The sequence below is a fragment of the Leiobunum rupestre genome, chromosome 9 (genome assembly GCF_980474605.1).
Source record: "Leiobunum rupestre chromosome 9, qqLeiRupe1.1.hap1, whole genome shotgun sequence".
Taxonomy (NCBI): domain Eukaryota; kingdom Metazoa; phylum Arthropoda; class Arachnida; order Opiliones; family Sclerosomatidae; genus Leiobunum; species Leiobunum rupestre.
In genome coordinates, this window is record NC_143392.1 from 23,276,893 (window position 1) to 23,348,981 (window position 72,089).

The 72,089-nt window shown below is 36.2% G+C and overlaps 3 protein-coding genes and 1 long non-coding RNA gene across 7 annotated transcripts; 2 read left to right on the forward strand and 2 right to left on the reverse strand.

The window, feature by feature from the left end:
* The first annotated feature begins 4,495 nt into the window (after positions 1-4,495).
* On the forward strand, positions 4,496-5,699 carry LOC149926904 (uncharacterized). Its single transcript, XR_016473990.1, has 4 exons — positions 4,496-4,564; positions 4,624-4,740; positions 4,801-4,887; positions 4,974-5,699. It is a non-coding gene; the product is annotated as an uncharacterized LOC149926904 (long non-coding RNA).
* Positions 5,700-7,499: 1,800 nt separating this feature from the next.
* Positions 7,500-9,845, reverse strand: LOC149926905 (kelch-like protein 32). The gene is made up of 2 exons (XM_090158826.1): positions 9,691-9,845; positions 7,500-9,547 (listed from the first exon to the last, which is right to left on the reverse strand). Exons 1-2 carry the CDS (start codon positions 9,699-9,701, stop codon positions 7,708-7,710), a joined length of 1,851 nt encoding a protein of 616 aa, XP_090014952.1. The 5' UTR covers positions 9,702-9,845; the 3' UTR covers positions 7,500-7,707.
* A 9,350-nt stretch (positions 9,846-19,195) lies between these two features.
* LOC149926906 (proton-coupled zinc antiporter SLC30A2-like) lies at positions 19,196-21,993 on the forward strand. The gene is made up of 7 exons (XM_090158027.1): positions 19,196-19,784; positions 19,850-19,985; positions 20,051-20,197; positions 20,258-20,610; positions 20,684-20,789; positions 21,105-21,239; positions 21,309-21,993. The coding sequence occupies exons 1-7, from the start codon at positions 19,383-19,385 to the stop codon at positions 21,455-21,457; spliced, it is 1,428 nt and encodes a 475-aa protein (XP_090014153.1). The 5' UTR covers positions 19,196-19,382; the 3' UTR covers positions 21,458-21,993.
* Positions 21,972-25,574, reverse strand: Stlk (Ste20-like kinase). Of its 4 annotated transcripts, none has more exons than XM_090158029.1 (12): positions 25,473-25,574; positions 24,792-24,995; positions 24,618-24,707; positions 24,437-24,542; positions 24,255-24,373; positions 23,825-23,933; positions 23,636-23,759; positions 23,397-23,568; positions 23,148-23,334; positions 22,946-23,075; positions 22,748-22,875; positions 21,972-22,639 (listed from the first exon to the last, which is right to left on the reverse strand). In XM_090158029.1, exons 2-12 carry the CDS (start codon positions 24,801-24,803, stop codon positions 22,569-22,571), a joined length of 1,248 nt encoding a protein of 415 aa, XP_090014155.1. In that variant the 5' UTR covers positions 24,804-24,995; positions 25,473-25,574; the 3' UTR covers positions 21,972-22,568. The 4 variants fall into 4 exon arrangements, with proteins under 4 accessions (XP_090014155.1, XP_090014154.1, XP_090014156.1 ...); XM_090158028.1 differs by having other exon boundaries at positions 24,792-25,412; positions 25,473-25,488; XM_090158030.1 differs by lacking the exon at positions 24,792-24,995 and having other exon boundaries at positions 25,473-25,551.
* Between the last annotated feature and the right edge of the window lie 46,515 nt (positions 25,575-72,089).

Here is a 72,089-nt window from a genome sequence, read left to right on the forward strand (position 1 = left end):
CTACGCTGTCCTTAGTTACACCTTTAGTTTCGAGGCTCTTCCATAGTCGATTTCTATCTACACTATCATAGGCCTCGGTGATATCCAGAAATGCCAAGTAAAGATTTAGTTTCCTGTGTCAGCTAATTTCTATTAGTTGAGTCAGAACGAATAAGTTGTCGGCTATCCGACGATCTTTTCGAAAACCGCCCTGCGCTTCGTGCAAAGAAATACTATTTTCAAGTTCCGCATTCAGCCGCTCTCGTACCAACATTGCGTAAATCTTGTACAGCACGGATGTGACTGCTATCGGTCTGTACGAGTTCAGTTCATCTTCTGGCTTATCTTTACCTTTATAGATCAACGTCACGCGCGCTACGGTCCAAACTTCTGGAATAACCCGATCTCTACGGAAGGCATTAAGGATTCGCAACAAGCAGTGTCTAGCATTAGGACCCAGTGTTTTCAGGCATTCCGCGTAAATTTCGTCAGGACCGGCTGCCTTTCCCGAACGCAAATTTTGCAATACTAATTCCAATTTCTCCTTTGAGAAAGGTCCTTCCACGATATCAATCGAAATCAGGCTTCGATCAACTTCGGCACTTTCTAAGTGACTAGTCCGCGCCGATTTCATCAATAACTCGCTTTCGAGGTCCTGGACGTAGTCGCGGATGGGATTGACAATTTCCTCCCGTTCCGATAAGATAGAACCATTTTCACCTTTAACACTCGTAGGCGTCTTTGATTTACGTACTGCCTTTCGTAGCCTTTTTAAGTATTTCCAAAACTTTTTACCGCGATCTTTTCCAGCAGTCATAATGTTTTTCTCGACCTTTTTATTAATATTTATTTTATCCCCGCATGCCCAATTTTCTTCAAAACTCACTGGAAATCCAACGTGTCAAATTGACATAATTACCAAGTGTGACAATCCCTGTACTTTCGTATGCTAAACGTTTAATGAATGTTAGACTCGATATGGACCACATTAAAGACAATTTAAACAATTGTTAGTTCCTCACTACGAGGCGTTATTTGTTGGTTTTAACTTCCTTCCCTCCCCAACGCATACTTTCCCTTCTCCCCTCCCAACTTGTATTTCGCTTGTAGCATTCATAACGAAATAGGTCCGATTGACACACTTTTGGTAATTATGTCACTTTTGACGTGTGAACAAAAGGATTTCCAAACGCTAAGAACCGAAGCGAGATCGAAACGAGGCAAAACGTTTCCGAGGGTACGTGTGAACGTGGCTTAATAGAAGCGAAAAACGCAAACACAATAGTACCGTCATTGCGCACGACGCTATGCGCAATGGCTTGCAGCCTTCAAAATTTCCGCCGTAACTATGGCGACAATTTATTTTATTTATTTATTTGAAAGAAAAGAATATGGTTACGAAACTAGTTATAGCTTGTGTGTAGCCTTACAGGAAACATTCTGTGGCCAAAGGGTACTATAATGACACAACATACAAAAGAATCTACAATGTTTAAACTAGGAGGATGAAAGTGGACTTGCGTAGTCTTTAATACACTTGTCAGATGACACGGATAACCCGATTCCACCCTAGTTGCCCGTTTCCCTTGATATTAGCGGAAAGCGCAGTGGTTCTAGTCTCATTTCTATATCTATGGTGACAAAGCCATTAACTATTTTAACAAACAATGACCATTGACCAGGTCCATCTCTACCATAGGGCGCCGTCTGGACCTTAATTTATTTTTTTATAATTTAATTGTAAAGTTTTAGTGCGTATTCACGGGGCGGGGCTTAGTCCCAATTTCGAATTTTCCGCGAAAAGTCCAAACCGCCATCTCGGATCGGAACGGTTTTAAAAACCGTCGGGCGCCTTCGTTTGTGGCAGACTTCCCACAAAGGCGGTTCTTCATCGTTTCGGGCTTCGGAACTCGGACTCCTGCCCTCGGTGTGCGGTACGAGAGGACGCCGAACACGTCCTGTTCGCGTGTGCCTCCTTCGCGACCCCTCGCCGGAATCTCTACCTTTCGCTCCAGGCGCGGGGTCTCCCGGACTCCGTGGTGATATGAGTGTTCTCACCGCCGTTCACGCGGGTTGGCAAGATGTGATTTTGGACACTTGTAAACTTCTTCGTAAAGCTTTTCCGCGATGATTGTGATTATTGTTCTTTTTGTATTTATTTTTCTGAAGTACATCCCTTTCAGCGCGTTTGTTCTTTCTCAATAACGTTTGTTCGCGGTCTTTTCTCCCTGTGCGCCTGGTGTGAAGGCCTCGTTGCTATATCCCCGCTACTATTGTTATTCTGCCCCCCCCCCCTATTGTCTGTGTTATCTCCTAGTCGCTAATCGTGGTGCTATTAATTTTTAAAATTAATTTAAATAACGATAAGGATAAATTTTGAGCTGGGTATGCCGAAGGCATTTCTGGGAGTGGTAAAATTAGGTATATGCGAAAAATATGTATTTGCGGAAATATATAAATTTGTTGGCATTGTTAAAGCTAGGAGCAACAAACACAAGGAGACCGCAGCTAGCCTTTAAACACGCTAACGCAGTGTTGTGTACAAATTTCATTGGTCGAACCTTTACTCTGAACGTTTTACGGGTGGGGGAAGACAATTTCCGAATTTTTCCCTTCCGACGGCAGCAGGCGCTAAAGCCTCTAACCAATGAAATTTTTACACAAGAAAATGCACGACTTTTGACGGGTTGCGTTCTACTTGTGTGGGGTGCTGTGTTTGTTGCTCCTAGGTTAAAGTCTACACCTAGTTTACCAATAATCTTCAGTCATAAATGCCTTCGCTGTTCCGATAGTTTTAAGGTTTCAGGGCACTGATTTTTTATAACGGCTGGAACTTTGAAAAAACTCATATCTAATGGCTTATAGCGTCCATTTCTATTACCACAACCTTGTATTGCACATTTAGACATTTTCACCAGTTATCTGCTAAGGCCTAAGGCTGGTTCACACGGGCAGTGTTTTCCTGATTTTCTCGTTTTACCACCTTTTCCCGTTGTTCTGGCGCACGGGAAAACGACTGTACACACGGACAAAATTAAACGGATTTTTCCGCCGTCAGCGCTGCCGGTAAACGAGAAAACGGAGAAAAAAATGTTGAAATATCTCTACTTTTTTTCCCGGTTTTCTGAAGCACTTTGAGCTCGACTAATCAGCGAGCGTTTCGCTGTCACGGGATTTTGAAATTCTTTAAAAGTAGGCTTAAGAATTTTTGCGTCTACCACGTGACGGCATAACGCTCGCTGACTGGTCGAGCCCAACGCCCCTCAAAAAAGTTATCCGTTTTCTCCATAGACATAGGAACTATACTTATACCTAGACAAACTGCTGGATCTACGAAATTGAGGCCGGTTTTGAGCAATGGCGCTTTCTTGTGCGTGATATGGACAAAATTACGTGGCGCCGCCTACGGCGTCTACGCGCGGCTAACTATACCTAGGCTATAGCCTTGACTATACTAAAAAAAGTAAGTCAGCTGTAAGATGTAAACAAAGGAAGTATGGAGGAATGTACCAATAAATTTCCAAATTATATAATGAAATGTGAGTAAATATTAATGATATTTTTCTGTTAATGTAATACTTATGAATATATTAGTTTCAATATTAATATAAATAATAGCAGAAATACATGATAATAGGAATAAAAATAAACAGTGTCTGAGTATTTGGCTATTGACATTGCAATCAAAGGATGTAAAAGGGAGGTATAATTGTGGAAGGGATTCTACACACACTGATAAAGGATTAAAGAACTCTTATTGCCCTTGAAAAAGTATTAGCTTGGTGAGTCTTTTTCGAATAGCTTCTTTCTTCATTTGATTGTTTATGTCTCTGCTTATTTTCCTCAGCCTTATGTTAACGTATATTTCGATAATCTTTTTCATCAAAACATTAACGTGGTGTTGTGATCCAAGTTCGTCATCAAACATATGTGTTCAGTAAGAGTTGGAAAAATATTGTCCGTTACTAACTGGCGCAGAACCAAACATTCTATTTTTAAGTCATTTTTAGCCACAGTTTGAATTGATCCAAAGTATCTCACTGCCTTCTCGGTCAAGCTACAAATCTTGAGAACACTAGCTGTCGGATGACATAATCCACCATTGTCCTTTAAAAGGAGAAGAGGTTTGGTTGGATCCCCCTTTACATAGCTATGACTTGATAGTGAGGAATGCCTTTGGTCTAAAGCGTGTAAACATGTTTCGGATTTAATTCTTTTTGTAATTTCTTTACAACAAAACCAGCCATATAACGGATTATGTTTTCTCGTAAGATGTTGGATGTTGATGTTTCATCAGTAAGAAACATAATAAAGTCATCCATTTCTTCCTCTAGAGATTCTTCTTTAATAACTCTAAGTTCGTTGGTTGGAACTGGCACCATGCACAAATTTGGAACGTGAGTGTTGTCCAAAACAATTAAGTGGCCACTTTTTTGATTTTCAATTTTAGTAAACAACGTGTTTTTGTATGCAGCAGTGAAGTTTCTACAAGTTGGATTGTTGTTCCAACCTCCTTGCTGACGAATTGTGTTAAAAACTTAAAATATAACTCTAAATGGTCCTGCGAAAGTTTTTAAGTTAAAAGGTACCTTAAAAAATAAACAATTGTTTGCAAAATCTGGTATTTTAAAAAATATACTTCAGTGGTCCATCAGGGGGAACAATGTACTTCTCTCCAATGTCCAAAACACTGTGAATTGTGACACCAAAACCAATAATGGCTGTCTTTCTTTGGCTTTAAAAAATCAAGTTGCCTTCCAGGTCTGTTAAATTGAATAGAAGTTCTTTAGTCTTCATTATGTAACATTTGGTTATTTCAAGGTTGGAAAGCCGAATTGGTGCCTTGTAACCTTTAGCCCATGGATTTCGAGAGTTCAATACCTCAAACAAACTGCAAGGGACAGTGAGGTAAGATACGGTGTCAAAATTGCGGAGAAAAGTTGCTTAAAAATTGTTTTTTTGTAGATACTGATCAATTTTTGATATAAATTTAGATGTTGGCCCGCTTCCTTGAAACACTGGATCACCAGCCTCTTTCAAAAATTCTATGCTTTTTGCCACAGAACTGCTAACTGTTTGTGCGGCCAAGTTGACTTTCATTTTTTGAGTTTTAAACTGTATATGAAATTTTGATAATTTGTTAGCCAACGTTAATCCTTCATATTCTTGATACCTCTGAAGGATGGCAATATATGCCCATTCGAATTTCTAAATATTTACATTAAATGTTGTTCAATTTCCTTGATAACTTTTTAAGGTGAATGTTAGATCACTTTTTCCCCTCGCAAAAACCGAAGGAATTGAGTCTTCCTTAAGAATTTTCCGCGTGAGATCTTTCGCGTTTTTGCCAATATGATAATCTGATTCTTTAAAGTGTTTTCCACAAACAAAGTGATACTTTCCGGGTATTAAGTTCAATCGATTTATTGCCTTAAGATATTTTGAGCACAAGTTTAAGTTAGATTGAGGTAATCTTTATTGTGAAAAATGGACAATACAAGGTTTTAAACAAAGACCTGAAATTGTTATGATAAAAACAAGAAATACTTGTGAAATGGTATTTTTTCCTTTGGTGACCGACTTTGACGATTGGAAGCCACACAAGTTTGTACCATTTTCAATTGTTTGAAGTTTAAATTTACGTAAAATATTTTATTTCGCGTTGTATTTTACCAAAAACTAACTTTATTTTCGAAAATTAAACAATTTTTACAAGTCTCGGTAAGCAAATACGTTTTTGCGTCCAGCATTAGAATTTTCCGCTTTTTATAGTTTCTCCATTCTCCACCAAACGATTTGGTGGCGCCACGGAATTTTGTCCATATCACACATGAGACGCGCGTGGGACTGAAAACCGGGCACAAAAAGCTAGTGCCTTCAGAATCTGCAATACTCCGTCTAGGTATAAGTATAGTTCCTATGTCTATGGTTTTCTCATTCCCCGGCAGCGCTCGCTGTGATAAAATCCGGCAAATTTTGTCCGTGTGTACAGTCGTATTCCCGAGCGCCAGAACAACGGAAAAAGGTGGTAAAACGAGAAAATTGAGAAAATCAGGAAAACACTGCCCGTGTGAACCAGCCTTGAGAAACACAGCTAAATTTCCAAAATTGTGTTAGACAAAATCAAACATCATTCGTGACTTAGACTAATACGTCACAGAGATATAGCAAGTAATGGGTTAAAATGTAATATGTTGTATTTAGAAATAACAACAAAGCAGTTAACCGGAATTTATGTCTGTTAAATATTGCGGCTAAAAATATTAATCAAGTTTCCCGCTTTAAATACCTCGGCGTTTGGTTTGATCGATATTTGTCTTTAGAATCGCACATTGATGAGGTCGCGAAAATAATTAACCCTGTCTGCTAAAAATTTACCAATCCAAACTATTATTTCCTAGAAAAAGTCATAGAAATTTATAGCGACTTGATATTTTTAAGGTTTTATTGATGCCGTCTTCGACACCCTTTTGGAACATTTATCTCTATGGTATGGAGGTCCGAGGCAATACTTGAAAAATACCAATTATTTGATAACGTAACATTCTAGACGTACTGTAAACGCACTAGCTAGATACTTTTCGCTTGTTCTGGAACAAAAGGTGTACACCTTTTACGCTAAATTAAAGTATTCGCTTGTTCTGGTGTAGATAATTACCCTACATAGTACACAGTGAACTATACGTCCTTGGTTCGGGGATTTCGCAGCCAGGTAAGAAGAGTAAATTTATGACGTTATTTCACTCCGATTCCGTGGTGACGAATAGTTCCGTGTCGAGGTAGAAATCTTTTTCCAAAATGGCTGCTTTAGTTTCTGTTGAACCTGGTGGCAGAAATGAGAAATATTAAAGTTAATACCATTGAGTTGGGAATATTAATCTAGAGATCCAATCAAATCTGCTCCCCGCGAAACAAGTTTTTGAAAAATACGAATGTGCCGTCTGCTCTAAAATGACGAGCAAACGTTATCATATGACTCGTGGCGCCATCCATTATTTTGAAGAAAACAAATCTTTTTGCTTGAAAACGCGTCTTATTTGAACGAACCATTGAGAGATAGACGGCGCCACGGGTAGAATGATAACGTTTTCTCGTCATTTGGGACGCCAATGGGAGCAGACGACAGTATTCTTATTTTTAAAAACTTGTTTCGCGAAATACTGAAATCCGACGTTTTGATAGGACCTCTAGATTAATATTCCCAACTCAATGGTTAATACTCTCTTTAAGGTAGGCGTATTTGGAAATTTTTCCACTCTATTAGAGTAATATCGGTGTGACGTTTGTCGACGCCACCCATATTTTTCCCATAGATAAAAAACTGCCCTCAAAATGGCGGCCATAGCCCAAAGCTACTCTTTAGACCGCGGTTATAGAATGTTTTCATCTGTTGGACAATAACCTGATAACGTAACTTCTCAGTTTCAAAAGGCAAAAATATATCGGCTTAATTAAATAGAAATACATACATTAGAAACAAACTAAATCAATTTATTATATACAAATTACTGAAGCAACGATTTAAAATAAGTGCAGTAAATTTAACTTTTCAAAAACAAAAGAAATTGAGTAAGAAAGGTGGATAAAATGTGCAAAACTGTATTAGTATCTTTCAAGATAAAAATATAACATTTGAAATTTATGGCATCGTGTAAATAATCTCTGAGTGTTCCTGATGGTTTCAGTAAAATAAATCACAGGAACATAAGTTTTAGCATTTCATTCTTATCACAACAAGCTCCTATCAGCAATCACTTCCAAATCATCACGGCAGCGGGGCACAAACAGCGTGCAACAAGTATGTTCCCATATGTCTTGAGGGTAGTGTGCCCCAACACTCCAAACACTCGTTTCCATATTATAACATTCAACAACCCCACTGGCTCTGTCAAAAGTTGTATCGCTGTGAAAGCCTCCTACAATATAAAGCCAAGGTCCAATTACGACTATTCCTGCGTGGTATCGGGGGGTAGGCACATTAGTAACAACTTCCCAGCTGTCACCGTAAATATTATAACAATCAATAGAGTCGACTAATACTCTAGTCCCAGCCTCATCCTCGTGCCATCCGCCACATATATAAAGCTTATCTTTGAAGCAGACCATAGAGTGATCAGCTCTTGGCGTCAACATTGGAGCTCTTGTTTCCCATTGATCCGTTTCAGTGTCGTAGCGAAGCAGGCAGTTTAAAACCAGGTCTTGTTCGAGTCCTCCAGATATGAACATATACTTATTCCAAGATGCACCCGCATGTTGAGCTCTTGAACCTGGTACAGGAGCTATGGGAGACCAGCTATCTGTTTTTGAATTATATCTCTCGCAAGGAATTGATTCCTCTGGTATTTCCATTTCGCCAGATTCCCCGACACCCCCAACTGCAAAAAGACAGTCTCCAACAACGGAAAGAGAAAATCTGCATCTTTCCTTTTGCATAGGAGCCATTGTTGACCAAGAATTATTCATAGGATTGTACCTAAAACCAAAGGGATGAACGTTTTCTTGTAAACTTTGATTAAAACATCCACCAACAATAAAAAGTTCGTTGTTTAAGACTGCTGTCCCAAAATTGCATTGTTCCACATGAGGTATGGAGGTTAAATACCTCCATTTTCCGATGCTTGGCAGGTAATAGGTTATTTCATTGGTAATACCCGAAATACCGAAACCTCCTACTTTAAGCAGAGACATTTCCATGCCCCTTGAGTTCACCAGCGAGTCATGAGTAGCCGATTGATGAGGACTTAAATAGTTGGGTTCCGTTAATATCCAGATCTTGTTAATTAGTGGACTACTTGAGAGAAGGCACTTCAACAAACTCGATCTGTACAGCTCTGTTCTATGACGGCTTGAAATATCGGCAAAATGAACAAATCTGGCCAACTGATGAGAAAACTTCAACCTGTCATGAGGACAAGCTTCTATCCATCTAAGAACTATTTGTAATACTTCCCATTCAGGACAATTAACTGGGAAATCAGTTTCCAGTAAATGTTCTAGTTGTGATGGAGCTAATCGTTGAAATTCAGCAGTTTGAGAAAATTGCTTCAAATTGCTACACATAAATCTATAAACTTTCTTTCTCAAAGGACGGAGCGAGTATGTTTCAGCGATGGTTGCGATGTCTACGCAATTATCTATATCTAATTGTTCCTCTAAATAGGATGAACAAGCTTCAACAACTGCTAAAAGCTGAACGTGACTAGCGGCTGAAAGAACATCTTGAATATTGCTCAAACTCAGCGCTAGCTTTGATGTATATGCGTAATCAAGCAGATATTTCATTCCATCGGCAGAAACTCCATTGAGACAGATTTCATTTAGCTTACTTTCCTTCATAGCATCAGTGAACATAGCTCGAAAGTAATCGCTGCAAGAAGCCAAAACTACACGATGGGCTTTAAACGAACTTCCACCAGCTACCAGTGTAATATCAAGAAGTAAACCTTTACTCCGTAGAGCGTTTAAACCACTTAACAATGTCCCCATATGAGAAGGTGACTCAAACTGGCAAGTGTTTAAATTCACACCAATGTTTTTCATTACATCTTTCATCTTGCTGGTTGAGATACTGAAATATAATTCAGAAAGTATAATTACAAATTAGAACAAAGGCAATAAGTAGAAGTCGTAGTCTTAATTGTAGCCAAGGCTTACAATCTAAATGTTTATTATGCTTAAATAAAATTTTTCAATTATTGCTATCCAACTTACGTTTGTGTCATCGGAAACACATAGAGAAGGGTTTAACAAACAACTTTTGTTATAACCTAGATTTTTTTAAATAATTTAATTTGCAGTAAACATAAACGTAAAAATTACAGTAATCCATTGACTAAAATTTTTTACTTTCCACAGAATGTATAATCCCATAAACAAAAGAAAATCCGTGGATTAAAACATTAAGGAATGTTACTTAAGATCAGACTAGTAAAATATTGCAAACACTATACAATTTACATGATTCCAGCAACCGTTACTTTGAAATCAAGTAGTCAGACACACTGATTCAGGGTCGGAAATAAGAATGCTTTACTAGAGCACTTCATTAATTTCTTGCACCAGTTTATATATTCCAAAACTTGTGTCGCTTGGTCCCAGTTAAATGTATAAATAAATTACAATGTTACTATTTACTGTAACTCACTGGTTAAAATTCTAATAGGAGTTTTCAGAGGTGGGGAGGGGGGGGGGGGTGAATAACAATATGGCATAGAAGTTGCATGGTGTATATAGCATTGAGCCTTCACACCATGCGCACCTGATTCCAAATAAAACAAATGGAAAATTGACAAACACTAATAGCATATGTAACATTGAGCCTTCACACCATGCGCACCTGATTCCAAATAAAACAAATGGAAAATTGACAATCACTAATAGCATATGTAATATAATTACTCATAAGTATGCCACTAGCTCTATTTCTTCACAGATATTTCGTCATCCATACCCTACGTAATATTTGATGTCATCGAATCTCAAATGCCGATAATGCCGTCGTATAATTAGCTCTACGTGACTACGTCTGATAAACCGACGGCCATTATTTTAATAAACAAACCGGTTTGAACAACCAAGGCTTAGGAGCTAAAATGAACTACAATATAGTGTCAAGTTCTGTTAATGTAATTTATTTGCAAATTAATGAAGTTCTCGGAGACTCACGTTCTAAAATAAATTTGCATTGTCAAATAAAAGAAGCAGGTTTATTGGAAAAAATAGTTGAAATTCAGGTTGAGCTTTTCTGGCGCATCTACAAGGCCAAGGTTGGAGCTTGGATTCATTGATTCAAGGTTGGAGTCTTTGCAGATTCTTTTAACCCTAGGCCTAACTCTTCTAGGCTTGATATTTGTTTTAATAACGCTGGTGGAATATCCCACTTCGACGACTCGTTTCATTTACGGAAAGCAATCACTTATTGGTCATTTTCCCCAACCTTTTATTTTTCTAAATTACTCATAATTTAACTTCATCCGCACAAACCGAGCGAGTTTATAAATTTCAATAAAGCTACATTGGGCTGACTAAAATTCCGATGCAAAAAATTCCTTCTCAATTTAAAGGTTTTCCATTGGCTTAAATAAATATGTTACTAGCCAATAGGGTGACTCCCAAAATTACTAGTATGAATAAAAAGGTTAAAATCTAACATAGTCCACCTTTTTACTGGTTCGTGGTGAAACAAACCATTAGTGAAGATTTTTGTATGGAATAAAGGTACAGTGGCATACTTATGAGTAATTATGTTACAAATGCTAATAGCGAATAATGCGATAAAATGAAAACACAAACAAAAGATTAAAATACGCGACTAAACATATAACAAAACCAAAAAGAAACCAGAAATAATGGTCGGAAGAAAGTTATCAAAGCCGAACCGCGTTGCTCGGACCAGTTTTTTTATTCAAAAACTAGGGGTTCACCATGGAACCCAAGATGGAACTAACTAACGCTAGGGACGGGTTGCAGAAGAGGAAGTGTGAAAAAAGTTCGAAAACAACTTGCCCAAAGCGGGAATTCGATGCAGTCCCGGAAAGGTGATTCGCTTTTTTGAAGGGAGGGTCGGTAGTCGTTAAGAAGAGATGATGAAGTGGTCGGCTATCTCGGCTGCGAAAGGAAAACACATGGCTTGTTTGTAAGGCTTAACCTGGGCAGTTATCAAAATCAAATCAAATCAGCTAGGCTAATACCCAAGGCACCACCTTAGGCCTCAGTCATTAAGCGACTTTTGAAGCCATTAATTCAGGTGGACGGGTTAGATGACAAATTTAACTATTTTAGTCAAATAATAAATAAAGCATGGAATTAACTAAGTAACGCTAACTAGCTTTCGACTTGTGCTATGGCTGTGATACTAAAATACAAGAAAAGGCCACCACCTTGTCAAGAAGAAGTAATTTGCATCTAGTGTAATTCGAGGTGGGTTTTGGAAATATAGCAAAATCAACATCTTTTATACTCTTTATGCGCTTGTCGATTGTCACTTCTACAACCACTGTATACGCATATTTTGGCTCTCACATATTCGTTCAATTTAATGAAATTCTCCTTAATTATTTAAAAAATTACACGACAAAACCGCCGATGGAACTCGAAAATACCACAGAATAGCAGACGAATTTTTAATAAAAAAATATCGTTTATTATTTTGCACACTGAATGGTAGGTGGCGTAAAGAAACTACTTTTTTTCTTTTCGAATCACCAAATTCTCGCGGGGGGGGGGAAACGAGAGGGGCCGTTAACGGGCGTTCTTCACAGAAGCAAAGATAATTTAAACTCGTACCCTAGATTCGAAATCACTCTCTCCTGCGTTGCCGATAGCGTTTACCCATTTCCCGCTGGAACTCAGAAAAAAAATCGCTCCATGGTTTGAGCCTTACCGCAACCGATGGAGCCCGATTTTTCTGAGGTCACGTGCCGGAAAAGGGTAAACGCTTCGAAACAAAACCGTCAATGGGAAAGCTCTCAGTTTTCGAATCTAGGGTACGAGTTTAAATTATCTTTGGTGATAGGGAAATGCGTGCCTGCGACCCGTCCCTAGCGTTGGATAGTTTCATGGGTTCACTCATAGATATAGGAAATATACAAATATTCTAGATACCCTACGCTGGAGTAGGCCCTTTGAGAAAACACGCAAGCGACAGCTAGCGGACGACAGATATTTTACTGGGGAAGTCTGCTTGATGATTGTGAATAGCGCGTGAAATGCCATCCATCGGTGACTATGAAATACCGTGAATTGGAATTAGTAGATATTTTTGCATCCCCAAAATAAAAAAAAGAGCTTTTGATCGAAATTATTGTTTTGGTAAATATAGTTAAAAATTGCGCTTTTGCAAAATGTCAAAATTATTCTGAAAGTAACAAAAATGTTTATTTCATAAGTATGACAAGATATTTGTGTTAATAGTTATATTGACCTACAATTGTTTTTAACAATGTCACTTGCCTGAGTGGTATTACAACAATTTCTTTTTTCGAAATATGAAATACTGTTAAAATGGATAGCCGCTGTAAATCGGAGGGTCTGGTCTCCATCTAAAGACGATTTTCTGTGTAGGGACCATTTCCTTGTTAGTAAAATACAACTGAAAAATGGGAAACGAAGACTTGTTAACAACTCAATTCCAACTGAGGTTTAAAAAAAAACAATCTTATCAAAATAATAATAATAATTGTTGTATAAAGAAATTACAAGTTGGAACTGAAATTGTCCGAGAAAATGTGATTTTCTACATTGATGGCTTCATGGTTTCAAAACTATGCAAGATCTTAAAGGGTGAAAATTGTTTGCAAGCACTCGTATATCAACCAAATGAGCACAATTACTTTTACAACAGGCATTCAAGATTCACTCAACTCAAGAACAATGGTGGTTTGCATAAATCTTCAAAAAAGTCTTTATAAAATATGCCGCCTCACAGAATCATGCATTCTTCAAAATGTGACAGTAACGATGCAATGTAATAAGATCTCTTTGGACATTGTGCTTGCAGTTCTGCGAATTATATCGAAATTTTATCAGATCTTTATGAACATATGTTTGATGCCGAAGTGGGTATCGAACATTATCGCATAAGTCTGATTAAGAAAAATATACAGCAAAGTCAGACAAACTCTTAAAATTAATTTTGTTCCAAAGAGAATAATTTATCACCTGGCGTTTCATGCAATGTTCCATACCAAAGACTATATATACGCTTCGCTTACTAGACAGGCGACAGGCGTGTTCTATGGCTCAACTTGCATACCGATTGTGGCTCCATCTCGACGCTGGTCAAAATTTTCCCCTAGTTTGAGTTGTGTTACTAGTGGCGCCTCTAGCCGCAGGTCCAAATATTAACCCAGCTTTTACAGTGCTACAGAGGTGTTAACAGGTTTTTCCTAGGAACACGCCTGTCTAGTAAGCGAAGCTTATATATAGTCTTTGTTCCATACTCATCTATGGCTAGCCTGTTGACTAGATATATAAATTAAAGGAAATAAATATGTATATATATAAATATGTATATATATATATATATATATATATATATATATATATATATATATATATATATATGCCATCAATATTTATGTTCATAATAATAATTACCACGTTTCGTTATTGGTTTCCATTGAGTTAATAGACTTCTTTTCTTATAATCTCAAATAAATGTTTTGACGATAAAGATTCATGTGACAGTTTTCATAATTTTTTTTGCTCTCCAACAGATGGCGTGGCACGATCTTCCATAGTAAATAGCGGTTGTCTGCTTGCTGTCGCTATCGTGCCATCTAGGAGCAACAAACACAAGGAGAACGCAGCTAGCCTTTAAACACGCTAACGAAGGGTTGTGTACGAATTTCATTGGACGAGCGTCACGAGCCTTTACGATGAACGTACACAAGAAAATCCACGAGTTTTGCGTTCTCCTTGTGTGGGGTGTTGTGTTCGTTGCTCCTAGGTGCCATCCCCAGATTTATTTATGGATCTATTCTATTTCATATATCTATGGGTTCACTGGTCCTTAGGACCAATTTATTAATGCCATCTAATTATGAAAATTCAGCTGGGACCAGTTTAATAATTCGGGTTTCCTACTAATTTCGATTCGTTCAAAGTTGCCTAAATTGCTCAACTCTCTCGCTCTCTCTCTTTTGTTCTTGTACATTCACTAGAGGGAACTATAAAGATATCTGCCATCCTGTAGTGTTAGGTGGAGCGCATAGTGGGAAAGTGGGAAACTAATGGAGGGGTTCCTTGGGAGCCACTGGGAGTGTGAGTGAGTGTGGGACTATAGGAGTAAGACAGTGGGAGAGACTGGGGTAAGCCGAATAACGAGGGGTAAAATTTAGTCGGAAATTAGGAATCTCGGACTCAGTGCTCCTCGGAATTACTGTATTTTGTTTCCAAAACTTTCCACCAAACGTATTTAGTGAACAGCGATGCGTGCTGCTGCAGCTGGTAGCGGACTTTTATTATGCAAAGTTAGAATACCGAGGCCTATATGAATTTTTGCATTTTTTTAAGGTACTGTATCAACAACAAGTCAAAGGCTACGTGTGACTCGGGAGCAAGCGGATGCAATACGGTGACGAAGTCCATAATGCAGTCTGTCTTGTGCCCACTGCTCTTTCAGCACTAAGTTTCTGGGTATCAAAACCTACATTCTCCCTATCTTAGAGTACTGCTCGGCCGTTTGGGCACCCGCCACGGCTAGCGGTATCCATTCAATCAAAAGTAGCTACTTTTGATTCAATTGAGGCTGTCCAAAGACGGGCTATTCGGTTCGCGGCTAGCATCGGCTTTTCATGGAGCACCTGTATGACAAATGTTCTCACTAACTTCAAGTGGAACACGCTTGCCTCTCGTCGCCGTTTTAAACGCCTGGTCATAGTAAACTCGGTCATTCACCGCCAAGGGGCGCTTCTCAGTGGTTACGAAATCCCCGCGGTCAACGCACGGCATCTGTGGTTCTCCCAGGTCTTCGCATTGCGTGCCGCAGACACTCGTTCCTACCCTTATCCACCCGGGACTGGAACTCTCTGCCCGATTATCTCAAGGGCATTTCCAAGCAAACTCAGTATCTTCATAAAAAATTCAATAAACTTGAAACTTGAAACTTGAACTCTACGAATAAGTGTCCAAAAATTTATCTTAACAAATTTATCGTTATTACTTCTCTATATTCAAAGTATGTATATAATTCTATCTATTGTTTGTACATATTTCATTTCTCGATGTTTTGACGTGATGGGTCTCAGACCTTTTGTTAAGCAAATAAAGAACTAAAGAACTAAAGAACTAGCTCTCACACTTATGAATAAATATTATACACTTATGCTAATACTTACGACGATAGATTAAGCCTGGGAGGGTCTTGTGTTACTGTGTAAACAAATGTTTCTAATATTGGGACAAATACATTGGGCTAGTAAAATAATTAAAGAGAAAGGACAACCTAAATCATTGTAAAATAATGTAGGGGTCTGAAGGTCACAAGGACCAGTTTAAAAAAAAACCCCTATTTCCCAGCCCGATCGAGTCATACCCATAGATATAGAAATAAGTAGAGCGAAGATTACCGCGTAAAGGCGCCCTGGTTTTAGCATAGAAATAGAAATTAGACTAGAAGCACTGCCCTTTCCGCCAATCCCAAGGGAAACAGGCGAGTTAGAAGGCTGACATTAGGGTGGAATCGCGATGTATGCGCCATCTGACAAACGCATTAAACATTGTCGCCATGGCTACGACGCGAATTTCGAAGAGGGAAAAAAAGGCGATCCACTGCGCATCACGTCGTGTGCAGCGGTGGCCTTTTCGTGTTTAAAATTTTGCGTCTAAAAGCATATCCGCATAAATGGTTAAAAACTGCGCTTTTTCACATTGTAAAGAGAGATCTGAGAAAGAAATAAAATTATCATTTCATAAGTATGTAATATTATAGTAAATATTTTATAATAATCTCGGAATAAGAGATTTTTTTACACTAAAATTTCCTTTTAGAAATGCTGAATTACTAGGAAAATGGGTTTTATCGGTAAATCGCGAAAATTGGACTCCGTCTTCAATTACTTCATATGACTTTGTGTGTAGTAAACATTTTCTGCCGGATGAAATTTACTTTCAAAAAGGAAGGCACCTACACAAGTTAAAATTACCCTATACATTCTGAAATAAAAAACTAACTGAAATATGAATAATTTCTTTATTAAAACAAGAATTTGAAAGAGCTCACAAAAATATCTATTCCAGAAGAAAGCATATTTACATCTTCTAGAGTATGTCAATTTATTGATTTTAGTAATTGTTATTTGGTTTCCCTATTTATCAGAGTTTATTTCAGAAAACTTACGGAAAAAGTGAACTACCGAAAACCACTCAATTTGACTTGACTAATACTGATGATAGTTTAAAAGACACTGAAACCAAGATTTTGGAATCTCATGTAGGCATAATTTAAACCACACTGAAATAATTAAAATTTAGATAAACTGTGATGATTTGTGGTATTTCAGACTTACAATGATTGCGCAAAGTTAACGTGTGACTTTAAGGGTGACACGGTAGATATAGTAGATTCTTGAGATTTTTATGATTTTCCTAAAGCTGTTTAAATAACTTAATATAATGTCAGATAAATAAAAAAGTTTTTAATACGTTGCCTACGATCTGTTTTATGTTATTCCACGTGACCATATTTACTTATTTAGTTTAAATTGTTGCTATGAGATGGCGCGACTATCGCGATTCCACTCTGATGGCAGCCTTCTAGCTGGTACGTCCCCGCCCAATCCAATCGTGCTTCTAGTCTAATTTCTATTTCTATGGGTTTTAGACCGATATTTTTCGTCCTTCCCCCGATCCATGTATGGGAAGCGGGGATGGCCAGGATTTTTTAGCCCCACCTATTGATTGGCAGAGTAAATAGTACACACAACTGATTTTCCTAAGGGCTTAATGTAGTTTATTTTACCGCGCGTCGATGGCTCCACGTAATCTCCCCATGTAATGGTCTCATACATTGGCGAAAAGGTAGTCGGCACTCGCGCTCACTTTCGCCAGATTCAATTGTGACACCACTTGTTTCTACCTCTATGGTCAATTGGTCATACCAAGAATGTATTTATTTATACCTAGGGAGAATGTCTATGTCGAGACGGTTTTTAGCCTTTCTCTCAATCTACTCGTTGGTCCCCCCCAGTACGCTCCTCCGCTTAAAATAAAACGAATAGTCCTGGTATTTCATTGGCTGCTTAAAATTTACGCGAGGGAAATCAAACGCCGGTGACGTTTTGTCTTTCCCACCGCGCGAGACGTGGTTCAACGTGCGCGGCAGTGATGTTCCAAGCGGTACATTTGTACTTTTTTAATACATTTTTGATTTAGTACATTTTGTAAATTTATGATACCAAAGTAAACTTTTAGATACGTATTTAGTACATTTTGAAAATATATGAAACTAAAATACATTTTTATATTTTTGACATATATTTAGTACATTTTTTTAATTTGGGGGATTGTTTTAAATTTAACCATCACAAATTTTCTGCTTATCTCCGAATTTCCATTGTAAACCCCCGCTCTCCCACCCTCTCCACCTCAGCCACCTGTATAGATAGCGAAACTCCGCTCATAGCTCGGACTTACTGGAATACTGGTTTTCAAGGGCAGCTGCGTTTTAAAGGCAGTTAATATTTCGGACTTCTTCTTTTGACCGTTCATCAGTATCAATAGGGGGGGGGTTAACCTCTATTGCAGACACAGACCAGCTTTAAATGCAGGAAATTAATAGTGAAATCTACTTGGCCGCTCTGAATCTCTCGCGGGGTAACAGGTGTACATTTGTTTTCTGGAATGTTTTGTGTACTTACTATTTTACTGTTTCTTTTCGGGTTTTCACCACACTATAGGGGGGGGGGGGGGTGGGTTTTAGGAGATTTTGGACAGTTGGGCTTATCAAAATCAAGGAGACTGTAAACAAGTTTTTGAAAATATGTCCACATTTTTGTTTCCACTCATTTCTTGTATTTACAATTTTCGCGTCCATCATCTAATTTTGTGTAATGTAACATCTGAGTTCTACCTACGAACATCTGCGTTATTAAAGTTTGTTCTTTTATTATAGCATGTGTAACATAATTACTGATAAGTATGCCTCTCAAAAATACAGAAATGCTTATAATCCTTGCGCTATTGAAAAGGTTACCATGGAAATGAAATCATGTGATCGCGAGGCACGAGCTAAACTTGACATGGGACAAAGCCAGAAACGCGCCAGGAATTCTCACTAACTTCCGTTTCCAATCGGTAAAGTGGATGACGCGTATTTCGTCACGGAGTTGTAAGTGACGTAATTTACGTCATATTACTTGAACAAGGTTTCATTAACGAAAATGCTTTTATGGCATCCTTATGAGTGATTATGTTACATATGATTATAGCAATAAGAAAAGTTAAAAACTAGAAACGTTTTGAAATTTCCCGCTCTCTTTAGTAATAACGTTTTGAAATTTCCCGCGCTTTTTGGTAATAAAACTCATAGAGGGCGCGCGCCACTCAGCTTATAAACGAAAAGTACATTTTATCCTCCAAAAGTACATTTTGACCTAGGTGGAAAGTACATTCCTAAATCGCGGCGGAACATCACTGCTGCCCGTCGATTGTCACAACATAATTCATTCTTATAATAAATACATTCTTGGTCATACCAAAGACTATAGAAACTTTATATAGTCTTTGGCGTAACGCGGCAGTGAGGGGATGACCTCCGGGGTATAGAAAATGTCGGGTGCAAAAATATAATCTTTCAGCGTATGTTCCGGGTTCCGGCCTTCAAATTGATAACATTGTTCAAATATTATCTATCCCTTTCTGTTGTGTTCATAAAATAATAATGATTGTTTCAAGATTCTACAATGGTAGATAGAAAAGATGACTTAAATGGTGTCAAATCTGGAAGGAAACAAAGTCTTAATAGGATAACGTCTGCTGCCAATTCTTCTCAAGGAGCGAGAAACCACAACCCATTTTACAGTTCTCCGAAAAATAATAATCTAGACTTGGAATGTGACGAAGAACTATTTGTTTTGGATAATTCAAAACTTGAAATCATGATGAATGAAGGGGACGAAGATTTTTGCATTTGCCAGCGTTGTCGTTGTATTTCGGGGTCTTTAAGTATTTTGGGAACGACGCCCCCAGTTCACAACCGGCCTCATGTTAGGTGTAAAAACTGTATACCAGTAACTAATGTTTTAGACGAATCACATTCAATTAATAGCGTTCATGAAGATGCGGATGACATTCCATTCATATTGGTTCGTTAACTAATTCTTTATTAAAGGTGTGTAACTCATTTGAATTGTTTCGACTTATTTTATAGCATGATGAAGAAAACAGTGATGAGATTGATCACTGCCATTTTGTTAGACCACTTCCAGCCTCCGTAATCAAAGCAAGAAGACAGCTTATAATAAGCAGTTGCCTATGTGTAACATTTATGTTAGCAGAATTTATTGGTATTAAGTAGTTCCGTGTATCAATTCAGTTATCTGGTCTGGTTAAATAATGAGTTTCTTTACAGGGGGATATTTTTCTCATAGCTTAGCTATCATGACTGATGCTGCTCACCTTTTAAGTGACTTGGCTAGTTTTTTAATTAGTCTTTTTGCTCTTTGGGTTGGTCAAAAAGCTCCAACCAAAAGAATGTCTTTTGGTTATTACCGAGCAGGTATACAAAAAGAAAGAAACTAACAAGTATCAGACATTGATCATTGTCAATCCAATTTAGAAATCCTCGGAGCAGTAGCCAGTGTGCTAATCATATGGGTGCTAACTGGTATCTTAGTTTTCATGGCAATTGAAAGAGTCCGAACGGGAGATTTTGAAATTGAGGCGGACACCATGATTGTTGTTTCTGGAGTTGGTGTTGCGATTAATATCTTAATGGGCTTGGTTCTACATGGAACGTGTTGCAATTTAGGAATGCCCCATGGTCACAGTCATGGTGGTTTAACGAGTCATTCTCATAGTCATTCTACAGAAGGTTCTAATATAAACGTCAGAGCTGCTTTTATACATGTGATTGGAGACCTCATTCAAAGTGTTGGGGTGTTAATAGCCGCCTATGTCATCAAATATTTTGTACGGTGTTTTATTATCCGAGCTAAAGAAGTTTGTTAATTCTCTAAATAATGTAAAACTTTATTTTAAACAGCCTCAGTACAAAATAGCCGATCCAATTTGTACTTTTATATTTTCGGGATTAGTCCTATTTACTACAATAGCTATTATGAGAGATGCATTATGGGTGTTAATGGAGGGTAAGTCATAACAATATTCATAAGTAATATAATTGCCATAAGAATGACCAGGAAATCAATGCTATATGGATTGTGGTGGATATTTATGCTTATAATTAAAAATTCCCACTTTGGCAAAATAAGGATGCATTATTCAATTGAAACATGATAATTTTGCTAACAAAAATTAGGAAGTGACTAGTATCCTGTCCCAAAATTTTCGATTATGCCATCACTTAACAACAAACTCATATGATATTGTTTTGGGTCGTAAATTTTTGTCAATTATGTAATTTATAAGAAATATTGATTCATAAATTCTTTTTTTTAATTTAGGTTTTCCTCGTAATCTGGACTATTCCGCAATTATATCGGACTTAAAATCAATCGAAGGAGTGAAAACAGCTCATAGTCTGCATATTTGGTCATTAACAACTGATAAAAATGCTTTAGCAGTTCACCTAGCAATTAGTAATTAAACAGCAGAAATTCTTAAAAAATTGTTAGAAGTGTGCTTATTTTAATACTTTTATTACGTAGATTCTGGTTCAGATCCTCAAATTGTTTTAACTAAAGCCCAACAATTGCTAAAGAGTAACTACATGATACACCAAGCTACCATTCAAGTGGAGAAATACATGCCTGAAGTCATGGACATTTGCAAAACCTGCCAAGGTCCAGAGAGATAATTACAATTAGTGCCTTTAATGTAAATTTGTTTAGTGGAATTATATATACGGAAGAAACTTCCAAGATGGGGGCAAAGACTACATAAAATTTTTTGCTCCTGATATTTATGTAATAATGACATTTTATACTTGAAAAATTTGGGTTTAATTTATATAAATTGTGATAAGTATATATAAAATTATTTTTGATTTTGCTAAATTGCGAAAATTTGTGTTTTATATAAAACCTAATTTAAAATGTATTTTGGTGTTTAAGGCGTTTGGCCAACATCATAAGTTTGATCTAAAACAAAAAAGATATTCTGGAATAAAAAATGTGATAATATGACGGATTTAAAAAACGATATGCCACCACTCTTTACCCAATGGTTGTTCAACTTTACCAACTAAAGGTACAAAGACTAGAAATATATTTTGTATGTAAGGTTGAAGACCAATTGTATCATATGTTAATAAAAAGTAAAGATTCTTAAGATTTTGCTAGTTATGGGTACAAACTAATGACTGATAGGTATTGGTACCAAAATGATAATTTTATTGTTTAGGCACTGATATTGTGACTACCGTTTAATCAGGAAATACCACCAATTTCTTAAATTTTTTACAAGGTTTTTCAAAAATAGTGCCTTTGTTACGATTGCAAATAATCTTGGTCTTTGACTGTCAGGGTTTTTCATCCGTATCAGTTGAATTTTGAAATCAGTATCGGAATTGGTTAAAGGGTCACAATGGCATTCAAATTTTACTAGTTGCCTCAGTGAGTTTCAGAAATAGAGAAATTTCACAATACGCTTTGCCATATTGGATATCATAAGGTACAGAAAAAGATCAACTACTCTATTTTCACCCAAATTTGTTATCCGCCAGTGTGGCCCTTTAAATGATATCACCCATTGCTGGATTTTGACATTAAAATTTAAAAAATTTAAAATTGTGTATATTAAAATCTTCATTTTGGAATTTAATACGCACACTTTTTACAATAAGCTCATGAGAGTTTAAAATCCTATTTTTATCTGTACAAGTCCATATGTATAATTTGGGGTGAGATGTTTGGGAACAATTTTAAGTATATGAAAGTTGGGGGAGGAGAGTCAGCTAAAGAAAAGAGCTAGAATGTCCAAAAATCATCAGAGTTTGCTATTGTATTACTTAAATTGTCATTTTCTAGTTGCTCAGCATCTGAAAGTCATTAAAATTTACCAAAGTAAATTTTGCATAAATTAAAAAAAGAAAACGTGGGGAGGGATAGAGAAAGCAAGATTTAAGAGATTAAAAAAAACATCATACCAGAGCTTTGAGACTTGCATAATTCAGTTATTGGTGGTGAAACAACTGCAAGAACGTCAATGAGTGATATTTGAGATTTTTTGATTTGCTTGATGAATGGGTGTGATTTTAGTTGGACAGCAGTTGGCCTGCAAATAAAAAAGAAATAAATTTTAATAATAATAAAGTTATTAACTCTAGTATTAAATGGAAATATACCTTCGAGCAGGGTCCGTTTGCAAACAAAGCTGTATAAATGATTGGAAGGATTCGCTATACACTTGGCTCAAGAACAAGCTTTCATCTTCGAGTTTGTGGTTGGAGCCTGCACTACTTTTCTTTTTTACTCCTAATAATACATATTGAAGTATTCTGTTTTCAGCAAAAAGCGCAACTATCAATATAAAGCAACGTGACTTACCTGGACTGGAGTCCGTGGAAGAAACAGGTCCGTGTTGATTAAGAGTTTGTAGGATATTGCCTTGAATTTTCTCTAGAAGCATTTGCGTTGGTTGAACTTGAGCAAATGGTGCTATTCCGTTCGATAACTCCCAAATGGTCATGCCTAAACTGTAGATATCTGATTTGGAACTGTAACCAGTAAGATTCTGAAGTAAAATATTTTTTTTTGTTAAATTGGAGCTTAATCTTAATTAGTTTATACCATTACTTGTTCTAAGAGTTCAGGGCTCAACCAATTCAAGTTTGGAACGGAATCATGCGGGAAAGAGTGTATTGCCATTTGCCAGCGACCTTTACAGAGAACACTGCAAGAGTATCTCAGTCCTGTTAAAACAGCTTTTCCATTTGAGGATATTAGAATATGACTGGCTTTCAAACTCCTTGAGAATTATAAACATTTATCAATTACGCATTTGGTCAGTTTTTAAATATAATGAAACAAAATACCGATGGATAAAACCTCTTCTGTGCAAATATTCCAAAGCCAATAAAACATCTTTCAAAATGAAACTGATGGCAATTTCAGGCAAGCCATCGGGAAAGTGATTTTTCATTATGGATTTTGTGGACCCTTAAATAAAATAGTTCCATTAATTTAGAATTCGTGTTAACTAACGAATCTTTTTGCGATTATACCGTAAGAAAGCAAAGGCATAACTGCCCAAACTTCACAGTTACTAACAAAAGTGCACAAGTAAGGTAGTACATTTTCATGTCTTAGCTGCCTATAAATAAGAATTTCATTCTGAAAAGAAACAATTTTATCAGTGACAATATGAACAACGTCAGAAGTTTATAAAAACTCCTTCGGAGAGAAGTGTGAAGGTCCAATAACCGCCGTGAACATTTTTATTATAGAAAATAAAAATAGTTACTAGTGTAAACTGAAAATTAAAACTTTTCAACATGTTGTAGTATACAATTGAAAAAAAAAAGCATTATACAAATAAACCATAGTTCCATGGTGTAACTTTGTTGTTACTCGATTTAACTAAGCTTACATACTTCAAACCAATGTCAGGGGGTTTATAAATTTAAGGCTATGCAAAGAGAATTTTTCAATTACTTGGACGTAATTAAGATCTTCCATGCATATATCTAAATCTATCCTCCGTATGGCCAAGTGATGACCAGAAGGAACATGTTTTGCAAGTGAAATTTTAGCCGCATCGCAGAAACCATGACCTGTGAAAAGAAAATAACTAAAATTATATCAGATAACTCGACATAATCCAAAAACCATAATACCTATCACAGAAAGTAGCTCATAATGGTCAGCATTAGCTTCATATTTGAGCATTGTATAGTCTTTGGGTAAAAGAGGGATAGCCTCACAGGGGTAAGACACCTCAGACTTCCAAACAGGAAAGAATGAAAATTAATGAGAAAATTGAATGACCATGCAAAATCTTGCAAGAAATTAACATACTAGAGGGTGGTAAGATGGTTCCTCATGTGCTAAAACTCCCTCTTCAACAGAATCGGTTTCTTGGACACTTTTTGTGCAAGAACAATTGGGCTGGTAAAGAGAAGTTACAAACGACAATAAGTTAATATGTTTCGGATGCGGAAAAAGACAATATGAAGTCGTTTCTATTCTCACCAGACATGACATTGAACAGATGGGGTTGGTCTATGACACAGGAGACTGTTATACCAATTCCGTGATTAATTTTTATATTTTTACTTCTAAAAAACTTATTCCAGGGTTTGTGACAAATGTAAAAGAATGGTATAAAAAAATACTTTTCTTAAAGTTGCCTACATAGTAAGCAGTCTACGTGTTCATATTTCATGAAACAGAGAGCTGAAAAGAGTTGAGGGGGATATATGGAAAATTTAATCATTTTTTTAACTCAATATATGTCACAAAACAACTGATCACGCCTGTGATCGTGTGCAACAGAAAATACGGTAGTACCAGAAGTGAAAGCTTTTAAATATGTGAAAAAAGAATACACTGGTTAAATGAACCAGCTCCTGCAAACAGAATTAAGAAAGAATAAAGAGAAACTGCGAAAAATCCGTTTGAAAATATAATTAAAGGAAATTTGATACGGCATAAAAACTAAAATGAATCAGCTATCTAGCCCACTAAATAATTAAGGACCCTTGATAGAAATATAACACCACAGCTTTAAGTCCGGTTATTCTACTTTCGGTTTCAGATGTGCCATGACCAAGGCTCTTTTAGCATAAGAATGTACCAAGAACTTAAAAAGCACTAAATTGAATGAGCTAATTAAATATTTATATGCGAAATGAATAATTTAATGAAACTTACAAAAAAGGTAATTCTACAGACCCATCAGCATCTTTCCGCCTTGATAAACAAAAACTTGCCGGCAGCGCTCAACACAAGAATTACTATATTCAAGATGTTTTAAATTTTCACCTTTGGACTTGGAATCATTCCGAATCATAGAGATAAAAAAGAAATAGAGGGAAGATCACCGCGTTAAGGCACCCCTGTTTTTGACCGGGAAAATTCATCCTTCCCCCCCCCCGCATGTATGAAAGCGGAGATGGGCAGAATTTGCAACGCCATCTATCCTTCCTTTGACAGTTGATTTTCCAAAAGGCATAATGTATTTCATTCCACCGCGCGTCGATGGCGCCACGTAATCTGCCCATCTCATGGCTTCCTACATTGGCGAAAAGGGGGTCGGCACTCGCGGTCAACTTCGCCAGATTCAATAGTGCCTCAGTGCTTGGATTAACTAATTAATCCAAGCTCAGTGCCTCTATTTCTTTTCTATCTCTATGCTTGGACTAGTTATTTCTTTAGTCGATTGTGACGTCCATTTGATTAATCAGGGCGAGATATGTGTAACGGCCACGCCAACGGGGGGGATTCGTGGGGACAGTTGTGAGGACACCCGTGGCGGAAGTATTCCGACCACCCGTTGGGGGATTGGTGGTCTTCCTCAAACGGCCATCCGCAAACTCTGCCTCCCAGACGCTTGGGATTACAGGAGTACGCCACTACTCCCGGCTGGACTAGTTATAAATACCATGGAGCTTCTATGCTTTAACTTACGAACGGTTCTTCCCGTCCCTCTGCCGGATAAAAAATGCGTAACTCACTTTGTTCATGTGAATCATGTCTCTTGTTGACTTGACACTAATATAGAACACCCACGCCACCTTTTCGCGTATAAAAATTTATTTGAGCCTATTAATAGTGATCTATCAAAATACTTAAGTCATTCAACGGATAGTAATCCAACGTGGGAACGCCAAGGATCGCCGCCTCCATTCTGGACACTTTTCCGTCGGGTTCTTCTTTGGAAGACGTACTGTTTTATTTGCTGTAATGGGCATATGAGTGTAATTGATGTTAATTAAGTAAAAATTGTAATTTCATTGACCTAAGCGACCAACCCTCAATAATTAGTAGTTTTTATCTATCCACTTTTGTTAGTAGTTGACGATTTTGGGAAAAGGGTCGGAAATATTTAATAGACGCTTCAATAAATCATCCTCCAAGGAAATCGCCCAGAAGTAATATTTCCGAGAGTCATATCATATCATATCATATCATATATTTTTTATTGTTTTTTGGTTTTCAGGACCTGCAAGTCACTGTTTAAATAATGGAAACTTTTCACCTGTACTGTATGCAAAGTGTTCCCTTTTAACCAGATAGCTTTTTTGGATATATTATTAAGGCTTGGCAAAAGCCCAACGTTTACAGTTGAAAAGTTTCCATTAAGTATGCATGGACTTTAACAATACTAAATCAGTCGTTCCTCAATGTGGGGCAAGTAACCCACGTTATAAGTATAGTGTAAGTAGTAAAGTGATAGCGGCCCAGGCCGTCGTTCGAGACCTGGGGACCATGCTTTCTGGTCATTTGTTAGGAGATACCCACAGAAAAGTAGCCTCTGCGCGAGGTATGAGGGCATTATATATGTTGCGAAGATCATTTTAGTATTTCCTCATTTAAAATCCTGTACCGCGTGTACATTCGCCCTCATTTAGACTACTGTTCGAGACTTTGGTCCCTCCACTTGGTCAAAGACATTGAGAAGCTGGAAAGGGTGCAAAGAAAGGCCACGAAGCTTGTCTCGGGGATCAGGACATTACCTTACGATGAACGGTTAAAAAGGTTAAATCTAGGAGGATTCAAGAAAAATACAAAGAAGTTCTTGATGTGGGGCCTCTAAATAACGCAGCGGCTACTCGCAGGGCTGCTTGTAATCTATAGTTTCGATGTCTACGGAACGCTGCTACTAGATACATTAATTTTCCAATGGCTATAGAACCAAAGATAATATAAACCTCGTACCCTAGATTCGAAATAACAGCCTCACGCGTTTACCCACTTCCTGCAGAACTCAGAAAAAATTAGCTCCATAGTTACCATGGTAACTATAGATAAGACTATGGCCAGCTTTGATGCGGTGCTGTTCGCCGCGCGAACATAAAAGTTGGCCATGATACGACTATGGCAGCTGCCAATACTATTTTTCTCGACGAACCTTGTGGCAGCTGTGACCGAATGATGGAGGTCAATTTTTCTGCAGTCACATCAGTGGCGTTGATTACATTACATCAATCAAATGCTGGTGACCGACGAGTGTTCCTTTGGGAGAGATGGGCCTTTCAACCATCAAAACGCCCACATGTGGTGTGATGAAAATCCTCACTGGGGTTTTCCTCACCATCGTCAACAACAATTCCAACTGAATATTTAGGCGGGTTTGCTCGGGGATCGAGTTATTTTCCCATTTTTCCTCCCAGCTCGTCTTAATGGACAACGCTACTTGGCGCTTTTGCAGAACGAAATAGCAAACACTTTGGAAGATATTCCTCTGGAAGCTTACAGACAGATGTGGTACCAACATGACGGCGCACCACGCCACGTACGTAGCTGTGTAGTGTAGCATCTTAACAACGAGTTTCCTCAGCGTTTGGTTGGCAGGAACGGTCACGTTCGATGGCCTGCGAGGTCTCCGGACCTAACTCCGATGGACTTTTCCTTGTAAGGGTTCATCAAAGCACAAGTTTACCAGACGCCCGTTGAGAATATCGAAGATTTGCGTCACCGAATCATTGCAGCCTTCGAACTTGTCAATCCTGATATGATCAGACGCTCGTTTCAAAACATGCTTCATCATGCCCAAACATGTATCGCGGCAAACGGAGGTATCATAGAACCTCACCAGTAGCCCCGCCAGGATTTTTTCGCGAGTAGGCACTGCGTGATTAAGAGGCCCCCATAAAAAACTCCTTTGTAATTTTTGTAGTTCTTTAACTAGCCAAATTGTATATAATTATTTAAAATTTTTATTATTATTAAATCAATAAATTTTTTATTATTATTAACTTAATAAAAATGTTATCATTATTAACTTAATAAAAATGTTATCATTATTAAATTAATAAAAATGTTATCATTATTAAATTAATAAAAATGTTATCATTATTAAATTAATAAAAATGTTATCATTATTAAATTAATAAAAATTTTATCATTATTAAATTAATAAAAATTTTATCATTATTAAATTAATAAAAATTTTATCATTATTAAATTAATATAAATGTTATCATTATTAAATTAATAAAAGTTTTATTATTATTAAATTAATAAAAGTTTTATTATTATTAAATTAATAAATTTTTTATTATTAAGTATATTATTTACAGATAAATATTACCAACTTTACTTTTAATCGAAGAATTCCACCCTACGATTACCTCTTTACCCAAATTCATCAACTACTTATTTAGGCTTGTCTCCCCCATTGTTAAGGGGGAAGACTACAGTGGCCATTGTCTAGTTTCGTGCTATTTCAAGCTGAACTGTTTTATTGTTGTGTTTTAACTTATTAAATTAATATTGATGTGTAAAACAGCCTCTTGTTTAGTGCTTAAAATAATTTTGACAATTTTAAATTTCAAAGTAATCTAATTATTACGTTTTAATTCGGACCCCCGGAGCTAAACACGTTGGGCAAGCGCCCAAACTACCCTATAGTAGTTGACCTCTTGAACAATAATTTTTCTCACTAAAACTTGCTTTTAAATCATGAAATTTTTTTTAAATATCTAATATTGCAATAAAGTTTCCCCTATTCCCAATATTGTCGGCGGATGTGTAAGTGTTCCCCTGAAGTGCTAAATCTTATTGGGCACATAAAAAAATCACTTCCACGTGTGTAGATAGGACCTCTCTGTTTCTAATAACGTCTAGTCTATGGTGGTCGTTAACCTGGCAAACTATTGATCCACGGGATTTGGATTCCATGTAGTCTAAGTACATTTTGTAGGCTAGTTGGTGAGAAGATTTGTTGGAAGTGAAGTGTTCTTCGAATTGTGTCCCCATGTTTTTCCAATCCGAAAATCCCTTTAGAAATGCAGTGTTTCTACTGCCTAAAAAATGACGGCAACAAAAACAATACACTGCATCCTTTGCAACTGAATATTCAATCATTTGATATTTGTCATACCAAGAAGAATTGAAACCTCAATTTTTACCGCCAATTAATCTTTTAGGAAAATGATTTAGTTTAGGCTGAACTGGAAGGCAATCTTTATCTAGACTAATATCCAAGTTATTCAACGCGTGTAAGCCCATTTATTTTGAATTGGACACGTTGTTTGATGTATTTTGTGCATGGTTAGAGTTGGGGTTTGCAATTACTTCTGCAATTTCTCCTTCATGAGTCAGTTCCATTTCCATATCAGTAGTGACGTTTGGAAGAACTTTCCGCAGTATTACTAAAACAGTGACTGTTATCAGTCTCCAAGGATTCTAAACCCTTTCCCAATTCTTTGAATAGGTTTTTCTCAGAACTATAGTTATGGCTTTGCGCCGACGATTTCAAAAAACGTGCCATTGCACCTTTCTGATTACTAACGAAACTATCTTCCCTTTTCCATTTTTCTCATTTTTGGGACCCAGATAAAAATTTTCTGGTACTCATATTTGAAAATGCTACTATTATATACTAATAGCGAAATAACCTTAAAAATGTTTAAGAAAATAAAGCTTAGTTAAACCTATGTAGTCTTCAAACAGACTTTTTAATAATACCAGCTATATCAAAGCCCTGAAAAAAGCGGTTTGAATATTTTTTCTAGAATAGCTAATTAGCCTTGAAAAAGGCTTTTTGAATAATTTAGCTAGAATAGCTAATTAGCCTTGAAAAGGGCTTTTTGAATAATTTAGCTAGAATAGCTAATTAGCCTTGAAAAAGGCTGTTTAAAAATTAGCTTAAAACAGCTAAATAGTCTTTAAAAAGGCTGTATTGGCAAAGTTAGTCTCGGAAGAGACTTAAAAAAAACTTGACTGGGAGAGAATCGAAATTGAGAACTACCTGTTTGTTCAGGAGCAGAAAACGAAATGAAAAAACGCGCGTTATCTGGGACAAGTCCGACCACCGAAGATCTAGGTCCTTTCTCTACGATCAGTGGTCACTGATATCACGTGATTTCGCAAAAGGGACAAGGAGTAAAAAAGAAAAAACCCTAATCCCCAGGACGCTCTCTATTCAAAGTAGGGGTGGTACGATGCTTTACGCTTCGACTTCAGCTCCGCTGGGATTTCCCTTCGTTTAAGCGTCGCAACGGTTTAAGTCGTATTAAAGAAATCCAGTTTCTCACTTTATGCCCCCTTTTGTAGAATTCCTAGAAACTAAGCTTATGTTTATTGTGTTGGTTGGAGCTAAGTTATCACTGAGGCGAACAGGTGGTTTTTTTGTTTTTTTTGCTGCTTTCCTTGCACGACGGACTTCCCCGTCCCGGGCCAGTCTTTTGTCATATTTTCTATATCAATGTTACCAAAAGCAGAAACCACAGAGTTCGCTGCCTTTGTTTGTGTACTCAAGTAATATTGATTTCGAGTATAGGTGGTTCAAAAGGGAACGTTTTGTTAGGGCCATTTAGGACTCTTGGAAATTGGAATTGAATGGGAGTTCTTTTTTTAGGGGGCTAGATGACCAATTTTTAAAAATAAATAAAATTTAAAAATCACATTTGGAGGCCCCAGAGGCAATTTTTTTAAACTTTTAGAGACCCCTAAAATTGGCCGAAAATTTCTGACATAGGCACGTGCCTACTTTAGCCTACTGCTGGCGGGGGCACTGAACCTCACTTGTAAAATTCTTATGTTTATTCAAATTTAATGTTCAATTAAATCTTTCAGACATTTCTTTCATTTACGTACAAAAATGCGAAGGCTATTGGCCCCTATGGATAGCTTTTTTTTCGTGAAAGTGTTCTTTTCCAATGAAACCAAGTTCTTTGAACATTTTCGGCAGCACTCTACAACTTTCTCATTGAAACGTTTTTTCTAGCACCTACCGGTGAAAAAATATTTTTTACAAAAACCCGAAATTATTTCCGATTTTTCTGAAATTTAGGTATTAAAGCGATCCTACACTAGAAATAATACCCTGAAAATTTCGCAACTCTATCTCTTGCAGTTTCTGAAAAAAATGCCCAGTCAGAGCAATTCAAAACACCATGTATATAAGCCGTTTTAATTCTTACTTATTCTAAGTTTCTACGTAAAATATGTTGGAAGAATATAATTTGAAACCCTTTATAGTTATTCTCTATACCGAAAATTCAAACACGTGCACCCAATTTTATTATGTTTAAATACATAGCCAGTGAGTCCTGCCCTGAGTTGCATTTTCATAGCTAGGGGGCATCTACGAATCAAATTTCGGGGCGGTTTTCGCTATTCGGGAAGGTTGGGAGAAAAGGAAAGGTGGTGGAAGCATAGCTTTGAAAGTGCTAAATCCCCAAAACCCTCCTTAAATACGCCATTGTTTATTAGTAGTAAACAAAAGTCTCGCAAAAAGAGTCACATAATGGGGCCCCAAAAAGAGTTTCGCGGGGGGGCCCCGAGGACCTTAGTTACGCCACTGATGTGACTGCAGAAAAATTTACCTCCATCATTCGGTCACAGCTGCCACAAGGTTCGTCGAGAAAAATAGTATTGGCAGCCGCCATAGTCGTATCATGGCCAACTTTTATGTTCGCGCGGCGAACAGCACCGCATCAAAGCTGGCCATAGTCTTATCTATAGTTACCATGGTAACTATGGAGCTAATTTTTTCTGAGTTCTGCAGGAAGTGGGTAAACGCGTGAGGCTGTTATTTCGAATCTAGGGTACGAGGTTTATATTATCTTTGGTTCTATAGCCATTGGAAAATTAATGTATCTAGTAGCAGCGTTCCGTAGACATCGAAACTATAGATTACAAGCAGCCCTGCGAGTAGCCGCTGTGTTATTTAGAGGCCCCACATCAAGAACTTCTTTGTATTTTTCTTGAATCCTCCTAGATTTAACCTTTTTAACCGTTCATCGTAAGGTAATGTCCTGATCCCCGAGACAAGCTTCGTGGCCTTTCTTTGCACCCTTTCCAGCTTCTCAATGTCTTTGACCAAGTGGAGGGACCAAAGTCTCGAACAGTAGTCTAAATGAGGGCGAATGTACACGCGGTACAGGATTTTAAATGAGGAAATACTAAAATGATCTTCGCAACATATATAATGCCCTCATACCTCGCGCAGAGGCTACTTTTCTGTGGGTATCTCCTAACAAATGACCAGAAAGCATGGTCCCCAGGTCTCGAACGACGGCCTGGGCCGCTATCACTTTACTACTTACACTATACTTATAACGTGGGTTACTTGCCCCACATTGAGGAACGACTGATTTAGTATTGTTAAAGTCCATGCATACTTAATGGAAACTTTTCAACTGTAAACGTTGGGCTTTTGCCAAGCCTTAATAATATATCCAAAAAAGCTATCTGGTTAAAAGGGAACACTTTGCATACAGTACAGGTGAAAAGTTTCAATTATTTAAACAGTGACTTGCAGGTCCTGAAAACCAAAAAACAATAAAAAATATATGATATGAGATAGGTCTATAGTTATTGGGTATTTGCGGATCACCTTTTTTAAATATAGGAGTTATGGAAGTATTTTTTAGTCTGTCCGGGTAAGTTCCTTTGGCAAACGAGAGATTTATAAGAAAAACTAGAGGCGTGATGATTTGATTAATTATAAATTTAATCGGTTTGGGGTGAAAATCATCTAGCCCTGGCGAGCTGGATTGGGACAGGCTAGTAATAACTTCCTTGACCTCTTGTTCCGTTACAGGAAAGAGGGCACACGTAGAGGGGTTTCGGTTTATTTCTATTGGGGAATCATAGTCGATTTTGTCATTTATAATAGTAGTAAAATGATCTTTCATTGAGTCTGCGGTTATCGTTTTGGGGATTGGCTTACATAGTTTCTTTTTTCCAGTAACAGTGTTAATAACATTCCCTTTTTCCTTAACAGTTTTAGCAGCTTAAATTTTTTTTAAAAATATAGGTACTCCTTGCGTTCCTTATCTGATTATTACAGTAGTTTCTATATAGCGAATATTTGGTCTTATTTTCAACGGTGGGGTTACGTTTAAAAAATTTATACAATTTACGTTTTTCTACAATAATTTTCTTGACGTTTTCAGTTATCCACGACTGTTTGCTTAGTGTGATATTTTTAAAAGTGAAACATTTTTTATAGATTCGAGAGATAGAGTCGCTAAAAACGTTATATGCACAATTTACATCATCGAGTTGATAGAGTTCTTCCCAGTTAATGCTAGATATTTTAGAGGCAAAGTTATTCAAGTTCTTAATCGAAAAGTCTCTAATACGTATATTCGTTGGGGGAGCTATCGATGAGTCATAGGTAAAAAGAATAGGTAGGTGGTCAGATACATCAATATTTTTTAATAAGGTAGCTTCGTTGCTAATATTAGTGAAAAGATTGTCTATACATTTTGAGGAGGTTGCTCCAAGTCTAGTGGGTTCATTTATTTTTTTAATTAGGCCATGACTTTCGAACGAGTCAATAATCGCTAAGGAGCAAGGCGTATTAGTGTTAAAATCATAATTGAAATCTCCAACAATTGTGATATTAGCTTTCGAATTATTCACGTTATTAATTATTACTTCACACTTTTCCAAGAACCCATCGAAGTTTGCGGAGTGTGGCCAATAATAATATCCGTAAAGTGAAAGATAAATCGACTAAATGTGGTTTGTCCTCTATATAAGGTTTGATTCTCTTTTGAAAAATAACGCCGAGATGAAGGAGAGGTCGGAGAAGGATCTAACAATGTCACCAGTAATTGTTGTCAAAATATCGCTCACTATATAGATTATTAATTTGATATTGAATTCTTAAGATTGCTAATGGGAATAGTATCATGGAGAAATCTCCTTTCATAAGCCCAAGTGGTGGAACTAACTCGAATTTTAATTCGCCTTTATGAATAGATAGCTGCGCTCATCTGACTGACATGGTATAGATTTTTTTCTCTTGTTTTTTATTCACAGTTTAAAATAAAACCTCATTGAATAGACTAAAGAGAAGCAAGTGATCATTCAAATGGTGTAAAAGAGGAAATGGTGTTAGTTTGTCATTCATTTTGTAGGCGCCTAAATTGATAGAATTGTTTGGTTCAAGCCAATAATATTTTTATTAAAATGCTTTATGTTAATGGTACAGCCGTTTTCTCGTAACCACCATTTTTAACGATTAGTTAAGGTTTGTAAAAAAATTGTATTTTCATAAAATTATTTTTCCACTTAAAAATTGAATTTAAAGTAACACCGTAACGTAAGTGCCTCAACTAATCCTCCTAACCAAGATAATCTAAGATGAGGAAATTTGCAATAAGTTCTCCCCGAGGCCGGTGACGTTTTTCCTCTCGTGCCGTCATGGTCTAGTTCAAACTATGACAAACTTATAGAATATTATTATAGACTTGTGGTATGACGTAGGGAACATTCTAATTTTTTGAAAATTAGAAAAATATTTTAATTATTTACAAAAATGTATTTTTTTTGACCGGAAGATGATAGATGAAAACCATCAATGAGAAAGTTGTAGAGCATACTAAAAAGCGTACAAATAAAGTTGGTTCGGTCGCAAAAGACATATTTTAAATAATGATATGAAAAATAACAAATCGGTCATAGGAGGTAATAGTTTTTTCGGGCACTGTATGAAAAATGCATTTTAAGCGTAACACAAAAGTACAAAATATTAATATTTTTATTCAATCAAAACCCAAAAAAAATAAACACCAACAAATTACAAGCGGGGTTCAAATATTACTCCGTTTCCTGCAAAGAAGAGTTTCTCGAAATGAACGCTGTATCATATCAGGAGTGACAAGTTGGATAACATCAATAATTATCTGGCGCCGTTCTTCAAGTGTCGTAATAGGCGTCTGGTAAGCGTGGTCCAGAAGAAACATTCGAGCCGTGATAGGTCTGGTGATCTTGGAGGACATCGAACGACACCGTTCCTTCCAATCCATCGCTGAAGGAATTCAGCTTTTAAATGAGCTACAACAGCTTGAGGTTGATATAGGTGCGCACTGTTATGCGTTAGTCGGTCAAAGGAATGTCGTCCAACTCTACTTTGTTCTCTAAGGTGAAGTTGAAATTAGACTAAAAGATGGTGGGGAAATCCCTTGTGAGGATTAACATCATCCCCCATGTGGTTATTCAGGTGGTTGAAAGGGCCATCTCTGGAAAATGAACAATCAATTACGAAAATCAGGGTTTTCTTCACACATGATGCTTAGCCAGTTACAAATGTCGTAACGACGTTCCATATCAGTATCGTGGAGTGCAGGGCCGGCTCAAGAAATATTTTTCACCCGGGCAAGGGGGATTTTTGGCACCCCTCTTATTTTGAGACTAAATAAATTATAAATTTACCGTTTTCCTAACAATAAATAATCCCTTTAATCCCTTTCTAAATACTTTGTGTAAACGTATTTAATACCTTCTTTATGGTACAGGGTCATTTTACATGGAGCTTGAAACACTAGGTAAGGTGGCAAGAATAGTATACCTTAAGTACATTAATTATAATGTCCATACTGAATAGTATCACGGTTAATATGTGAAATAAAAGAATTAAGTTTACGAAGAACCCGTGAGTTAAAGATAAAAATAATCCCTGGATATTTTTATTTTTAACTCACGGGTTGTTCTTAGTAAACTTAATTCTTTTATTCATTACATTAATTGCTTTAACAACTTAATTAAGAAATTTTTACGGGTTTTTTTAAGGCCTACACTTATGAACTTTTTAAAAGCTGTCGCTTGCTTTTCTGCTTTAACGGCTTCTCTTAATTTACTTTTTTTTATAAAAAGAACCAGAATGCTTCTATTTCTCGGACATCTTAATTCAATTCAACGTGACTCTAATTAATATTTATCTAACAAAAACTATTTAACTGAAAGTAATAAATGACTTTCTGCGCGTGCGCGTAAAATAGAAGAGACTAACGGTAACCACGGACAAACGACAGATTAAATCGTACCGATAGACTGCTTAAGAACTAGCCATCGAAAACGATTTAAATGCATTTTAGAATATTTAATGCAGGTTCATAAATGTCTATGAAACAAATAGAATTCTTGAAAATGGCCTGCTAGTTTATTTATCATAAAGCTGGATAAATGACAACGAAATAGCAAGCAAGTACATAGAAGTACTGTATTACTTTGGGCTTCCTTCTATTCTTGTGGCCCTAAATTGGTTAGAGTGTGCAATAACTGGTGGGTTTACCGGGGAGTCGGGGTCCGGCTCTTGTAACCCATAAGGGCGGTGGCGCACTGGGAGATGTTAGCTCTGATCAAATGGTCCTGTCTCCACCTCCGACTTCGGCCAGGTTTGGCTGGAAACTGAGCTTCGACTCAGGCTAACGGAGAGGGTCCGTGTAAACTAGCCGCCTCGGCGGATTGGGTAGCCTGCTGTGGGGTGGCGGGCCTCCGTGTGAGGGCACGTTGGTCCTGTTTCCCGGCCTTATGGAGTCACACCGTGATCTCTGTGGCCAGCTGTGCCGGGTTATGTGGACCGCTGTGTCCCGTCGTTCCCCTTTAGGAGCTCTCTACAAAGGGTATGACTCTTTACCTACGTAGGTAGGGTGTCGGAAGGAGTTGCTATAGCATCCACTCTTACTCGCACGGCTGTGTGCGAAGTGAGAATTGGTCCACAAATTGCTGCACCTTCTACTGGGTTGAGTGGCTTGCGTCAAAGGTCCGACCATAAGTAGTAGGGTACTACTACCCTAGGGGCTATCGACTTCCCGTAATCGGTGTACACCCTAACTGTAATGATTACGTATTCTTCTGTAATCTTTTGTACTTATTTTTAATCCCGTTATCATTTGTAATCTTCGTACTCATCTGTAATCACCGTAATCATTATGAAATAACGCGTACTCATCTGTAATCACGTGTAATCATCTGTAAAGTGCGTAATCATCTGTAATCACGTGTAATCATCTGTAAAGTGCGTAATCATCTGTAATCACGCTTATTCATTGGAATTATCCTGTACTCAATTACTCATCTGTAACAATTTTAAAGTTTTGGGTTGCCTGTGTACTCATCGTAATCATTATCTTCTCATCATAATCATTCTGTACTCATCGTAATCATCTGAACTCATTAATGATTACGTAATCGGTGTACAGGCAAATTCTTAAAGGCTAGCCCCACGCTACTACCCATGCTGGATTTGTCACCTGTCCGGGCTTGGGGACGCTGGCGTAGGGCACTATGATGATAGGCCTCCGGTGGTATGCCCCCTGTTGCTAGGTACACCGGGCTAAAAATTCTGACACACTTCTATTCTTGTAGTATCGCCCAACCACTTTTTCTTCTTCATATTATATACCCTGGTTTATAATGAAAATCCCAGGAAAATGCTTTATCCGTCAGAACTATGCACCGTAATTTTATGGTTTATTTACTATTTTAAAATAAATAGTCGCAAAAAAAAACGATCATCGACGATGTTGGACATTTTGGTTGGAAAAACGGTTTCTAATTAGCTCAAGATTTTTCAAATTATGTTATTAAAAATTTTATAAACAAATCCAATTCTTGGTAAACTAAAAAGGCGCACAACTCAATTTTGGCGCCCCTCTCAAAACGGCGCCCCGGGCAGTTGCCCGGGTTGCCCGGCCCTTAAGCTGCCCCTGGTGGAGTGCCCGGTAATGAGTTTCTCGAAATGGATAGAGGTTATGGTTTTGCAGACAAAGTTTTTTTTGTTTTGATTGAATAAAAAGATCAATATTTGTACATTGGTGTTATGCTTAAAATGTATTTTCTTACAGTGCCCGAAAAAGCTATTGCCTCCTATGACCGATTTGGTTTTTTTCATGACCTCATATCATTCTGAAAAATATGTCTTTTGCGACCGAACCATCTTTATTTGTACGTTTCTAAGTTTGCTCTACCGTTCAAAAAAAATTTGAAAAACATGATTTGGATAACCAACCTCCAAATTACTTCAATCAAATTCGAATTCGGCCCTCTTTACATAACCAACCTCAAAATTTCTTCATCAAATTCGTTTTTGTCTTTTTTGAAGAAGTATATTTATACAAGAAGGACCAAAATGAATTTGATGAAGAAATTTTGAGTTTGGTTATCAAAAGAGGACCGAATGCGAAAGTCAAGTAAAGTAGTTTTGTGAGTTTTATTTTTCCCTAATATTGCGCCAAGATAGAAAATAAATAAAAATAAAACGAAAGAATAATCAAATCAAAAGTAAATATTGAGATTAGATATAGATAGATATTAGACTTTATCTCAATATTTACTTTTGAGTAAGGCCAAAATTAGTTATTTGGGGTTATACAATCACCGTGTCTGTCAGGCCTGCGAACGCGTTCGCATTTTCGGGGCAAGGGTAATCATCGCGTACGCAGTTTCTCGAAATTTCTGCGTTCGCAGTTTCTCGAAGGGTTGGCAAAACCACCGTGTGACGGTGAGCGTTAACGGATTGGTTTGCGGTTGGGTTTGGTTTGGTTTGGTTGGTCTTTTTTCGTCAACGCTTACCGGATATTTCGTTATTTGTTGAGTTCGTGTTGTGAATATTGAGTTCGTGTTATGACGGTTGAGTTTGTGGATGTTGTGTTTGTATGGGCGTTTTCTCTCCAACTTCTTCTTAATAACTCTGTGACGGACCGAGTGTTGAGTGTTATGCAACCTCTCAACGTTCAATGGCAGGGTTTCCACCAATTGTACACGGTATTCGTCTTAGTACCAATTTGTGATTTTTTGGCGCTGGCCGGGAATAGAACCCGGGCCTGCCTCGTGCAAGAGATGTATTCTAACCACTCAGCCACCAACGCTTGTTAATTTATGGTGTTTTTCTAAAAAACAGCTTTGGCGAATGTCCTTTACAAAGTTATAACGTTAGGTACTATAATTTATTTTACATCATTTTAAATATTTATAAATTATATTAATCTTATATTTAATGAAATATTTATAAATTATATTAATCTTATATTTAATGAAATATTTATAAATTATATTAATCTTATATTTAATGAAATATTTATAAATTATATTAATCTTATAGTTAATGAAATATTTTAGTATTTTAATGTAAAATTTGATCGTGATCAGGAATTGAACTCGGGTCGCATTGTAACAATGCGCATAGTTCACCGCCGAGCCATTGACTTCCTTATTAAAGTAAAGGAACAATTATGATAAGCCGGGTTTTTTTACTAAACGGATTAATACAATATCTTTATATATTGTTTATTGAACTTTGTTCGTTTATTCTTTGGTACGTTTTTTTTTTTGTTTTAAATTTTTGTTAAATTCTTAACAAAATTTCGTTAAAACACAAAAAGTAGTTCATTGTTACCTTTTAATAACGCTTAGAAAAAGGATAATTATTCAAAACTCCTGCGGAAACTATATCAAAGTAATAATATATAGCGCCAATTAAACCGGGTAAAAAATATAATATCTTCAATTTTTCGAACTTTAGTCAAATCTCGACGGGTAAAAAAAACCCAAAATAAAGGTATATAAAGCCGTTGCCGTCAATATAGAAGAAATCGTCTTTCTTAGTTCTTGGCTGTCAGACGAACTACTACAGGACGGGGTCCTGGTGTCGGTCAAAAGTTATGAGGTAAATTTGCGGTTTTAATTAGTATGTTCGGTCTTCGGTCAAGAAAAGAGTTAAATTGTGTTTCGCGTTTGGAACGTGAGTGAATGGACTTAAGTGTATGAACAGTGCGTGTTTAAGACTGAAAGTGTTAAAGTAATTGTGAACTAATTCAAGTCAGCTGTAAGATAAAATTGATTGTTATTATTTTTTGATTTGGAATAACCTAATTATACCCTTGAAATTATCAACTCAACCTGTGAGGGTAATTAAGTAGATTGGAAGTAATTAGTAGAGAACAGCTCTCAGCTGTTAATTTACACAGAGTTTATAGTTAGGTAGTTTGAATTTAGTTAAAATTACTCAATATAATTTTTGATATTTACTTAAGTGTAAGTGTGTTTTGGTTTATGTTTCAATCACGATGAACTAAGACAAATCTAGTCTTAGACACTTGAGTACCAGTTCTGTACAATTACGTAGAAGTGATATATTGTTGTGTCATTGAAAGTTAAATCTAGAACGTTCCATAGACTGTTCTGAATAAAAATAAACATTTATAATTTTGCATAATTCTGGTTGCCATTTTATTTTCTAATCACTCGCCTACAACATTACGCTGGCAAAATCGAAAGTGGACTGACTCTTTTTGTTACAGAAACCGCTTCTTCAATATCTCTTTTGGTTTTCATCGCATTGGCCCCGTCTATATCGGCGTAGAAAGCTAAGTAGTTAATTATCGAAGTAACAACGTGAACGCCCGGATCCCATTTGTTATGTACTACTTAAAAGACTCTCGTCGAAGTCATCAACTCCCAAACTTCTACTAACTAGCGGTTTCTCTCTCCGTCGCCGTTTCGACACAGTGTGTGGAGCGTCGCCTGACTATACGTACTTACCCTGCTCTGGCATCTTGTCAAAACGAAGTCTAAATAAAGGAACTTAACTTCGCACTGCAGATAGAGCGCTGGCAAAATCGAAAGTGGACTGACTCTTTTTTGTTTTTGTTACAGGTAAAATTACCATTTTTATTTTATATCATTATTTTGTGCCGGCGCTCTCCGAACTCCGTGAAATCTATGTATGAACCGTTAAGCATTGATTTAAGCTGACTACCACAGTTAAAATATGCCTACAGATCCGAACCTTGTTTTGATACTAGAAGAACTGAAAACGCTACGAAAAGACAATAAGTCTGAATTCGAAAAAATTAACGCGTCTAACAAAACTCGCTCATCGAAATTAGACAACATTTGTAAAAAAATCAATGAACAAGAAGAACGTATTCAGGTTATTGAGGATAAAAATAAAGACGATAGAAAACTTTAATACTGGCATTAAGGAATTCTCGGAGGAATCTAATTTAAATTTTTTGGAAAAAGATAAAGAAATAGCTGCTGTAAAAAATCAGATAGATTCGCTAGAAATAGACAAAAGAAAGAATAACATTACAATAATTGGTATCCCAGAAAATAATTAATGAAAATAAAACCAGTTTAGCTTTGGAAACCCAAAATATATTACAAGATTTATTAGGCCTAGACATCAGAATCGATTCCTATCAAATCTTTAGACGCGGTTTTAATAAACGTATCATTGTAAAACTTAGAGATACAGCTACAAAATCTGAGATTTTAAAACATTCATATAAGCTTAAGGGATCAAAAATTTATATCTCGCACGATTATACCATAGAACAAGAATTTATTAGGTATCAACTAAGACAATTTATTAAAAGAGAAGGTGGTAAATTTAATTCCCAATTCAGTGTATCAAAGGACGGTCAAACTTATTTCTTTGATAGTAACATGAACGGTGTGGTTCCAAAAAACTAATAATTTCAATTTTGTACATTATACTTATTTATCGTTTTTCATTAATACATTGTGAAGTTCGTTGTTACAATGAAAATCCTCTATTCAAACGTTGGTAGTGCTAATGCTAACCTTGATAAGTTAATTGTTAATTTCTATAATGAAAACATTGATGTTTTTGCCTTAAGTGAGTCTTGGTTTACACACGACTATCACCATTATGTCCAGAATTATATATTCTCTGGCACTGGGATAGGCGGGGAGGGGGAGTTGGCTTCTACCTGAAAAACAGTTTAAAATTTAATATCAAGAACGAACTTTGCCTCTTTGACGCGGACATTGAGAGCCACTGTATTTGTATTGAACCATCAAAAGACGTTTTACTTGTTATCTACCGCCCACATTCCGCAAACTTTGAGGAATTTATTGAAAAATGTGAATTTTTGGTTAGCAAAATGGGGAACAACAACTTAAACAAAATTATTGCTGGTGACTTCAACCACGATTTTAATCTTGAGTCGCATTACTCGATCTCTATCGTAAACTTATTTAAAAGCTACGGGCTCAGTAGAACGGTATTCGACCCTACAAGGCCGTCCTCCGGAAAATGCATCGACAACATTTTTTCGAATACAACAGGAACCTCTAGGTTTTTTTCCGAGCTTAGAGTGTCTGATCACTCGCCAATCTCCTTCGATTACAATTCCACTTCAACTGAGACCACGTTTGTTACAATTAGAGACCTTTCTGAAAAACGACTCGAAGAGTTTTTCTACACAGTCTCGAAAATAAGCTGGGAGCATTTGTTTAATATTAATAATGTTAATGAAGCCTACAACTTTTTTAGCGATCTCTTAGAACAGGCCTACAACAACAGTTTCCCCACAAAAAAAATTTTCGCGTGAATCCTGGATATCGGGCAATGTTTTAGATATAATTAAACTCAAACGTAAAGCATATAAACAATTTAAACGCCACCCAATAGAGATTAACCGATCTAATTATATTAATCTTAGGAATCATTCCAATAATCTAATAAGAAATGCTAGATCTAACTATATTAAGTCTAAATTAGAATTAGCTAGTTCGATTAGGGAGAAGTGGCGTATAATCAATACAGTTCTAGGTAAACAGCAAAATGCCAGACCTATTCCACATTCCCTGAGTCCTAACGACATGAATGTCCACTTCTCAACTATAGTCAATGACACGAATCTTAGTAACTGCCCTTTACACCTAGAAAAAAACTCCGCTACGTGTGCCCTTTTTCTAACTGATGAAAATGAGATTTCGGATGTAATCAAAACGCTCCCCAAGTTAGCGCCGCCGGTTATGATGGTTTCCATCCAAAGCCTATTAAATCTATTAGCTCTCTCATCCTTGCGCCCTTGGTTTTCATCATTAATCTATCCTTTACTATGGGCATTTATCCTGATAGATTAAAAAATACTGTCATTACTCCCATACTTAAAAAAGGTGACCCGAATGTGGCAAATAACTATCGTCCCATCTCCGTACTTTCTATTTTCGCCAAAGTTTTCGATAAATGCTATTTAAATAGGCTTAACGCGTTTTGCGAAAAATATAAATTGCTCTCCGACCACCAATTCGGTTTCAGAGTTGGACGAAATACGGAAACAACAATAACTCGGGTATATAAATTTATTCTTGACGCAATCGATACCTCAAAGTACTGCCTGGGCATTTTCTTGGACCTAGAGAAAGCTTTTGACAGCGTTTCACACAAGAGACTCCTTCGGAAACTCTAGTGTCTGGGCATAAGGGGCACGGCCTTGAGCTGGATTTGCAGTTATTTAGAAAATAGACATAGCGTTACAAAAATCCATAATCAACTTTCCGATCCGCTACCTATAACAATTGGTGTCCCCCAAGGCTCGGTCTTATCCCCGTTACTGTTTAACATTTACATAAACGACATTGTTGCTATTCTACCATTTGGGTACTTGACCCTATACGCCGACGATGCATTACTCCTATTAGAAAGCTATGATCTAAATTATTTAATTGAGGCCGGTAATAATATTCTGTTGTCTATTAATTCGTGGCTGTCGGATAATGGCCTCAAACCTAATCGAAATAAAACCCAATATATCGTTTTCTCTAACATCGGCAAAATTATACCGGATAGTGTATGTAATATTAAATTGGTGGATGATATAATTTCAAGAGTTTATAAATATAAATACCTGGGTGTCTGGTTCGACCCTAACCTTAATTGGAACGAACATGTCAAACAAACTTGTAAAAAACTAGCAAGCTCCTCTTATTTCATATTTAAGTATAAGGACATTTTTCCGCGAAACATTTTGTTCCAGTTATATTATAGCTTTTTTCATTCTCATGTTACTTATGGTATTGTTTCCTGGGGTAATACGACCAAATATAACATAGTCTTAGTAATGCAAAAGCGTATTTTACGAAATATTTACAATGTTGAATGGAGGCACCCAACAAATGAACTCTATAAAAAGAGTAGAATATTAAATATCAATCAAATTTACTGGAGCGTTAGTATGGTATTTATTTTTAAAAATATCAAAAACAGTTTAATAAATCTGTTTTCCATAAATACTGTAAAAACCACCACTAGATCAAGTTATTTTTTAAAACTCCCCCATTGTTATACTGAAAAGAAAATAAAGTCGGTTTTCTATGAGGGAGCTAAGCAATTTAATAAAATATACACTGAAATAAAAAATATTTCTTCGATACGGGCTCTAAAAACCAACTGAAAAAGCACATTTGTGATACAGCTATTTAAAAAATATTGAAAAAATATTACCGATTTTTTAACGTCTTTTGATTTGTTTACTTGTAGGGTATTAGAACTCTCATTTTTAATATTAAGTATTATTTTTGTATAAATAGTTTGTAAGTTAATTTAAATTTCAGTCTCTGTTTATAACTATAATAAAAATAATATAATTGTCCAAATAAAAGGGCTATAAGTCACTCATGACTTGGCCCTTAATTCTCAAAATGTAAAACAATTTGTAGTAGTAAAATAAAATTGAAATAAATAAAATTACAGTTCTGGCAATCCCGAATCAAATAAATTTTCGATATAACGGCGACGGGAAATTATTCTAGTAAATTTATCGCGCGACCTTAGGGAATATTCTTTACCCAAAATTTCGATAAACTATCGTTTAATTAAAATTGGACCAATTCCGTTAACATTATAAACCAAAAAGCGAACGGTCGTTATAATACCCTCTGTAAATATTTATTTCATTAAAATATGTTTCGTATTATATTCAACTGATAAACTTGTACTGTAAATAGGGTTTAATTCAATTGTGCATTGTTATAGTACGTCTAACTCACTGTTGTAACTACTTAACTTATGATATTCTGAATAAATTAAAATTGGTCGTTTCGTCTCAATTATTTTAATTATAATTAAAATTTTATATCGGGCGGGATAGAACTTAGATAACATTTTTAACAAATAACTCTAAATTGCGGAGATATATCTTTAGGGTTATCTCGAAATTAATACCACTAGGGACAATTCTTCCGAGGAGAGGTATATTTTGGCTTGCCAACTTGTTTAGTATTACGATCTCATACAACAGTGAGTTAGACGTACTATAACAATGCACAATTGAATTAAACCCTATTTACAGTACAAGTTTATCAGTTGAATATAATACGAAACATATTTTAATGAAATAAATATTTACAGAGGGTATTATAACGACCGTTCGCTTTTTGGTTTATAATGTTAACGGAATTGGTCCAATTTTAATTAAACGATAGTTTATCGAAATTTTGGGTAAAGAATATTCCCTAAGGCCGCGCGATAAAATTTACGAGAATAATTTCCCGTCGCCGTTATATCGAAAATTTATTTGATTCGGGATTGCCAGAACTGTAATTTTATTTATTTCAATTTTATTTTACTACTACAAATTGTTTTACATTTTGAGAATTAAGGGCCAAGTCATGAGTGACTTATAGCCCTTTTATTTGGACAATTATATTATTTTTATTATAGTTATAAACAGAGACTGAAATTTAAATTAACTTACAAACTATTTATACAAAAATAATACTTAATATTAAAAATGAGAGTTCTAATACCCTACAAGTAAACAAATCAAAAGACGTTAAAAAATCGGTAATATTTTTTCAATATTTTTTAAATAGCTGTATCACAAATGTGCTTTTTCAGTTGGTTTTTAGAGCCCGTATCGAAGAAATATTTTTTATTTCAGTGTATATTTTATTAAATTGCTTAGCTCCCTCATAGAAAACCGACTTTATTTTCTTTTCAGTATAACAATGGGGGAGTTTTAAAAAATAACTTGATCTAGTGGTGGTTTTTACAGTATTTATGGAAAACAGATTTATTAAACTGTTTTTGATATTTTTAAAAATAAATACCATACTAACGCTCCAGTAAATTTGATTGATATTTAATATTCTACTCTTTTTATAGAGTTCATTTGTTGGGTGCCTCCATTCAACATTGTAAATATTTCGTAAAATACGCTTTTGCATTACTAAGACTATGTTATATTTGGTCGTATTACCCCAGGAAACAATACCATAAGTAACATGAGAATGAAAAAAGCTATAATATAACTGGAACAAAATGTTTCGCGGAAAAATGTCCTTATACTTAAATATGAAATAAGAGGAGCTTGCTAGTTTTTTACAAGTTTGTTTGACATGTTCGTTCCAATTAAGGTTAGGGTCGAACCAGACACCCAGGTATTTATATTTATAAACTCTTGAAATTATATCATCCACCAATTTAATATTACATACACTATCCGGTATAATTTTGCCGATGTTAGAGAAAACGATATATTGGGTTTTATTTCGATTAGGTTTGAGGCCATTATCCGACAGCCACGAATTAATAGACAACAGAATATTATTACCGGCCTCAATTAAATAATTTAGATCATAGCTTTCTAATAGGAGTAATGCATCGTCGGCGTATAGGGTCAAGTACCCAAATGGTAGAATAGCAACAATGTCGTTTATGTAAATGTTAAACAGTAACGGGGATAAGACCGAGCCTTGGGGGACACCAATTGTTATAGGTAGCGGATCGGAAAGTTGATTATGGATTTTTGTAACGCTATGTCTATTTTCTAAATAACTGCAAATCCAGCTCAAGGCCGTGCCCCTTATGCCCAGACACTAGAGTTTCCGAAGGAGTCTCTTGTGTGAAACGCTGTCAAAAGCTTTCTCTAGGTCCAAGAAAATGCCCAGGCAGTACTTTGAGGTATCGATTGCGTCAAGAATAAATTTATATACCCGAGTTATTGTTGTTTCCGTATTTCGTCCAACTCTGAAACCGAATTGGTGGTCGGAGAGCAATTTATATTTTTCGCAAAACGCGTTAAGCCTATTTAAATAGCATTTATCGAAAACTTTGGCGAAAATAGAAAGTACGGAGATGGGACGATAGTTATTTGCCACATTCGGGTCACCTTTTTTAAGTATGGGAGTAATGACAGTATTTTTTAATCTATCAGGATAAATGCCCATAGTAAAGGATAGATTAATGATGAAAACCAAGGGCGCAAGGATGAGAGAGCTAATAGATTTAATAGGCTTTGGATGGAAACCATCATAACCGGCGGCGCTAACTTGGGGAGCGTTTTGATTACATCCGAAATCTCATTTTCATCAGTTAGAAAAAGGGCACACGTAGCGGAGTTTTTTTCTAGGTGTAAAGGGCAGTTACTAAGATTCGTGTCATTGACTATAGTTGAGAAGTGGACATTCATGTCGTTAGGACTCAGGGAATGTGGAATAGGTCTGGCATTTTGCTGTTTACCTAGAACTGTATTGATTATACGCCACTTCTCCCTAATCGAACTAGCTAATTCTAATTTAGACTTAATATAGTTAGATCTAGCATTTCTTATTAGATTATTGGAATGATTCCTAAGATTAATATAATTAGATCGGTTAATCTCTATTGGGTGGCGTTTAAATTGTTTATATGCTTTACGTTTGAGTTTAATTATATCTAAAACATTGCCCGATATCCAGGATTCACGCGAAAATTTTTTTTGTGGGGAAACTGTTGTTGTAGGCCTGTTCTAAGAGATCGCTAAAAAAGTTGTAGGCTTCATTAACATTATTAATATTAAACAAATGCTCCCAGCTTATTTTCGAGACTGTGTAGAAAAACTCTTCGAGTCGTTTTTCAGAAAGGTCTCTAATTGTAACAAACGTGGTCTCAGTTGAAGTGGAATTGTAATCGAAGGAGATTGGCGAGTGATCAGACACTCTAAGCTCGGAAAAAAACCTAGAGGTTCCTGTTGTATTCGAAAAAATGTTGTCGATGCATTTTCCGGAGGACGGCCTTGTAGGGTCGAATACCGTTCTACTGAGCCCGTAGCTTTTAAATAAGTTTACGATAGAGATCGAGTAATGCGACTCAAGATTAAAATCGTGGTTGAAGTCACCAGCAATAATTTTGTTTAAGTTGTTGTTCCCCATTTTGCTAACCAAAAATTCACATTTTTCAATAAATTCCTCAAAGTTTGCGGAATGTGGGCGGTAGATAACAAGTAAAACGTCTTTTGATGGTTCAATACAAATACAGTGGCTCTCAATGTCCGCGTCAAAGAGGCAAAGTTCGTTCTTGATATTAAATTTTAAACTGTTTTTCAGGTAGAAGCCAACTCCCCCTCCCCGCCTATCCCAGTGCCAGAGAATATATAATTCTGGACATAATGGTGATAGTCGTGTGTAAACCAAGACTCACTTAAGGCAAAAACATCAATGTTTTCATTATAGAAATTAACAATTAACTTATCAAGGTTAGCATTAGCACTACCAACGTTTGAATAGAGGATTTTCATTGTAACAACGAACTTCACAATGTATTAATGAAAAACGATAAATAAGTATAATGTACAAAATTGAAATTATTAGTTTTTTGGAACCACACCGTTCATGTTACTATCAAAGAAATAAGTTTGACCGTCCTTTGATACACTGAATTGGGAATTAAATTTACCACCTTCTCTTTTAATAAATTGTCTTAGTTGATACCTAATAAATTCTTGTTCTATGGTATAATCGTGCGAGATATAAATTTTTGATCCCTTAAGCTTATATGAATGTTTTAAAATCTCAGATTTTGTAGCTGTATCTCTAAGTTTTACAATGATACGTTTATTAAAACCGCGTCTAAAGATTTGATAGGAATCGATTCTGATGTCTAGGCCTAATAAATCTTGTAATATATTTTGGGTTTCCAAAGCTAAACTGGTTTTATTTTCATTAATTTTTTTCTGGGATACCAATTATTGTAATGTTATTCTTTCTTTTGTCTATTTCTAGCGAATCTATCTGATTTTTTACAGCAGCTATTTCTTTATCTTTTTCCAAAAAATTTAAATTAGATTCCTCCGAGAATTCCTTAATGCCAGTATTAAAGTTTTCTATCGTCTTTATTTTTATCCTCAATAACCTGAATACGTTCTTCTTGTTCATTGATTTTTTTACAAATGTTGTCTAATTTCGATGAGCGAGTTTTGTTAGACGCGTTAATTTTTTCGAATTCAGACTTATTGTCTTTTCGTAGCGTTTTCAGTTCTTCTAGTATCAAAACAAGGTTCGGATCTGTAGGCATATTTTAACTGTGGTAGTCAGCTTAAATCAATGCTTAACGGTTCATACATAGATTTCACGGAGTTCGGAGAGCGCCGGCACAAAATAATGATATAAAATAAAAATGGTAATTTTACCTGTAACAAAAACAAAAAAGAGTCAGTCCACTTTCGATTTTGCCAGCGCTCTATCTGCAGTGCGAAGTTAAGTTCCTTTATTTAGACTTCGTTTTGACAAGATGCCAGAGCAGGGTAAGTACGTATAGTCAGGCGACGCTCCACACACTGTGTCGAAACGGCGACGGAGAGAGAAACCGCTAGTTAGTAGAAGCATGGATTAAACACTAAAGGATGTTCCACGAGCGAAAAAACGTAAAAATACTCTGTAACCTTGCCACCTAGCGGCTCAAGCCCGCAAACCGGAAATTGTTTTCTGTCCAGGGGCAAACAAACGGGATTGCAATGATACTTCGTTTATATACTTTCCAAAGATCTTTATTTTAGGATTTGAAGCTTTGCAGTTTCAAGTTTTCAACCTTTTCACTATTTACTATTTGTAATTTTAAACGAAATTGAAGATTGATAAAAGAAGCGTGTTTTGATCCATGTGGTTATAATCTTCAACTAAAAGAGCAGACGAAAATCATGAAGTTCCAAAATTATTTAAAAAAAAAATTCGAGATGGCGCTACAAAATCATATCCGGTGCCCCTAGGGGAGTTAAGCGCGGGGGGTGTAAACACGTTACGACCAAGCCAACGCGAACTCGGCATTGAAATCTTAGCTCGTGGAATATCCTTTAATGTTTAATCCATGGTAGAAGTTTGGGAGTTGATGACTTCGACGAGAGTCTTTTAAGTAGTACATAACAAATGGGATCCGGGCGTTCACGTTGTTACTTCGATAATTAACTACTTAGCTTTCTACGCCGATATAGACGGGGCCAATGCGATGAAAACCAAAAGAGATATTGAAGAAGCGGTTTCTGTAACAAAAAGAGTCAGTCCACTTTCGATTTTGCCAGCGTAATGTTGTAGGCGAGTGATTAGAAAATAAAATGGCAACCAGAATTATGCAAAATTATAAATGTTTATTTTTATTCAGAACAGTCTATGGAACGTTCTAGATTTAACTTTCATCAATGACACAACAATATATCACTTCTACGTAATTGTACAGAACTGGTACTCAAGTGTCTAAGACTAGATTTGTCTTAGTTCATCGTGATTGAAACATAAACCAAAACACACTTACACTTAAGTAAATATCAAAAATTATATTGAGTAATTTTAACTAAATTCAAACTACCTAACTATAAACTCTGTGTAAATTAACAGCTGAGAGCTGTTCTCTACTAATTACTTCCAATCTACTTAATTACCCTCACAGGTTGAGTTGATACTTTCAAGGGTATAATTAGGTTATTCCAAATCAAAAAATAATAACAATCAATTTTATCTTACAGCTGACTTGAATTAGTTCACAATTACTTTAACACTTTCAGTCTTAAACACGCACTGTTCATACACTTAAGTCCATTCACTCACGTTCCAAACGCGAAACACAATTTAACTCTTTTCTTGACCGAAGACCGAACATACTAATAAAAACCGCAAATTTACCTCATAACTTTTGACCGACACCAGGACCCCGTCCTGTAGTAGTTCGTCTGACAGCCAAGAACTAAGAAAGACGATTTCTTCTATATTGACGGCAACGGCTTTATATACCTTTATTTTGGGTTTTTTTTACCCGTCGAGATTTGACTAAAGTTCGAAAAATTTAAGATATTATATTTTTTACCCGGTTTAATTGGCGCTATATTATTACTTTGATATAGTTTCCGCAGGAGTTTTGAATAATTATCCTTTTTCTAAGCGTTATTAAAAGGTAACAATGAACTACTTTTTGTGTTTTAACGAAATTTTGTTAAGAATTTAACAAAAATTTAAAACAAAAAAAAAAACGTACCAAAGAATAAACAAACAAAGTTCAATAAACAATATATAAAGATATTGTGTTAATCCATTTAGTAAAAAAACCCGGCTTATCATAATTGTTCCTTTACTTTAATAAGGAAGTCAATGGCTCGGCGGTGAACTATGCGCATTGTTACAATGCGACCCGAGTTCAATTCCTGATCACGATCAAATTTTACATTAAAATACTAAAATATTTCATTAACTATAAGATTAATATAATTAATAAATATTTCATTAAATATAAGATTAATATAATTTATAAATATTTCATTAAATATAAGATTAATATAATTTATAAATATTTCATTAAATATAAGATTAATATAATTTATAAATATTTAAAATGATGTAAAATAAAGTATAGTACCTAACGTTATAACTTTGTAAAGGACATTCGCCAAAGCTGTTTTTTAGAAAAACACCATAAATTAACAAGCGTTGGTGGCTGAGTGGTTAGAATACATCTCTTGCACGAGGCAGACCCGGGTTCTATTCCCGGCCAGCGCCAAAAAATCACAAATTGGTACTAAGACGAATACCGTGTACAACTGGTGGAAACCCTGCCATTGAACGTTGAGAGGTTGCATAACACTCAACACTCGGTCCGTCACAGAGTTATTAAGAAGAAGTTGGAGAGAAAACGCCCATACAAACACAACATCCACAAACTCAACCGTCATAACACGAACTCAATATTCACAACACGAAGTCAACAAATAACGAAATATCCGGTAAGCGTTGACGAAAAAAGACCAACCAAACCAAACCAAACCCAACCGCAAACCAATCCGTTAACGCTCACCGTCACACGGTGGTTTTGCCAACCCTTCGAGAAACTGCGAACGCAGAAATTTCGAGAAACTGCGTACGCAATGATTACCCTTGCCCCGAAAATGCGAACGCGTTCGCAGGCCTGACAGACACGGTGATTGTATAACCCCAAATAACTAATTTTGGCCTTACTCAAAAGTAAATATTGAGATAAAGTCTAATATCTATCTATATCTAATCTCAATATTTACTTTTGATTTGATTATTCTTTCGTTTTATTTTTATTTATTTTCTATCTTGGCGCAATATTAGGGAAAAATAAAACTCACAAAACTACTTTACTTGACTTTCACATTCGGTCCTCTTTTGATAACCAAACTCAAAATTTCTTCATCAAATTCATTTTGGTCCTTCTTGTATAAATATACTTCTTCAAAAAAGACAAAAACGAATTTGATGAAGAAATTTTGAGGTTGGTTATGTAAAGAGGGCCGAAATCGAATTTGATTGAAGTAATTTGGAGGTTGGTTATCCAAATCATGTTTTTCAAATTTTTTTTGAACGGTAGAGCAAACTTAGAAACGTACAAATAAAGATGGTTCGGTCGCAAAAGACATATTTTTCAGAATGATATGAGGTCATGAAAAAAACCAAATCGGTCATAGGAGGCAATAGCTTTTTCGGGCACTGTAAGAAAATACATTTTAAGCATAACACCAATGTACAAATATTGATCTTTTTATTCAATCAAAACAAAAAAAACTTTGTCTGCAAAACCATAACCTCTATCCATTTCGAGAAACTCATTACCGGGCACTCCACCAGGGGCAGCTTAAGGGCCGGGCAACCCGGGCAACTGCCCGGGGCGCCGTTTTGAGAGGGGCGCCAAAATTGAGTTGTGCGCCTTTTTAGTTTACCAAGAATTGGATTTGTTTATAAAATTTTTAATAACATAATTTGAAAAATCTTGAGCTAATTAGAAACCGTTTTTCCAACCAAAATGTCCAACATCGTCGATGATCGTTTTTTTTTGCGACTATTTATTTTAAAATAGTAAATAAACCATAAAATTACGGTGCATAGTTCTGACGGATAAAGCATTTTCCTGGGATTTTCATTATAAACCAGGGTATATAATATGAAGAAGAAAAAGTGGTTGGGCGATACTACAAGAATAGAAGTGTGTCAGAATTTTTAGCCCGGTGTACCTAGCAACAGGGGGCATACCACCGGAGGCCTATCATCATAGTGCCCTACGCCAGCGTCCCCAAGCCCGGACAGGTGACAAATCCAGCATGGGTAGTAGCGTGGGGCTAGCCTTTAAGAATTTGCCTGTACACCGATTACGTAATCATTAATGAGTTCAGATGATTACGATGAGTACAGAATGATTATGATGAGAAGATAATGATTACGATGAGTACACAGGCAACCCAAAACTTTAAAATTGTTACAGATGAGTAATTGAGTACAGGATAATTCCAATGAATAAGCGTGATTACAGATGATTACGCACTTTACAGATGATTACACGTGATTACAGATGATTACGCACTTTACAGATGATTACACGTGATTACAGATGAGTACGCGTTATTTCATAATGATTACGGTGATTACAGATGAGTACGAAGATTACAAATGATAACGGGATTAAAAATAAGTACAAAAGATTACAGAAGAATACGTAATCATTACAGTTAGGGTGTACACCGATTACGGGAAGTCGATAGCCCCTAGGGTAGTAGTACCCTACTACTTATGGTCGGACCTTTGACGCAAGCCACTCAACCCAGTAGAAGGTGCAGCAATTTGTGGACCAATTCTCACTTCGCACACAGCCGTGCGAGTAAGAGTGGATGCTATAGCAACTCCTTCCGACACCCTACCTACGTAGGTAAAGAGTCATACCCTTTGTAGAGAGCTCCTAAAGGGGAACGACGGGACACAGCGGTCCACATAACCCGGCACAGCTGGCCACGGAGATCACGGTGTGACTCCATAAGGCCGGGAAACAGGACCAACGTGCCCTCACACGGAGGCCCGCCACCCCACAGCAGGCTACCCAATCCGCCGAGGCGGCTAGTTTACACGGACCCTCTCCGTTAGCCTGAGTCGAAGCTCAGTTTCCAGCCAAACCTGGCCGAAGTCGGAGGTGAAGACAGGACCATTTGATCAGAGCTAACATCTCCCAGTGCGCCACCGCCCTTATGGGTTACAAGAGCCGGACCCCGACTCCCCGGTAAACCCACCAGTTATTGCACACTCTAACCAATTTAGGGCCACAAGAATAGAAGGAAGCCCAAAGTAATACAGTACTTCTATGTACTTGCTTGCTATTTCGTTGTCATTTATCCAGCTTTATGATAAATAAACTAGCAGGCCATTTTCAAGAATTCTATTTGTTTCATAGACATTTATGAACCTGCATTAAATATTCTAAAATGCATTTAAATCGTTTTCGATGGCTAGTTCTTAAGCAGTCTATCGGTACGATTTAATCTGTCGTTTGTCCGTGGTTACCGTTAGTCTCTTCTATTTTACGCGCACGCGCAGAAAGTCATTTATTACTTTCAGTTAAATAGTTTTTGTTAGATAAATATTAATTAGAGTCACGTTGAATTGAATTAAGATGTCCGAGAAATAGAAGCATTCTGGTTCTTTTTATAAAAAAAAGTAAATTAAGAGAAGCCGTTAAAGCAGAAAAGCAAGCGACAGCTTTTAAAAAGTTCATAAGTGTAGGCCTTAAAAAAACCCGTAAAAATTTCTTAATTAAGTTGTTAAAGCAATTAATGTAATGAATAAAAGAATTAAGTTTACTAAGAACAACCCGTGAGTTAAAAATAAAAATATCCAGGGATTATTTTTATCTTTAACTCACGGGTTCTTCGTAAACTTAATTCTTTTATTTCACATATTAACCGTGATACTATTCAGTATGGACATTATAATTAATGTACTTAAGGTATACTATTCTTGCCACCTTACCTAGTGTTTCAAGCTCCATGTAAAATGACCCTGTACCATAAAGAAGGTATTAAATACGTTTACACAAAGTATTTAGAAAGGGATTAAAGGGATTATTTATTGTTAGGAAAACGGTAAATTTATAATTTATTTAGTCTCAAAATAAGAGGGGTGCCAAAAATCCCCCTTGCCCGGGTGAAAAATATTTCTTGAGCCGGCCCTGCACTCCACGATACTGATATGGAACGTCGTTACGACATTTGTAACTGGCTAAGCATCATGTGTGAAGAAAACCCTGATTTTCGTAATTGATTGTTCATTTTCCAGAGATGGCCCTTTCAACCACCTGAATAACCACATGGGGGATGATGTTAATCCTCACAAGGGATTTCCCCACCATCTTTTAGTCTAATTTCAACTTCACCTTAGAGAACAAAGTAGAGTTGGACGACATTCCTTTGACCGACTAACGCATAACAGTGCGCACCTATATCAACCTCAAGCTGTTGTAGCTCATTTAAAAGCTGAATTCCTTCAGCGATGGATTGGAAGGAACGGTGTCGTTCGATGTCCTCCAAGATCACCAGACCTATCACGGCTCGACTGTTTCTTCTGGACCACGCTTACCAGACGCCTATTACGACACTTGAAGAACGGCGCCAGATAATTATTGATGTTATCCAACTTGTCACTCCTGATATGATACAGCGTTCATTTCGAGAAACTCTTCTTTGCAGGAAACGGAGTAATATTTGAACCCCGCTTGTAATTTGTTGGTGTTTATTTTTTTTGGGTTTTGATTGAATAAAAATATTAATATTTTGTACTTTTGTGTTACGCTTAAAATGCATTTTTCATACAGTGCCCGAAAAAACTATTACCTCCTATGACCGATTTGTTATTTTTCATATCATTATTTAAAATATGTCTTTTGCGACCGAACCAACTTTATTTGTACGCTTTTTAGTATGCTCTACAACTTTCTCATTGATGGTTTTCATCTATCATCTTCCGGTCAAAAAAAATACATTTTTGTAAATAATTAAAATATTTTTCTAATTTTCAAAAAATTAGAATGTTCCCTACGTCATACCACAAGTCTATAATAATATTCTATAAGTTTGTCATAGTTTGAACTAGACCATGACGGCACGAGAGGAAAAACGTCACCGGCCTCGGGGAGAACTTATTGCAAATTTCCTCATCTTAGATTATCTTGGTTAGGAGGATTAGTTGAGGCACTTACGTTACGGTGTTACTTTAAATTCAATTTTTAAGTGGAAAAATAATTTTATGAAAATACAATTTTTTTACAAACCTTAACTAATCGTTAAAAATGGTGGTTACGAGAAAACGGCTGTACCATTAACATAAAGTATTTTAATAAAAATATTATTGGCTTGAACCAAACAATTCTATCTTAATTTAGGCGCCTACAAAATGAATGACAAACTAACACCATTTCCTCTTTTACACCATTTGAATGATCACTTGCTTCTCTTTAGTCTATTCAATGAGGTTTTATTTTAAACTGTGAATAAAAAACAAGAGAAAAAATCTATACCATGTCAGTCAGATGAGCGCAGCTATCTATTCATAAAGGCGAATTAAAATTCGAGTTAGTTCCACCACTTGGGCTTATGAAAGGAGATTTCTCCATGATACTATTCCCATTAGCAATCTTAAGAATTCAATATCAAATTAATAATCTATATAGTGAGCGATATTTTGACAACAATTACTGGTGACATTGTTAGATCCTTCTCCGACCTCTCCTTCATCTCGGCGTTATTTTTCAAAAGAGAATCAAACCTTATATAGAGGACAAACCACATTTAGTCGATTTATCTTTCACTTTACGGATATTATTATTGGCCACACTCCGCAAACTTCGATGGGTTCTTGGAAAAGTGTGAAGTAATAATTAATAACGTGAATAATTCGAAAGCTAATATCACAATTGTTGGAGATTTCAATTATGATTTTAACACTAATACGCCTTGCTCCTTAGCGATTATTGACTCGTTCGAAAGTCATGGCCTAATTAAAAAAATAAATGAACCCACTAGACTTGGAGCAACCTCCTCAAAATGTATAGACAATCTTTTCACTAATATTAGCAACGAAGCTACCTTATTAAAAAATATTGATGTATCTGACCACCTACCTATTCTTTTTACCTATGACTCATCGATAGCTCCCCCAACGAATATACGTATTAGAGACTTTTCGATTAAGAACTTGAATAACTTTGCCTCTAAAATATCTAGCATTAACTGGGAAGAACTCTATCAACTCGATGATGTAAATTGTGCATATAACGTTTTTAGCGACTCTATCTCTCGAATCTATAAAAAATGTTTCACTTTTAAAAATATCACACTAAGCAAACAGTCGTGGATAACTGAAAACGTCAAGAAAATTATTGTAGAAAAACGTAAATTGTATAAATTTTTTTAACGTAACCCCACCGTTGAAAATAAGACCAAATATTCGCTATATAGAAACTACTGTAATAATCAGATAAGGAACGCAAGGAGTACCTATATTTAAAAAAAAATTTAAGCTGCTAAAACTGTTAAGGAAAAATGGAATGTTATTAACACTGTTACTGGAAAAAAGAAACTATGTAAGCCAATCCCCAAAACGATAACCGCAGACTCAATGAACGATCATTTTACTACTATTATAAATGACAAAATCGACTATGATTCCCCAATAGAAATAAACCGAAACCCCTCTACGTGTGCCCTCTTTCCTGTAACGGAACAAGAGGTCAAGGAAGTTATTACTAGCCTGTCCCAATCCAGCTCGCCAGGGCTAGATGATTTTCACCCCAAACCGATTAAATTTATAATTAATCAAATCATCACGCCTCTAGTTTTTCTTATAAATCTCTCGTTTGCCAAAGGAACTTACCCGGACAGACTAAAAAATACTTCCATAACTCCTATATTTAAAAAAGGTGATCCGCAAATACCCAATAACTATAGACCTATCTCAGTACTCTCTTTCTTTTCTAAAATCTTCGACAAATGTTTTATGACTAGAATATCTTCGTTTTGTGATAAAAACCAATTAATCTCTGACCTGTAGTTTGGGTTTCGTGCTGGTAGGGGCACCGAACAAGCAAAATCAACCGTGTATAAAAAAATCTTAAACGCCCTAGACGTATCGAAATACAGTATAGGAATTTTCCTTGACCTCGAAAAAGCCTTCGACAGTGTTCCGCATAAAAGGCTCCTTAAAAAGTTAGAAAAAATTGGAATTCGTGGACTGGCATTGGATTGGCTTACAAGTTATTTATCAGGTGCAACATATCTAATCCGCAAATGTAAAGAATTTTTTCCAAGAAATATCTTATTCAAGTTATACTACAGTTTTTTTTATCCTTATGTTACATATGGAATTGTAACGTGGGGTAACACGTTTAATAATAATATTAAAAAATTAAATGCATTGCAGAAACGAGCTCTTAGGAATATATATGATGTTGATTGGAGGTATTCATCCAAGCCGCTTTATCAAAAAAGCCAATTATTAAATATTAACCAAATTTACAAATCTTCAAGTTTAATATTTATACAGGGTCTTTTTTTTTGCTCGGAAAAGTGTTTTTTTGCTCGGAAAAGTGTTTTTTTTCAAAAACTATTTATAGTACCGATTTCAAATTTGGAAGGTCAATTCTCTATACCGGGGGACATCAGTTTGAGAAATTTGAGCGTTTTCGGTAATGTTTTTCACCAATTTTGAAAAATTATTTTTCGACCACTAGGTGCGAGATAAAAAATTTCTATTATAAAGTTGTAGGCCGTCATCGAAAACCCTTAAAAATTGTTCACTCGACGAAAAACAACTTATTTATCAGTGAAAATTCGAGCTTGAAAAATTTACAAGTTGGTGAAGCCAAATTACGATTGTTTGAAACGATAATTGAAAAGGGAACAAGTCTAACACAAACGTAGTAGAGTTTTCACACTTGAAAAAATGTACACGTTTGGTTTTTAAATGCAGATATTTTATTCACATAAATTTTTACAAAACATTTTCAATAATATCACCATTGGCTGCAACACAGGTTTGTGCGCGGACAATTAAGTTCTCAAACGCTTTCTCTACCATTTCTGGTGTGACGTCTCGGCAAGCACTGATTATTCGTCTAATGAGTTCCTCCCTAGTTTCAATGGGCGTGGCGTATACCTTTGCTTTAACGAATCCCCAGAGAAAATAATCCAGCGGTGTTAGGTCAGGTGACCTTGCTGGCCAATGCACTGGACCATTTCTCCCTATCCACCACCTTTCAGGAAACTCGTTGTTGAGGTGCTCAGTTACTTGCCGGGAAAAATGCGGAGGGGCGCCATCTTGCTGAAACCACAACTGACGTCTTTCAGCCAATGGAAGGTCGTCGATTGCGTCACTCAGTTCGTTCTGTAGAAAATGTAAATACCTTTGGCCGTTGAGGTTCGTCGGCAGGAAAAAGGGACCAATCAAAGGTTTCCAACAAGTCCAACCCAAACATTGACCCGTTCAAATTGAACCTGGTGATGATATTCAAAACCCCAATGTGGGTTGATGTCAGACCAAAGATGGCTGTTTTGATGATTAAAGGGCCCATCTCTAGAAAATGACGCTTCGTCGGAGAACAAAACATGGCGCAAAAATTGTCTATCTTCTTGGACAGCATTTAGTAACCAGTTGCTAAATTCATAACGTCTTTGATGGTCTCCGTCAATTAGTCCTTGGTGGAGCGTAGCTCTGTATGGGTGATAGCGATTCTTACGAAGAATTTTCCACACACGATTTGCAGAACAACCCAAATCAGCAGCGGCGTTAGCGCAACTGTGACGAGGATATGCCACAAAGTACGCGAGTACATTGTTCTCGAAGTCTAAATCCGGTTGACCCAATCCGCGAAACCTAGGTTGCAAGTTACCAAATTGATTGAAATCGTGAATTGCTCGTCTTACTGCATTTACAGATGGTGCTCCATTTGGATGTCTTTCTGCGAAGATTTCAGTCACTCTTCTAAGGTTTTGCGCTGCTTATCCATAGTAAATGGCAACTATCTCGGTACGCTCAGCTACTGAATAACGAGGCATTGTTCGAAATATTATCAAACACTGATAATAATCTCCCAAAGTTTTCCTTTAAATACCCAATGCATGTTTAGGATTGACCTATAGCCTCGTGTTTTTTAAATCCGGTCGTTTTTTTAACCAAAGTTTCAACTGGATTGGGTAATTCGGTTTCAATTATCGTTTCAAACAATCGTAATTTGGCTTCACCAACTTGTAAATTTTTCAAGCTCGAATTTTCACTGATAAATAAGTTGTTTTTCGTCGAGTGAACAATTTTTAAGGGTTTTCGATGACGGCCTACAACTTTATAATAGAAATTTTTTATCTCGCACCTAGTGGTCGAAAAATAATTTTTCAAAATTGGTGAAAAACATTACCGAAAACGCTCAAATTTCTCAAACTGATGTCCCCCGGTATAGAGAATTGACCTTCCAAATTTGAAATCGGTACTATAAATAGTTTTTGAAAAAAAAACACTTTTCCGAGCAAAAAAAAAAGACCCTGTATATAAAAATTTAAAATTTGGCACAAGTAGTATATTTAATCTGAGTAATCTTAAAACCACAACTAGATTTGAACATATTTTAGAAATTCCTAATTGTCGTACAACTAAAAAAATTACCTCGATTTTTTATTCCGGGGTTAAATTATACAATGAAATTTATAAGTCATTTACAAATCTGATATCTATACAATCAGTGAAAAAAACCATAAAAAACTACGTTTTAAATTTTGACTAGTTTAATTGTTTAATTTTTTTGTTTAATTTTTTTTAAATTTTGTTTGTTTTGTTTATTTACAAATGTTTAAACTATTTACTCCTATCTAAAAAAGAGGGCTATAAGTCGCAAGATGACTTGGCCCTCGAATTTGTACAAAAATGTCTAAAGATAATTAAATAATTTGAATTGAATTTGAATTAAATAATAGTACAGTTACCTCACGTCAGACAAGTTGAAGGAACGCCTAAAAATTAAACGATCCACTAACAAGGAGACTGCCCGAGGTGTAACACACCGATTTTGATCAAACTAGGGGGTTTGGTAGACCTTCATGTAACTTGAAAAACCCTGAAGGGAAATGTCTCCATAGGCAACCGCTTTGCCATGGCAACAAAAAATGTTTTTGACAACACAAAATGGAAATTTTCCCATTGAAAATAGCATGGGAATCTGATCAAAATAATTTTTTTGAAAATGCTAAAAATAGAAAATATAAATATAAAAATAATGAAAAAGTTCGAAATTGATTAAAATTTTTAAAGGGAGTACCCTTAAAATTGGTCAGATTCCCATGTTATATTCAGTAGGAAAATTTCCATTTTGTGTTGTTAAAATATTTTTGGTTGCCATGGCAAAACGGTTGCCTATGGAGACATTTCCCTTCAGGGTTTTTCAAGTTACATGAAGGTCTACCAAACATCCGAGTTTGATCAAAATCGGTGTGTTACACCTCGGGTAGTCTCCTTTGTAAGTGAAATACGATTCGTTTACTGAGCGCGTCTCTACTAGGCGTTTGATCCATGGGATTGCGCGGGCGCGTAAAAGTTGCAATATCCTCCAAATTAGTTTGGCAGCTTACATCTAATAATATGAATAGTGTGATATTTCTTTTCATAATTCAGTGGCGGCGGAATAGTGGGTACAGGGGTACACCGACCCCCTACAATTTGAGTGGGAGTATAATGTATGTATTTGTACCTACTCAAAATTGCGGTATCAAACATTTCTTAAATTAATTGAATTTTCAATCTATAATTCAATTAAATGTATAATTTTCAAAATGCATTTTGAAAATTTAAGAAAACAAAACTTGGTTAAAGGGGAAGAAACGAAAAGAATGAGAAATAATATTTGAATAAGCAGTTTAAATGATTTTAGTTTTATATAGAAAAGCAGGGTACACGAACACCAAAAAGAGTGACTGTTTGGACAAGATTGACAATTGAAAATATTTCCTTACGCCACCCGACTATAGTTTTAATTCTCTATTTACCTTTTTTAATAGAATAATTCTTTAATTTCAAATTTGTATGGTTTATTTTCTCCGAGTCATCCCTTAAATTGAATGTGCACATTTATATAAAAATCTCTAATCTATATTATAACAAGACGTACGACGGTCAGAATATACACAATCCTTCAAATGTGTTAAGTTTGTTTGAGCTATTCACAGCAACCTGCAACGCCGGTATCACAACCAATATATATCCACGGTCACACATAATTGTATTTACACCTATTTGTTACGTCTAGTCATACTTTGAAAGCATCGAAGATTCCTTCGATCAGTGTCACTCTTATTTTTTACTTCTGATCACACTTATTTGTTACTACTAGTCAGCCGTTGAGTTATACGACAAAGACTAGTTCGATCAGTTTCATACTTATTTGATACTTCTGATCACACTTATTTGTTACGTTGCGTGTTAGACTTATGACTTCTGGTCATATGCCGAAGATTAGGTCGATCAGTGTCATACTTAATTGTTACTTCTGGTCATACGTTGAAAGCGCGGTGCACTCTGAACGGCCTTGAAAAACGCTAGAGGGAAACGGGCACGTAGACCTCTATAAACACGCGGATTTACAATGTTGGAAATTGGCAAATTGCGGGGGTCCGTATACATAGAAATCTTATACTCCTACCTAGAATGCTCCAGTCTACGGGAGAACCTGATGCCAAGACATTTTGTAGCAACGACTAATGATTATAATCATTATATAGTCTTTGCTTAAGCTTCAGCCAATCAGCGGCCATTCATTGACTACGGCCAGCCGCTAGCGCCATTACATGGCGGTTAAAAATAGTAGAAGCTCAGACGATTCTTACAGGATCCATCCGATCCAAGCTCGCAGAGCTCCCATAGGTTTTTGCTGGAATTTTTCACATGAACCACTTCAACGTTTTTGAATTTTTATTTAATAATAGTGGTAAGATTTTTTGAACTTTTAGTTTTGTTTTCATATTTACTTATTATAAGGATTAATTAAATGCCATTGTGCGGATGATAAATAAGATTTCGTTTAGGTTCGCTTTGAAAATATTTAAGCCTAGGCCTGACATAGCCCCAACTTTTAAATTAGCAGGCAATGTCAATGGCAGTTTTGGGAGAAGCAGTGACTGAAGGTCCTTAGTATTAACCTTTGTATTTAAAGATTCACATTTAAAATAAGTAATATTATATTTATTATTATGTTTGTAGAAACTTAGATAAACAAAAACCTTATGAAAGAGTAATTATATCCCAGAAAAAATACATTACACTAAAGAATGACACTTATGACGAATGGACGTCATTCAATTAAACAGCAACAATCGTACTGATAATTAGCTTGTCTTATTTTTCAAAATTTTACCTTCTATTTAATAACATGCTTTTTCTCTTAGAAGCTTAGGCAAGATAAATGTCTCACACTCTGCTTAAATTTAACATTCCACTGTTAAACAACACGAAACAACATAAGAGATAGTACTCAACGAAGACCGATATTTACTATGTTAAATAAAGTGTTTTTAAAAAAACGGATATTGCAGTAATTATAGTCCCGAGTTGTTGTTCCACTAGGCTCACTGAACTTCGTGAAGTAACTTTTACCAAATCATCAATTTGAAAGCCCGCCGTTATAAACAAAAAGGCGTAAAATCCACCCAAAAATCATTCGGTTAAAAATTGCAAGGTCCTTTAAACGTCACGTCCTATATTACTCTAGGCCATAAAATTAGTGAAATCAAATAACGGGCAAGATCCAGTGGCGGCTTAAGAAGGCTGGGTCCCCGGGGCGGCGGCAGTGTTTTGTGACACCCCCAGGACCGTGCCGAAGTTTTCACGGGTCCATCTTCTTCAAGTTTAATCGTTCTAATTTGCACCCCCCCCCCCCCTCGAGCTTCTCCGATGGCACCCCTGGCTGCCCTGGTACCCGGGGCGGACCGCCCCCCTCGCCCCCCCCTTAGGCCGCCACTGGCAAGATCTGTAATTATATTCCCATAAACGTCATAAACTGAGCTTATTTATCGACAAGTGATGTGCTCTGAAGTAATATGCTAGACCTTGCGCGTCCTAAGTGTTTTACTGAGTTAAAATCCTTTGTACAACCATAAAACATTTCAAAGAGAATGGCTAATATTAGAATCGCATTGTATCAAATATATTGTTTAGATCGAAATTTATTATCTACTTTGTTCAATTTACTCTTTTACCTTAAAACCATAATTAAATAAAGCAGACAAGTTGTTGACTGCAGTAATTACGTCACTGCAGTCAACAACTGGTCTGCTTTCAGTAATTTGCCAGTTTCAATAGTCGCACCGCCACCTATCGATTATGTACAGAAATGTTCGAGTACCACTAGTACGGACAGTTTCAGTAATTTTATCGAGTGTTTTTGGCCAAGGTGTTACTTTGAGCGAGACAAAAATTAAACACGTGTCAACGTTTATTTCACTGTCAAGTTATGTTGACTCTGATTATTGAAACTCGTTTACTATGCTTTTAAGGTAAAAGAGTAAATCTAAACAGAGTAGATAATATATTTCGATCTAAGCAATATATGCTCCTATACATAAAATAAACAAGCCACGTTTTGCGAGAACGAAAGAAAACTTTAAAGTCGGGAGGTTGAAATGGTCCCGTGATTAGGTAATGCTGCCATCTACATCGTTTTTAGGAACTAATTCTTGATATTTATGCTTGACTTTCGTCCGCTACGTTGTAAATTTTATGATTTGTTCACTCTTTATACATTCTTAAGAAAACGTTTTACCTTATATTGACATTTTTCTTTAATTAACTTGGTAAATTATTTAACTGATATTGTATCATTAGAATCGTTACCGCTAAGCTAAGAAAACTTGTCTCGGTCAAAGACTATATAACGCTTCGCTTACTAGACAGGCGCTATCCTAGGAAAAACCTGTCGACACCTCTGTAGTACTGTAAAAGCTGGGGTAATATTTGGACCCGCGGCTAGAGGCGCCACTAGTAACACAGCTCAAGCTAGGGGAAATTTTGGGCCAGCGTCGAGATGGAGCCACAATCGGTATGCAAGTTGAGCCATAGAACACGCCTGTCTAGTGAGCGAAGCGTTATATAGTCTTTGGTCTCGGCCATCGAGCCTAAAATACGTTCTAGCACATGAGCGAGAGATAGCATTTTCAGCCAATAGTGTGTTTCTTCCTTTCCCAGAATGCTTTGCAAACATCCTAAGAACCGTTGAAAATTTTTAAACCAATTTATTTAACGGTGTATTTGATACAATGCGATTCTAATATTAGCCATTCTCTTTGAAATGTTTTATGGTTGTAAAAAGGATTTTAACTCAGTAAAACACTTAGGACGCGCAAGGTCTAGCATATTACTTCAGAGCACATCACTTGTCGATAAATAAGTCCAGTTTGTGACGTTTATGGCAATATAATTACAGATCTTGCCGGTTATTTGATTTCACTACTTTTATGGCCTAGAGTAATATAGGACGTGACGTTTTTGCTTAAAGGACCTTGCAACTTTTAACCGAATGGTTTTTGGGTGGATATGATATAACCGAAGTTGTAGGTCCGCTGAATCCTAACCTATCCAATAATATTTTTTTTAACGTTATCGGACTTAAATAAAATATCTACCACATAAAGCCCAACTTCTAGGGCTCCGATTTGGCTATCAATGGCGATGTATGTACATTCGAACGAGATATCATAGAGTAATATCGGCGTGACGTATGTCGACGTCACCCATGCTTTTTCCTATAGATAAAAAACTGCCCTCAAAATGACGGCCATAGCCCAAAGCTAGAGAGCGATACTACTCTATTGACTCTTCTAGCCCTAACCGTTGAAGAGATATGCGCGACACGGCGGCATCGGCATCGGTGGCATCGGCTACACTGTACGTGAGACCATGGAGGAAGAAAGTACTTTCTAGTAGTTTCTTCCTCCATGGTGAGACTAACCCCGTTTCCATATGTAATATCGCGAGCCGCTTTTCTTCCGATAAATGATTTTTCATTTTAATTATTTGATTAAATAAAATTTGTGTTTTACTAACAAACTTAGATAGAATTTTAATTTTAATTATTTAAATACAATAGGTGTTTTAATAACAAAATCATATAGAATTTGAATTACAATTATTTGATTAAACAAAATTAGATAATGAATTTGGGTTAAAGTTATTCAGACATTAAATATGATGAGGAACATCTCTCTAATTGGAACGAAGTTTCTAACGGTTCTCGAGATAATTTTTCAATGACCTTGAAGAAACGGTTCAAGGTCATCGATGTTATCATTTTTAATTGTCCCCCAACACGTGTTAAGTGTCACAAAAATTTTAAATTAGTACAGGAAACGGTTTTGATGTTATCGCCATGGGTCGTTTTTAAATTGGACACCCTTTTAAATTTCATATATCTATTGAAAAACTGTACAAAAAATAGAAAATAGGCAAATATTGGCAAAATTTTTAATCGATATTGTGATAAATAATGAACCAGTGTTCCGCGATTTGGTATCTAGGTAAAAGATAAAAGATACTAGGTAAAAGATATTTGTACCTAAGGTTAAATTATCTAACGTATCTGTTGATTGTTAGTGGAAAGATACTTTTATCTAGTTCAGCTTTAATTATCTAAACGTGCTAAACTGTTTATCTTCTGATACGTATTCGAGAGTTATATTCTCGTATCGGATATTTCCTCGAACACCTATTAACTTAAAATAAAGTACCCAGTAAAAAATGCTTTTATCTAAAGGTAAAAATATCTGAATCTAGATAATAGGTACAGTTTAGATATACAAAACGATTCCTATGTACTGTGAGTAGCGACACGAAATTTAACAAAACATTTCAAAGAAGAGCAGGCATAGACCAAATATCAACAAAGCTAACTCAACACGTTAATTCAGAAAGCCAGTGGGTGAGAATTTGCGTGAAGTGAAGTCCAACTTCCCCCTCAGGCCCGGAATTAGAGAGTGCGGGGCCCTAAGTAGTGAGAAGGAGCCCCTTCTCTCAACGCAATTGAAGGTAAAAAGGGGGGCGCACCAACAAGTGCCGCTAAGTGCGGGGGGAACCAAAAACCTCCGCTAACTGCGGGATCCCAAAACATGTACGGGGGGGGGGACAGAAACCCCCGCTAAGTGCGGGATACCAATAAGTGTCGCCATAGACAGTATATATCCCTAAGGGGACGGGAAATCGCCTAGCTTCCACTGCATTAATGTCGCTGTCTCTCTCAACGCAGCGATGTTTTGCGAAAAACGAAAAACGGGAGATTTCAAGGTCGTTCTGAAGATGGCCGTTTCCGCGAAAGTCGGGTGTATTTGAATTTTGCTGTGCGTGATCTAAAATGCGCTTAAGTTTCCTCGTTTTTTTTAATTAAATTTTAACTAAATTTTCAATTAAAAATGGTGAAAAAACGTTGTGTTTATTCGTTATGTACGAATTCCGCTCTGTCCAAAGTTAGTTTTAAAAAATCAGTTAAGTATTATCCATTTCCAAGGCCTAAGAAGAATATCGACAAATGTTTACGATGGATTTCTGCATGTGGGAGATATGATGATCTACTGACAATTAGTAAACTAAATAGTTATACACATTACTTATGTTCTGAACATTTTGTGGGTTGTGGTGGACCAACTCTTGAGCATCCTGATCCAATTCCGTTCAAAGAAACTACAGAATGCTTGTTGGTGAGTTATTATAAAGAAGTGTTTTGCTACTCCATATGGATTTTTTGGTTTTTATTCTTAATATTAAATAGGTTCCAGTTGCTGAATTGAACGAAACGGTTCCTTATTTCACGCCCACTTTGAGCAGCACACCATTGAGAGGTGAAAAGAAGTTATGGTCAGAAGCAGAATCCAAATCCAAACCAACAGATATATTAGCGCTTTGTTTTGTGGAAGATACTGCAGAGGAAAAATCAGATGAAAGTAATCAAATGAAATCAACTGATAAGATTGCACTTCCTACTGAGGAATATACAGCGCAGGAAGTATCAGGTGAAAGTTTTGAAAGGCAGTCAACAGATAAAGTAGCACTACTTATTGAGGAAAATACAATGCAGGAAGTTTCAGATGCAAATATTGAAATGCGATTTACAGATAATATGCCGCTAGTTATTGAGGAAGATAAAGCACAGGAAGAATCGGGTGAAATTATAAGATCAATAGATTTTTACCCCGCACCATTTGAAAAAGAACCTATTAAAGTTTGTCCGCTTCATACTTTAAGTAGCAATTGCGAGCCAGCCACAAAAGTATATACTGGACAAATTACTAATGCCTTTAATGGAAAACCACTGCCTAATGGGTGGGTTAGTTCGGCTGTTGGCGACACTGCATTTTTTTCAAAAATGAATATAGAAGTTGGTTTTATAGAAAAGTCTTTTTCCCTAAAAAATGGCGCTTTGGATGGTGTACTCCGAATACATGGCAAAAGTGTTCCTGAAAATAATTATGTTATGAAGTTGCTCCCACAAATTAAAAATTCCACCTCTATTGTTACCATATTAGAAGTTATTGATGCTTTACATGTATGCAGTGGGATTTTTGACCCGAAGCTACTAGAACTGTATGATATGAAAGTAAAGTTGAAAGGAGTTAAAAATCAGTTAACTAACTCAGTGCATTCATATAACTGTTATATTATCATACAAACATTACGATCATTCAATGGCAAAAATCCTGACACTCGAAGCTTGTTCAGTAATTGTTTAAAGTACCGAAAGTCTTTAATTAGCGGACTCATCAGAAGCAAACAGGCAATTTGTGAAACTCGGAACAGCTACATGTCACGAGGTGACCTATTAATTAAACTGAAGAAACAAAAGATAAAGAATTTGGCGTTAAAGCGGTAAATCAAAACTATTAAAAGAAGAATGACTGCTCAACTAAAGAAAAATGGACAGACGCTTCCAGATGAAGATTCGGCCTTCTTCGCTAACATTTTACAAAACCAAAAAGAAAAGCTATCAAAAAATTCCTTCAGGCGGTTATTTATTGAACAGCAGTTAGCTGTGCTGCAAGTTAAAAATAAACGGCTTCGTAGGTGGCACCCAAAAATAATACAGTGGTGTATTTATTTGTGCAGAAAGTCACCAGCCGTATACAATTCCATACTTAGTAGTGGTGCTTTTGAGTTGCCCTCCAGAAGGACTTTATACAATTACTCATCTCATACTGGTTTAAAATCTGGTTTTACCAATGAAGCGTTTACAGAAGCAAAGGAAGTACTCTATAGTGTTTGTAAAGAAGATCACCAGCATTACATTAGCTTAATATTAGATGAAATGAAAATAAAAGAAGATATTATATATAAAGGAAACTCTGGTGAATTAGTTGGATTCTCAAACCTCGATGAGATTGGCAATGAGCTATTGAACCTTAAAAATGAGGTTAACACTATAACGGATGGAGATCCCCTTCCCTGTGATACCACAACGTAATATACAGAGACAGTGAACTTCCACCAGCTATATTCGAGATTAACCCTCGGTTAATCAACGTGCGTGACGGAACATAAATCTAAGCCTTTGGTAGTGTAGGTGGAAGAATCAATTTCACCAATAAATATATTAAACAATTTATTTCTTATTTAACAAATTCTTAAATAAACAAAATCAAATAAAGTATTATAATAATTAATTTCAATTAAGTCCTTTTTCTCACCAAATACTCCATGTCCCCGCGCCTCTGTTAAAATCTTTCGCTCTCAATTTCCACGCTTCTCTTCTGCGTTTAAAACTCAAAGTCCCTTTTATATTAGGGAAATCCAATATAAAAAATAAACTAATAAAAAAACTATGTTCTTTTGCGGCGGCGGCGGCGACATCTGGTAGGAGTGGTTTCTTAACTTCGATTGCAACGGATGGCGGGAATTTTAAGCTCCATCCGTTGTAACACTATACCAGAAGTAGCAACCCACATTTTGCAACTTATGATATGGAGTATTTCTGGCCGCTTTAAGTTTCCCCTCGCTTACTTCCCTTGCAAAAATATGGATTCCGATAATCTACATACAATTTTATCAGAAGCTATTTGTAAGTTGGAATTCAATGGAATCAAAGTTATTTCAGTAATTGCTGATGGCGCTAGTACCAACCGAAAGGTTTTCAAGAACTTTGTTCAGGATGGATATAGGTGGCGTAATATATACGCAATGGATGAAACTCGCTATGTGTACTTTGTGTGTGATCCTCCCCATTTACTGAAGACAGCGAGAAATTCATTCTCTAATAGTAACTTCCATTTCAAGACCAAACGCCTAATTAAAAATGGCCAAGAAATTTTATGGACGCATCTCATAAAATTGTTTGATGCTGATATGAAACGACTTCCTTTTAGATTGATTCCAAAACTAACGAAGGACCATCTTTATTTGGATTCCTATAGCAAAATGCGGGTTCGGTTGGCAGCTGAACTATTAAGTGATAAAGTGGCAAATGCCCTTCAATTGGAGTTTGGTGATCAAGTATCCGAAACTGTGAAGTTTATAAAACATATGAACAAATTTTTTGACTTGGTAAACTGTAAAAATTTATATGAGGGTAGCCGTAAAAGAAATGAAAATTTATACCCATATACGAATCCCAAAGACAGTCGACTAGAAGTAAAATTTTTAGTTGAAAACCTTTTTATATTATGCATTATAATTACTTTCTTAATTTAGTGGTTGGAAACAGAATTTATTAATTACTTTGATGAGTGGGAGAAAGAAGTCTCAGAACGACCAGGAACATTTACAGCTACTGAAAGAAAAAGATGGATTTTGAGCAGGGAAACCATTGAAGGGTTGAAAATGACAGGTGTGCACTAAGGATTTAAGGAATAATTTTTTTAGGCGAATATTAATAGTCTTTAATTAAAAATGTATAATAAAATAGGCATGATACACCCCAATTTTTTATGTCTATTGGACTTTTGCCTGGTTTTATTTACCCCCTATTTTTAATGTATACCGATTCCTTAAAATTTCTTTTGGATAAAAATAAATTTTAAAGAATTAAAAATATAAGCTGTCAAGAAAATGTCATATTTGTCATATTATACTCAATTATGGCTTGAAAAGGAATGTAGATTTGAAAGGTCGCCTAAATGTAACAATTTTATAAATTTTAATTTTAGTCATGAAGTATCTTGTTTTTTTTATTATACATTTTTAATTATAACTTATACCAGAAGTACATGAACCGAAGTTATCAGACCACTATAATATCTCTCATGCTAAGTTCATTTTCCACATAGCATGAGAGATATAGTGGTCTAATAAGATCTCCCTTTAATCGACGTTTTCAAGTTTCGCAGCTTCATAGCTCCATCTAGTGACTAGTAGATGATGACGTGCAAATCCAATGTGGATACCCACAATTCCCTCTGAAGAGGGTGATATTCCAATGGATTTTCATCCCCCCCTTGTTACGGAAAGTACCTTTTAAAATTTTATCCCTCTTCAATAACTTTGGTTCATTTACTTTTGCTTATAGATATGACTTTTAAAAAAATCTAAATAAATTATTATAATATAGTCTTTCTTTTTAGCACAATCCCTTCCGGAAATTATACGCTTCCTTTTATCAAAGAATGCCAAATTTATTTTAAGTTAACACATAAACCAAGACTGCCTTGAGCAAGAATTTGGAAAGCATCGACAAGCTTGTGGCGGCAATACAAATCCTGATGTTCTCCATTACGCCCAAAACATTGATAGATTTAAACAACTTGG

Bases quoted from the DNA above. Each gene is read 5' to 3' on its own strand.
- Stlk (XM_090158029.1), bottom strand. The intron at 23,934-24,254 runs GTAATTGAAAAA...GTTTCTTTTCAG, and splicing joins AAGATCTTAATTACGTCCAA to AATGAAATTCTTATTTATAG. The intron at 23,760-23,824 runs GTATAATCGCAA...ATTTTATTTAAG, and splicing joins TATGCCTTTGCTTTCTTACG to GGTCCACAAAATCCATAATG.
- LOC149926906 (XM_090158027.1), top strand. From the start codon at position 19,383: ATGGTAGATAGAAAAGATGACTTAAATGGTGTCAAATCTGGAAGGAAA. The intron at 19,986-20,050 runs GTATTAAGTAGT...GTTTCTTTACAG, and splicing joins TATGTTAGCAGAATTTATTG to GGGGATATTTTTCTCATAGC. The intron at 20,790-21,104 runs GTAAGTCATAAC...TTTTTAATTTAG, and splicing joins ATTATGGGTGTTAATGGAGG to GTTTTCCTCGTAATCTGGAC.